Source organism: Gavia stellata, chromosome 29 (genome assembly GCF_030936135.1).
Source record: "Gavia stellata isolate bGavSte3 chromosome 29, bGavSte3.hap2, whole genome shotgun sequence".
Classification (NCBI taxonomy): Eukaryota; Metazoa; Chordata; class Aves; order Gaviiformes; family Gaviidae; genus Gavia; species Gavia stellata.
Window position 1 is genome coordinate 3,802,122 of NC_082622.1, and position 70,694 is coordinate 3,872,815.

At 47.1% G+C, this 70,694-nt stretch overlaps 1 protein-coding gene across 2 annotated transcripts; it reads left to right on the top strand.

Moving 5' to 3' along the window:
- Nucleotides 1-5,402: 5,402 nt before the first annotated feature.
- CLIC4 (chloride intracellular channel 4) lies at nucleotides 5,403-38,542 on the top strand. Of its 2 annotated transcripts, none has more exons than XM_059830927.1 (6): nucleotides 5,403-5,521; nucleotides 24,655-24,764; nucleotides 30,466-30,591; nucleotides 31,969-32,075; nucleotides 33,334-33,515; nucleotides 34,296-38,542. In XM_059830927.1, exons 1-6 carry the CDS (start codon nucleotides 5,450-5,452, stop codon nucleotides 34,458-34,460), a joined length of 762 nt encoding a protein of 253 aa, XP_059686910.1. In that variant the 5' UTR covers nucleotides 5,403-5,449; the 3' UTR covers nucleotides 34,461-38,542. The 2 variants fall into 2 exon arrangements, with proteins under 2 accessions (XP_059686910.1, XP_059686911.1); XM_059830928.1 differs by lacking the exon at nucleotides 5,403-5,521 and adding an exon at nucleotides 14,891-15,319.
- The last annotated feature ends 32,152 nt before the right edge of the window (nucleotides 38,543-70,694 follow it).

Genomic DNA, 70,694 nt, shown 5'->3' on the forward strand with positions numbered 1-70,694 from the left:
GACACGAGAGGCTGCCGGTGCTGCGCGCTGGCTTTCGACACCACATCTTCCCCCGGGGTCTCTTACAGAACTTGCAGACCATTAAAAAGCCACATCAAACAGCATTTCTTCCATTTAAGCTTCATGACAGAAGCCAGTCCACAGCGTTGAAACGCAGCTGGGAGCTGCTGGGATGTAATGGAAAGAGTTCATTAGGGGAGTCCCCAGCTACCGGCAACTTTCAGGCTTTTCAGATGATAGAAATTCAGCAGGAAACCTAGATGGTGGCACTTGATTGCTGTGCTTCAGGGCAATGTTGCCAATTTAACTACTTACTCAACCAAAGCCAGGCAAACTTGGTATTTTTATTTTGAGAGAAGCAGGTTGTGTAGTGTTTTTTTCTTTAACCAAATCACGTTATCAGTCCAGCTCTTTGAATCACGCAGAGACTAACCTTAAAAGAAAACAGCCAATGACCTTAATATTTACTTTCAGGCAACTTCTATACATAAGGGTGGGGAATACAGATTTTATTTAAGCAGGCACAGGAAACAGTGTCTTTTTTTCCCCAAATAACTTTTAAAACCAGAACTGCAATAGATTTTGGGGTTTTCTTGAAGGAACTCCAGGTGCCCTGGTATGTGTGACTGCACAGTGCTGCTGAAGGGATGTGGCCCGGGAGGTTTCCCAGCGCCCGGACTCGGCTCCAGCTCCCTTCATGCTTAGCTGAGGTTTGAACTCTGCCTCTCGGTCCTTTCCAGGTCCCTATCTACAAAAGGGTGAAGCTGAAATCATGGTTTCCTGATGCTCATGGTAAAGAAAAGGCTGGTATCTGAAATTTAAAAGTAGGGCAGTGAGAAATGCATGGAGAGGCGACAAGAGGCATGGCAACAGCCTCCCGCTGAAAGAGGAGAGTCAGGCATTCAATTACTCGGGTTGTATGTGTGGTCCCGAGAGCCAACTTTCCTTTTCCCCTCCTTGGATATCACCTCCACACGTGGGGAGATGCCAAGCAGTTTAACTTGCCCAGTGTTTCAGTGAAACTAAAAGAAGTGAGGTGAAAACTCTGCCTGTGTCAGCGTTCCCGTAAACCTGCCCCCACCGTGCCTCAATGTAGGGGACCTAAGGCAGCCCAGGGAAACCTGCGGACAATGCCTGCTTTGTCTACCTCCCTTCTCCTCGGGCGCCGTGAGATGCTGAGTCCAAACATTTAACCACAAAATGCATTAATTACTGTCCAGCTCCCTGGGGTAAGGACCATATGCCAGTAACCAGAAAAAAAGCATGCTATTGCATGGCAAGTACATCGATTGTTAAATGACTCCAAGCTGCAATTACTGCCACTAAAAGTTCTTGATTCAGATTGCCTAGAAACATTTAGTCCTCCAACCTTCGTGCTTGGAGCAGTGTTCACTTGGACCGTGCAAAAGAGGTGCGACCTAGAAATTGTGGGATGAAGTCACCTTCCCACATAATGATACGGGATGTGTCCTCTGCTCCTGTAATTCTGCCTCAACCCACAGCAGAGAGCTGTTTTCCACTGTACTCTTCACTGGAGTCAGATGTTAACTCTGGGTCCGGTTCCACGCAGTGCTGCGTGTCCTCAGCTGCTCACTTCAGCGCCTTGTGGGACCAGCTCCCTGAGCCTGCAGTTAATGCTAAAATTTGGCATCCGCCCCGGATGAAAATGAGCTATCTAGGGACAGCTGGTTGGGAGTTAGAGCAAACTGCAAACAGTCTGACACAAGCAGAAGTTTCATTTCCCCCGCACTCCCTGTAAATCTGGCGGGTTAACACCCCCCGATCAGCTTCAAAAACAAACACTGCTCAACACAGGGGGAATAAAATATGAATAAACAATATCAGCATAACAAAATGGTCCATCCTAGGTGGCAGGTGATGGATGGAGCCCAAAACCTCGCTTGGTGTCTGAATGGGAGGCTTAAGGAAATTGGAGCTTACGGGGTTACTCTGCCAAAAGGGCACCATCACAGCAGAGCATCTGGGACACGCGGACTTTGGGCCTGCGGTCACTGCTCTTCCGCTTCAAGTCTCCAGGGAAGGACTTTGCAGCATCTCAGCTTGCAGACAAGCCCAGGAACCCGAATTAGCATTGGAATGAGAATGCTGGTATTTTTAAACCAGGGCGTGTCGTTTCTGCCTTTCTTTTAATAGGTGTCCGTGGGCAGGTTCTTCTCGCAGCTTCATCCACCATTGCTTTAAAGAGCTATAACGAATCCGACTGCCAGGCCAGGCTCTCGCTTCCAGCTGCAGCCGGCACGGGATGGTCCAGCGTTCTGCCTTCCAAACCTTCCTCAGCACCCTTTCTTCTCGAAGCAGTTTAATTACACTTAAAAGCCACAATGTTCATATGGCATGCGTTCCTGCTGAGCTGCAACATGACCTGCGTGCTGAGCTCCTCCAGTGCCTGAAAGACTCTCCTTAGAAATAAAGAGCCATTTCTGAACCCCGGGGTCAATGCGGCAGCAAATTCCACCAGTTGAACGTGCACAGCGAGGGCTGGGGCCGGAGAGCGCTTGCTTTGATATCTTTAACATCTGATGCCTCCAGTTTCAAAAGCACTTGGAAAGTTGGAGATGGAAAATTGCTGCATAAAGGCCAAAAGTGTTGGAGAAGTGAAACAATAATATGCTGTTTTGCTGCTCTGCCAAATGGAAAAAGCCTTCTTAATACAGCGTAAAATAATATAGAGGGAGTGACCTACTGATCTAAGCACAGGTGGGGGGCAGAATTGCTTTGTTCCGATTCCCTGACTCGGTGCAAATTTAGCTTTGAATAAGTCACTTAACTTTTCTGACTCATTCCTCACAGCTGTAAAAGGTGGGTAATGCTCACTTCCCGATGGATTGTTAGGAGGACTGGTTATTTATTTTGTAAAGCTTGGGCAAATTAATTCTAAGTATTATCGGAAAAAAATCTTCCAGAATAACATAAGCAGCAATTACAGAACTAGGAAAGAATGGAGAGCTTTCAACGTTCAAAACCATTCTGAGCATCGTTAGAGAAAGAGGTTTCATTTGAATGGGAAGGATGAGGGGTTTGGTAGGTGGCAGCTGGAAACCAGGAAAATGTCATCTAAAAGTAAAATAACTGAAAAGATATTAAGCAACAGACAAGGCTGGTGCAGCTGGATATAAATGAAATAAGCTAGCTATTAGCTGCTCTGCAAGATAACAGCATGCGAACTCTTTTGTTGCAGAAGAAATTCAGTGGTAGTGAGGAAAAAAACGGCCCTGGCAGCTCCTTTGTATGGCTGGTAAAACATAAAAAAGCACAGAGTGCCTTGCAGACCTCAGATTTGTTGCTTTACGCCTACCTTTAGCGGCACTGCGGGAGAGCTATTTCTTTGTACCAAAAACATTGCCTTTTGAAAAGTAGGTGGTTCTTTGATTTGGGGAGTCTCATAAAGTATTTCAAGTTTTACAAAATCCTATGATTTTGAAACTTTTGGCAGAGGAGGATGGTGAAGCACAGAGAGGAAGAATCGGTCCTGGGCTGAGAGGGGAGTATCTGGCTCAGCGTTCCTTATCCTGGCGGTGCTCAGCCCCAGTTCAGAGGACTCGGCTCTTGCCTTTCCCAGCAGACACTGAAGAAGGAGCAGAGGATAACAGCGTGCTGCAATGGCCTGGCAATAAAAGCCCCTCGTCACCAGTTCCTGAACCTACCGGGGACATTCGGCCCAACTGGTGCAAATTTCTCACTCTGCCTTGTGGAAAATGGAATGTAAAGCCCCAAGACTGATGCTTGTGGAAGGTCTCCGTGACAATCCCATTTAAGGGAAATGTTTTTCCTTCCCCTCTATCCCACCCAGGTTCCAACGACGCTGTCCTTTGTGGTACAGGCTGCAATTAATTTGAGGGCAATTATTGAGGGAGGTTCCTGGACCGCAGGGTCCTGCCTTGCTCCCAGATTGGTTTGGTTACAGTGACACACCAATTTCCAATTTAGACTGTCCCACCCCATGAATCAGCGAGATTCCTTGGACTCTCTGTAAAATAAACAGAAACAAATCTTCCACCAACTCCCAGGGAGTCCGCTGAGCCAAGGAGGGCTGCACAGACGCTGTAGGAATGGGAATGAAAAGGACTTTGTCACATTGGTTGCCCTATCAGCACCGGGACTGACAGCAGTTTTTCCTGCTCTAGATGAACAATTCAAGGGCATTCAAAGATGAAATTTGCTTAAAGACATCCGGTTATGCAGAACTGAGGGTAGTAAAATGCCTGGAGAGATACGAGGTTTTGTTATTACCGCTGAACGCTCCGTTGGTAACCATTTCATCCGGAGTCATTTCTGGCTGCATGGATGCATTTGGGTACAAATTACAGGGAGGCTCATCCCAGCGCCGGGTCACAGACAGCATTAAAGCAGTAGAGGTGGAGAGCTGCGTCTACAAGTCATTCAATGCCACCTCGGGGTATCCCACAGCCCCGGCGCATCCTACCCTGGGAACGGCTCTGCCGAGACGTTGAGGTGCAGCTGAACTCAGACTATTAAAGAGTCTGAGCTCCTGAAAAAACAGAAGGACTGGGAGCGAGGGCGGGTGCTGCTGAGGCATAAAAGCCGCTCTGTTCGCAACGGCTTGGACTCCGCGGGCATGAAGTCGCACGGGGAAAATGTGATCGCAGGCTGCAGGCTGCCTCGTGCTATTTTGGTGAAAAGACTGGAAAAAGGGCAAACGGTTGAATTTCATTCCGTCGTTTTACCCAATTCTCCTGCGCATTTTTCTTGTCCAGCTCCTCAGTCCCTGACCTTAATAGCGAGGGAGAAACTAGGCTGGAAACACTCCTCCCTGCCTCTCGAAATAGATTTTCCCCCAGCCAGGAAAGAAGCTATTTCTGCCGCTCTGGCGCAGACACCCGCGGTGCGGCGGGTCCCGCAGCCCGGAGCGTGGCGGGGCCGTGAGGGGGAACTTTCTAGTTTGGAAGCTTTTCCCCGCAGGCGAGGCGGGCTGCAGCCCCGGGGCTGAGGCGATGGCGGGGGGACGACGACACACACACTCACGACCCTCTCCCTGGGCCTGGCAGCGCCCACAGGGCTGCGGCCTCCGCCAAGGCCGAGCCCGAGCAGGCCGCTCCCAGACGTTAGGTCATCGGGCACCGCACCAGCGGCGGGCGCTGCCCGCCGCCGGCCTCACCCCAGGGGTGTCCCCCGCCGCCCCGGGGGCGTCCCCGGGCCCTGCCCGCTGGGCCCCCCCCGCCTCCGGAGGCACCGCGCCCCGGGGCCCGCCATGGAAACCGTTGCCCCCTCAGCGGCGGCCCCGCCCCTTTGGCGCCGGCCCCGCCCCTTTGGCGCCGGCCCCGCCCCTCGGCGCCGGCCCCGGCGGGCGCCTGGGCTGCTGGGGCGGGGCCGGCCGCAGTCGCGCGCAGGGCGGGTGAGGCGAGCGGTGTGGCGTCGCCGTCCCGGCTGGCAGCGGCGGGCGAGGCGAGAGGCGGGCGGAGGCTGAAGCATGGCGCTGTCCGTGCCGGTGAACGGGCTGAAGGAGGGCGACAAGGAGCCCGTCATCGAGCTCTTCGTCAAGGTAAGGCGGGGGGGTGGCTGGTCCCGTCCGGTCCCGTCTCGGCGCCGAGCGCGCCGCTCCCCTCAGAGCGCGCGCTCCGACCGTTGGGCGCCCCCTCCCCCAACCGCCGTTTTCCCGCCCGCTCCCGCCCGGGGGGCTCCAAGTTTCCCTCAGCGACTTGCTCGGGGCCGCTTCTCCCCGGCGGACGGGGCGGGGGGGGGCCGCCGCCTCCGGGCCCCCCGTCCCCGCCTGCTGACGGGGCTCCCCCCGCCGTGCGCGGGGAGCCCCTTTCTGCCCCCCCCTCCGAAACTCCCCGGGGCCGGGGGCGAGGCGGGGCGGCGGGAGCGCGGGGCTCTCCTCAGGGCGGCTCCGGGCCGGGCCGTAGGCGACGCCCCGTCGCTCGCCGCGGTGCGGGGTTGCCGCGCACAAAAGGGCCCTTCGGCGGGGAGGCGGCGGGGGGGGGGGGGGTGTGTGCCCGGTGCGGGGAGCCGGGGCCGAGTCAGTGTGCGCGGGTGGAGCGAGGGATAATGCGAACACGAAGAAGTCACTTTTGCAAAGTGTGCCTGCCTGCCTTTGCTGGAAAATTCTTTCCCGAGAGCAAATGCTGCAGCCGGTGCGTAGCAGGGCTGTGGGCATCGGTAGCAGAGAGGAGGAACTTGCTCTGTGCTCCACAATACATCACCCTCCGATGCTGCTTTCTGCATTGTGTGCCCAAGCGTGCTCATGAAGGTGGTAAAAATACGAGTTACTTTTCACTCTATCTCCCGCCTAAGAAGTCTGCTTTTGTGGCAGGAACCGAACATGTAACTGCATCACCAGTTTTTCTTCCAAACTAGAAGAATGAGCATGTGTTGTACTGCCCTTATCTGGCAAAGATACCATATGGTATCTCCACATGTTTTGTATTCACATATTGCAGTATGATGCAATATTTTGCATCCTCTGGGGCTCTTGTGATACAGCATCTTCCTTTCACTTCATATCAAAAGTACAGAGAGTAAATGGTGCTAATCTTTTTTTTTTTTTTCCCCTATGCTAAAACTTGCTTTGAAGAAAGCTTCTTTAGAAACGAAGTATTTCAATTTTTCAGATGGAATTTTTTTCTACTGCAGTGGGAAAATAATGGAAAGCCTTCATCTGAGATCTTGGGAATTGCGTAGTATAAAAGCCATGATGACAAACATGACAATTTCCAGCAGACTAGGTAGAGCTTTGCAAATAAGTTACTAAATATAGATTTTACTTCTTAAATGATACTCTAAAAATACTGAATTTCTCTCATTTCGGACTTTTTAGTAGTCCCGAGAGGCAGTAACGGGACCCAGGGAAAGCTTTGCAGTGGAGCATTCCAGACCTGATTTTAGTTAGAATATTTAGGTTCTTGGTGTAGAGGTTAGAACTTACTAGTACAGCAATTAAGTTGCAGATTACTTTGAATTATTTATAGCTGTACTTCTTTAATATAACATGTCAACTTATCTTCATCTGTCCTAAAGATCATTGGCCGATTTTTCTTATTTTTAAACAAACCAGAGAGCAGTGATTGATGGCAGAAGGATTTGGGGTCAGGGGGGGATAAGCTGTGTGGGTCTCTTTAAAGAGGATATTTCATGCACGAGGAGTAGCATGGAAGAAGGTGTAAAATTAGTTGTGAGAAAGATCTATTGATTTTGATTAAATCAGTATTGCACCTGTAAAGATGTTAAACTGTATGAAAGGGGAAAAGCAGAGAATTTTTCTGTCTGTCTCAGTTGAAACTTCTTTATTGGCATGGATGCAAGAAGGCTATATTCAGGATTATCAGTGAGTACTGTCTCCCTCAAGGAAGCCTTTTCCCAGTTTTACGGATGACTGCTGCCAGCTGTATACTGTCTGCCTTTAGGATAGAGTCCAGGTTAAAAAAGAAGTTTTTCTTGTCTGCCTTCATGATCTTCAGGTAAAGGTTATTTCCCTGTAAAATCCTGCAGAGGAAGAACACCCCCCACCCCAGCAGACAGACCAAAATAGTTGTTTCATCTGGGTGTTGGCTGCCTGTCCCACACCTGATTGAAGCTGTTAAGTATTATCAGAACAGTGTTTTTGTAAAGCTAATAGAAGTCTTGTTTGCCACCTCATTAAGATGGTCACTTCATGAAAGGCAAGCAGAATATTTATGGTTATTCTATAAAACTAATAGTGTCTGTGTAGAAGAGCACTAGATTTTGATTTAGTCATTTTTTCCCCCCTGTAAGTGCGAAGCTCAGTGTCTGCTTTTGTCTGTTGCACAGTTTTCACTTGGTTATGGGTGCAACCTAGAAAAAGTCTGGAGTTACTGAGTGAATGTTAGAACAAGATTTTGCAATGTGGATAATCACTTTTCAAACAGTATATGGGGTCTTGGTTCTACCTGTGCACTGTTAGTCAGCGAAGCTCTTAAGATAGAGGTAGTGGAAAGACTACTTGACCAAAAAAAGAAGTCTCTGCCAAATGCCTGCGGCTGAAGGGCGGCAACTGTATGACCTGCATACAAAGGATTGTAGCAGCCAGACTAAGATGAAACAAAGGTACGGATTAAAGCTTGAGAAACAAACCTGTGAAGCAGGAGGAACTGTTTGGCTTCATGCCCAAAATGTTGGGTTTGAATCTTATTAAATTGTGATCAGTAACAAAATAGGATGGGCACGGCATGGGGAGGAGTGCACACATGGTTAGGTTTCAGTTATGAATAACTATATAGGGCTGTTTGTCACCAGCAAATTGCTTTGATTTATTCAAGAAGACAGTGTATCGGTCTGCGGTAACTTGTATTTTCATAGTTTGTGATAATATATGTGCAGAATTAGGATACTTAGGTGAGAAAATGTGTTACAGTGCTGAAACGGAGCTGAATAATCTGTTTCTTGGTCTCATGTAATGAGCAGCTTCAGCGGCTTTTTCATTACAGTGCTGGTGGGCTGCCTTGTGGTCTCTTTTTAAACTAAGTGTAAATATTTTTCAAGCCTTTCCTCTGAGAGCTGATTAGGAAAAACTAGTGATGTATCTGATTTCATTCCATTTCCTCATATGTTTGCATGTTTTATTAATGAGGGAGGCCCACTTCCATTGTCTAACAAGAATATTATTACATGCCCTAGTGGCATTTTAGAGTAGTGAAGACTGTGTTGCAATGAATGTGCACGCAGAAACTCGAGCGTTGTGATCTGGATACAACTCGTATAGCTGCAATTTAGTTGATTGTGTGTGGATTTTTATTGTAAATAAAGAGTGTGGTATACTGACTTGGTCAAATAGAACCACTCATGTGTGGAAACCACAGGACAGAGTTTACGAAACTACTTGTGTGGTTTCTTGAAGACAGCGTACAAAGGAGATGGGGATGGAAGCTGCCCAAAGCTCAGCCCTTGCTGTTCTAGAGGGCAGTCAGTGATTGCATTCTTCTCGTAATAGCAAGGTGAAGACACAGATGATCAACAAGTTCGGTGTTAAAGAAAAAAAACAACAAACTCAACAAACAAGAAATTCATAGTCGTGTATCTGCTGGCATGAGACGGGTTATAGTAGATGTAGGTAACCATTAAGGAAGGTGCTCTCTTCAACTGTGTAACGTGTGTATACTTGCAAATTAATTAGACCTTGGATTTCTGGCAGCTTTCAAATAAGATGTCATTGTGAAATTGGGCACCTGTTTGGAAAATCAGATAGTGTCTACTATCTGCTTACCTGTGAATTGTACTGTCAGTGGAAAAAAAGCTGTGATTTCACATTTAATAAATACCCTACTCTAAAACACTTCCAGTGATTGTAACAGAAGCTTGTCTATGTTTTTGTATATCTGAATTAAACAGAAATTTGGCAGGTGAACTGTTTATGTTCCGGGATCTAGGTCCGTTTTGTTCAGTTAAATGTTGGAGCCAGTGGCAGGAAACAAAAGGGATGTGTGCATCTGTGTCTCCAGCAGCAGACTTGATATCAGCTCAGGGCTGGGTGAGAGGAGGAGTGTGATTTGTCTGAATTGCACGCATTCAGGTCTGCCTTTGTCTTGCTCGTTGCCTGTGAGTATCCTTACGTAAGCTCTGATGTGTCATTGTGGAGTAGTAGAGCTGCTGTATATTGGTTTATAACAAACCATCCAATGGTCTTGTTTGTCATCATTGCTTTTTTTTTTTCAACTACAATATAGCTGTAAAATGAAAAGAAACATCGATATAAAGAAATAACAAGACTAGAGACATGCAATGTTGCTTCTCAGAGATAGTCTCGTCAGGGGCAGGCTTGTCACTTGATAATCTTATTAGATAAGTCTCCTCCTTACGTACCAGATCATCCTTTGGAGGTTTTGATGTAATAACCTCAGCACCTGCGAACTTTCTCAGTCTGCCTTTGATAGGTGTTTGGTATAGATTGCAAAATTTCATGGGTGGCTTACTTCTTGTGAGCAAATACTGGAGCATTGTAAAGGATCACTTTATAAACTGAGGCGTAACCATCTTGGTTTATATCCTGTGCTTAGTTGTTATAAATCAAGCCTTTTCCTTCTTTGGCCAGCAAACTATATTCCTTTAAATTCTGCTTGGGAAAGTTCTCATAGCCAGAAACGTCCTTGGCTTTTTGATTTGAACCTGATTGCTAATACAGAAACTGGTGCACTTGGTACAATATTGTTTATAAATACACAGATGGTCTCAAGTGTAAATGTTAATTTTTTTGCAAAGCATTGGAAAGTAAGCTTAAAAACTCCTAGCAATCATTTTCAAAGGGATTACACAGATGAGTTAGCTTTTCTTCAGTCAGAAATTGCTTCTGAATACACTTTAACAGTAATGCCAGTTAATTCACTGGCATCTATCCTCCCCTTTCCAATGATTAACATCTAGACAGCTCAGTTAGATTGCCAAGAGAACTTGCGTTTTACTTTGCAGCTGAAATATGTCTAACACTCCTGCACTTTTCCTCCTTTCCCTGCAAAAGTGGTCTGAGAACTGGCCGAGTTCCTGAATTTCAACTCATTGCCCTTCACAGTTTGCTAATCTGCCGGCTGGGATTGTACGGTCATCTGCGGTGGTGCTTCTGACTCACTTCCTCCGTGGTGCGTACAAGTGCTGTATGCCATAGATGCATTCTTTGAGCATAGATGCTGCCATAAAAGACAAATCAGCCCTCAATTTTCCCAGATGGGAGACGTCTCAGGCTGTGCATTGAAGGCTTGAAGGGGAAAGAGAAGCCTGTGTATCAGGGCACGTGTTGTGGGACAAACTTTAGGGCCTGGAAGCTCTCAAAACTCAGGGATAAATGCACATCGAGGATCTGAGCAGCCTGAGTTTGTTCCTGATGCTTTTGTATGTCAGTCTGATTGTGTGTATGTGCAGTAAGGAATTCACAGAAGCAGGGAAGAGCATACTTAACACCAAAGTTCTTGTGGAAGTATTTGAAGAGAATGAGAATCCTCTTAGAAGAGATGTCTTGTCTGTACATAAAGATAATTGATTGTTGAGAAATAACATGTAGATATGAGGAATTATGTAAACTCAGTTTCACTGTGAGGAAGTGGGTGGGAGGGTCTGATAATCTTTTAGCGGGCAGCACTGTGACACTATTAGCATCCTAAGAAGTTAGTAATCATTACCCTCGCAGCCTGAAGTGACTCAGTGTCACTGTCTGGTCTTTCACTGGTTATCCTGACCTAATCTTGTGGAAGGAAACAGTGAGGGAAGAGAGAGGTCTTTATTTGAAGAGTATTACTGTCTGTCTTTTAACGTGAATAGGGTGAGCAGAGAAGTAGTTGGTTCTGTAGCTGAACTCATGGATTTTTGAAGGCTGTGTTGTCTCTTGAAAAATCTGTGTTTGGAAGAGTCTAGTTGGGGAATTCACTGAACTTCTAGCTAAACAGTAATCTATGGACTTTGGAAAATGACTTTTGTACTCTGAGGTTGCAAGTTTGATTTTTAAAAGTGTGAATTAGTTAAAAGGGACAAAAAGAGCCTTGGGCTGTCATTATTTTCTTACCAGTGTGAGCATGTTCAGATTCTCTTATTTAAGAGACATTTATTCTGATGTGACTAACACAAGGCCTACACACTTTTGTAACAGTGCCTACATCAATTCCAAGTTCTGGCTGGGCTGGACATACCACTTAAAAATCCACAAAAACTGCTTTTAAGACTGGATAACTGTACTTGGCAGTAATTGGATTTGTTGTCTTTTTTTTGTAGATGTTCTCTTTTGCCCTGCAACTGATAATCAACTGAGCAGAGCAATTCTATAAAACCTTAACTGGACAGCATGGTGGGTTTGTCTGCCAGTGTAGACACTTAGTTTGTCTAAGACAACAAACTTAAGTAAGATGGTGGTTGGTTGCAACTTGACTGTCCATGGAAAAATAATTTGCATCTGTACTTGTTATCCATCTAATTTGATTTTTGTCTTCAAAGTTCTTTGTAAATAACCCATAACAAACAACTTATTGTCCTACTCAAGTTGTGGGGTTTTTTTCCTTGCATATTCTTTACTTTGAAATGATATAGTTTCACTCTTAAAATAGATCCTTGGTACTCATTCTGTGCTTATTTGTTGTATTAAGAGTTCGTAAACGTTTTGACAGTTAAACCACCCAAGCCCAAAACCATTGCTTTGTCTTCATATGAGTTTAAATAGAGCTTTGACTTCAGGAGCTTTAAATCCTTTATTTAGAATATTTTTTTTCCTAAAAAAGATAATAGTTATTTTTTTTAAACTTGTTTTGAGTTGTTTGTTTTTTTAAATTTGGGTCAAAGATGCATTTGTGGTACAATCTGATTTTTAGGGCTCCAAATGCTGTGTTTGTTTATGCTGAAGTGAAAAACATAAGATAAACTGCTGTTAATTACAAATGTCTTTGTGTGTGAGTTCTCTGAGAGTTCAAACTTATTCCTTGTATTGTTGGCTAGACAAAGGGCAAGGAACTTTACACGAAGAAAGGAAATGACTTAGTTCTGTACACCAAATATCCATATTAGGTATAAACTAAATATAGGCGTGTAATCCAGGAGTGAAGTCATATCTGTGTATTTTCATGAGAAGAACTAATGAGATCAGTCAGTGCTACTGGATCAGCTTCAGAGTTTTTTGGCTCTGCTAAAGCATTACTATTTTGGCTAGGGTTTGATGGTCTGTACTTTGGAGAGCTGCTTTTCTTAAATAAAGGAAATGGGATTTTACGTGGTTTTGTCTAAAAATAAAATCAAAGCAAGTGTAAGTATATTTCTGAAGTCTTTCAAAGTGATGTATTAGCCACCCTAGTGAGACATGCTGTACCGGAGCTTAATGAGATAACGCAAAATGTCCCAAAGGAGGAAGTTCTACTTTGCAACTGAAGAACTTGGATACCATCTCCCGAGGGATGTAGAATACATTCATAGAGGTGCCTTTTAGTAACCGAGTTGCACATTGCTTGCGTTGGAACCAGAAGCAAGCAGAAGCAAACCTTCCTTGAAACCTTTGTGCTCTAGCTGCTGTAAAATAAAAAATCCAGCACTGGTTTCAGTCTAAGATAATGTTTTTACTTGCTAGAGCTTTTGAATATGCTGTTAGCAGGGGGTACAGGTTCAAAACTGCAGCTCTCTTTCAGTGAGTTTTGAGAATTTAACAATTTCTTTGCTCATTGGCACATTCTTCTGTGGACATTGCTGTTTACATTCTGATTTGGAGGCAGTTGTGGTTTTAGCTCTATTCCTTATCTTATCAGAAATTGGAGGCTCCCACGTGATTGCTTTTGGCTAGCATTTTGACATGAAACTCATTTGGGTGTTTGACGTAGGCTCTCTTGCTCCTGGTGGGGTTCAGTCTAAGGCAGCCTGGCGACTTGAATGACCTGGCTGTTGGTGGAGAAGGAGCAGTGCACGGGGTGAAGTTGGAGCAGCTCTTCATCATTCCTCTCGGCTAATCTGTCCAACTCATTGCTCATCTTAGCTCCGTAAATTAGGTTATAAAATACCATAAACAAGAGTTCTTTGTTTTCCTGTCCTGCAGAAGTGATGCATGTTCAAAGGTTTATTTGAAGAACTCTTACATACCAAAGATAAAAATTTTACTTGGTCTTCTGAGCCACAGTGACAATGTTTGCAGCTCTTTCCTATAGTTTTTATAGATGCTTCATTATTCAGTGGCAGGGGGGTTCTGTAAATAGGTCTCTTGGGCTGTAGCCAAAGCACACACTGTGTTCTGTTAACAAATAATAAGTGTGTGGGGGAGAGAGTCATTGTAATATACAATGCCTATTCCAAATTTATATGCTAGGTACCCAAAGGCAAGTTTCAAGCACTGTAAAAGAAACCCTTAGTACTGTACAGTTAATCGCCTGCTTACAGTTTCCTACTAGAATATTGCAAGAATGTGTCAAGCTGTTACACAGCAAATTTTAGTCAGTTTGGCCCTGTTTATCCTATTGAGGTTTGTTACAACTGGATCACTTTGTTAAAGGTATTGCCGCTGGAGTAAGAGGGACAGAAGAGAAGAGATGCTAGGTTTCTGCTGTTAATGAATAATTTAATATTCCTGTGTCAGGCTAGGAGGTGGGCATGTGCGTGGTTGTTCACAATAATGCTAAGTTTTTGTATTCGTATCATTAAGCTAATTTCTTGACTGAAGAAAATGATAGTTAGTATTTAATGCAGGTTTTGATTCTGCCTCTTCATCTGATTCTCCCTAAGGATGAACATGGGATAATTTCTTTTCTCCAAAGAACTATACGTGCTTAATTAATTTCTACTGAATTGTGAAGTTACTTTAATACATCATGAAGATCTCATAGCTTTTTCCAAAAGCTTTACAGTGAGAATTGGGTAGAAACAAGTAAGAGTTGCAGGAAAGTGTACAAGACAAATCTGCTAATTATTTTGTTAGGAATAGCATCACAGGGCTAAAAATAGCATCATCCTAAAATGGTCAGTTGCTGTTACAGTCAGATGTCTAACACAGGGGTGGCTTATCGGGAGGGTAATGACTTTAGAGGCTACTTGAATGGGCCGATAAACATTCCTTTCCCTGGTTTAATAGCCAGATCTCAAGTAGATGCAGGGAGTTCTGTTCATTATTTTTTTAAGCTTTTTGAGTTTACAGGAATTTCGGCTGATGTGGAAGGTGGATTGATTACAAATTAAGCAAAGATGATAGAGCTTGTCAAGAGGCAGTGGTAACTAAGGTTGCTTTTTCCCTGGGTGGGGTAGATGTCAATCAGTATATAGAAAATATATACTAATCACCTTAGGCATTTTGTATTTGCAGTTAATTCCAGGTAAGAGCACTGGCCTTATGCTTTTTGTTTTCTGTTTTTCCTATGTTTTTCTTAAAGGATTAGCTATTTAAGATAACGGTGATTACCTAGATTGTTCTATAGAACTAAAATTGGGGGGTGTGTGGTGGTTGTGATTTGAGAGTTTAAATCTAACTTGATACAGTGTTACCACGCTTTTTAAAGTTCCCCTATAAAGGTCAAATAAAGGGCTTACGCTAATCAAGGTAGTTCATATGAAGATAAGACAGTGATATAGGTGCTGTAAGCTTAATTTGGTGTTTTCTGAGGTCAGCTGTCTTCAGTTTGGAAATAAATGTACATTTGTTTCCTGGAAGATATTTTCTTAGGTGGCATATAATGAGGTATGCGCTTATCTTGTCACTTCCTTTATGGAAAAAAAGTTACCTTCCGAGTTCAAAAGCAGTTGAAAGGTGTTGGGGAAACTTATGGTGGAGGTTAGTTAATAATGACATTAGAGAACAAGACTGTGTAGAAAAGGCATGCTGCAGTGGTAGTACCCTTCTTGCACTGTCTGTGGGCTCATCTACTGACAACACACATGAGGAACAAAGGTGAGTTTGAAGTAATATCTATATAAAGTGCTAAACTGCTGACCTTTGAGGTGATGAGAAGGATGTTGGATGTTTTATTTAGAATCTTAACGTTGTGAAAGAATTGCAGGAGTTAGCTTGCTTGTCAGAGACATTTAATAGTGCGAATAAATCTTCTTAATGGTTGCTACAAGCTTATTTTGTTCTTGGACTGAATCTTTAGTGACTTTTTAACTTGTTAGCAGTAAATGAGTAGGATAGGTTTCAAAATACATCAGACAGCTTTGTTAAAAAGCTGTGCTGTGGTATCAGCTGGAATATGCAGGACCTGTTTCTTGACACTCAAGGTATCGGCAGCCTGAAGCTGTCTTGACACTTGCCTTTGCTCCTGTCTCTTTTAACTGATTGATGTGGATCTTTAAATTGCAACAGTTTTTTATCTATTAAGAAAAACTTTTAAAGGAGAGAGAGTTGGTTCATAAACATGACAAATGTCAGCTGTAATGAGCACTCAGAACTGAAGGAACTTAAACTGTATGTTAGATATTGAAGAGCTTTGCCAGTTGTGAATTCTAACATAAAGATGAGGTCAAGACAACCATAATCTGCGAGTCTAGCAGTGCTATCGTGGGGAAATATTTAAAATCTTCTTTATTCTGTCCTCTTCGTGTGTGGATTTTTAAGAGGTGGTCCAGACTGTCCAGCTGGGATCCACATCACAATTCTCTGCCTGTGTGGCTGTGGGCTAGTAATGTCCTGTTAGACAAGGCATGTGTAGTAGGTAGTTTCTAGGCCTTTTTCATTCATCTTTCATGTGGATGTGGTGATAGCAGCTCTCGCTGGCTAGTTCTTAAAGCAAGAGGATGTTTTTGCAATCTTTATGAAGCGTTCATTACTTGAATGCTCTCATTGGTACATCTGGTGGGAGAAGGGAACAAACACGCTGGCAGGAGTTAACCAAGGTTGCCCTTGGGTTTGTGCTGATGTAGCGGTCTTGTTGATGTGTCTGAATAATAAAGAGCCTGAGATTTTGTTTACTTCCATTAGTTTGCCTATCCTTATAATACTGTTCTTTAAATTTTCTATTTTAAAGTCTTTTTTTCAGTACTCCTTGTTTTATACTTACCGGGATAGCTGAATTTGAAAGAAAAGTATCTCATAACAGCACGTGTCAAGTATCTGTAGACAATCTTTCAGTATTAAGGTTAGAGTGAGATCTAATTACTCACTTTCAGTGCTATTAAGACAGAGAAAATGAGTGGTTTAAGTTCTTGTATGTCGCAAGCAGTGCCTGCTGCCGCCACTAGCTATAGGTTTCCAGTAATAGTAGTAAAATGTTTGATCTATATTGAAACATGGCATGAAGGTCCTTCTAGTATTCTGAATCTTCTGCAGGATGAAATGGTCTTTCCTGCTGCGGGGGGGGTGGTGGTGGTGGTGGTGGTGGTGTTTGTGGGGGTTTCCCCCCGCCGTAGTTCTGACCTTCCCTGTCTGTTGCTTATTGTGGGAGGGAACTTCTTTAGGCTGTCAGCGATATCAGCCTCATTTATTATAATGTGCCACTCTTGCGCATTGAAATGTCCTGCTAAGCTTTGGGCTGCCTAGCGGCATAAGGACACCACACAGAAACAAAAGCTCTCATGTGTAATTTGGGATACTAGCTATCCACTGTCCTAGAGAGGCAAGATAAAAGGTGAACTGACAAGCGGAAGTGTCCCTTTCGTCTTGTCATCCCTCGGATTCAATCTGGTTGAACCAGATTTAGTTAGCATCAGAGTTCAGGGCTTGACTCTAGCTTGCTCTCTGACCTGTTCCTCCCATAAAAACACAAAACAACTCCCTTCTCAAACTAACAAATCTGAAAGCGTGAGAATGAATTGAACACTGTGTATTGCAGACAACACTTTTTCAGTCCTGATCTCTGCAACTTGCTACCTTGTCACCTGTTTTCTTCTTTTGAATGATGCTTCATTAATATTTGAGACAATGGGACCCTTTTAAGACATGTTTTGGCTTGCAGAGTGAATGCTTACAGATGACATCCCTGAAGCTCATCCATCTACTGCCTGAACAGAAACACAAAGCAATCGGTATAGTGGCACCATACGGAGGAGGCATTTGATTGGTGTTACATCAAATACTGTTACAGTCCTTTCATGGACATAATTCTTTACATCTTATCTGAAAAAACTGCTCAAGAAACAGCGTGGAATTCTGTTTATTCAGCTTGGCAAGATAAAGGTCTGAGCAGACGCTGCGAGGGTTTAGACCGATATTACCAGACCATTTTCAGTATTCATGTGTGGAACATTAAACCACTCCTTTCTGTATTCTGTATTCTTTCATCTCAGTAGTTTTGAATTGCTGCATGTTTTTCACTTGAATCACTTTGTTAGTCTACCTTAAACCATTTCCTCTCAAAACAGTAATCCATATAGGATTATAATTAATTTACTCATTTTTTGAATGAGCTTACTGTTCATGAAATGTGCAAGAGTGATTGTTACCTGCTGTTTTGAGGTAGTGGGTATGCATCATGCTGTTTTCTCATGTAGTTTTCCCAGCAGATTTTTTTTTTGTTAGAACTGAGATGTTTCAAGATTGTGGAGTTCAAAATTTGAACGTACCCTCTGATTTTTTTTATCCCTCCAATCTATTTATTTGTTGGAACATTAATCTTCTAGACTTTGCAGATTTCTTATTCAGGGGAGTGGGGACTTCCTTGGTGGTATAATCAAACAGCTCCAGTAGTGTCTTTGGTGAAAGGTATTCTGTGAGATGCTTCTAAAATGCGTTTTTCCCTCTTCATCCAAACATTTTTTTTTCCTGCTTCTGGTATGTCAAATCTGGGAGAGATTCCCTTGATAGTTTTGGATAAATTAGGAAATGGTCTTCTAGTGTTCTGCCCTTTTCTTTTGTTTTATTTATGTAGACAGAGACTGAACTGTGTTACGCTTCTCATCAGATGCACTTTGACTTTACTATTATTTCTGCAGTCACTTGATCCAGTTTAGGAAACTTGTAGTGTGCTTGTTTTAACTGGTTGCTGTTTGAAACAATTTTGCAGGCCTTTGGGATCAAAGATTTCTAGAATTCTGTTTTACTTGAGTCTTTCAGATCTATACTATATAATAAGGGTTTTGTGTCCTTTTAAATGTTTCTTTACTTGTCTATTTTTCTTGTAAGTCTTTCAGTAAACGTCAGCACTACCTTGGTAAAGTAAACACATGCAGGTTCTTGTGTTAGGAGTCAAGTTAATTTTTATGCAGCTGTAAAGACAAACATTTCACAATTAAAATGGATTTTTTTTTCTTCCCTTAGCTTGTTTAGCTGCTTAAACAGATGTATGATTACTTATACTCTCCAGGTATTTTGGGAAAAACAATCTCATTTGAATGAAATCACTGCTTCAGGGGAAGAGAAAGGGAGGAGGTGGCTTCCGCATTGGCTGGATCAGCTAAGCTCAATCTTCCAGACAGTGGGATAAGTAGATTTCCCCCCCCCCCCAAGTAGCTGGCACTCTTGCATGGGCTGAGCTACTTGGCATTGGGAGTTGCCAGTAGTTTCACTGTGGCTATGATAAACCAGGTTGACTTCTCAGGGAGCATACTGATTAGTTTTACTGCCTTGTAACACTTTCATTCTTACTTGAACAAACTTTCTTATTTAGGTTTCTTTAAAAAGTAGCCCTGTTTGTTTTTCATGTAATACTGTAGGTTGAGTGCTATGGTGTATGTATGCCCAGCTCTTTCTCCGTGTCACATCTTACAATTAACAAGGTCCGTTTTGCTACCTTTTCAGAAGTTTTTTTATATTACAGTCAGTTTGTGGAGGGTAACACAACTTTGTTCAGGGCAACTGGGTGTCTTTAGTTTTTTCTTACTGCGATAAATCCTCCATGGCAGCTATTAGCTTTTCAGACTGCTCAGTGGCATCTCTAGCATGGCAGGAGTTGGCCATGGGTCACGGTCAAGTTAACCACTGTGTTTGGCAGGGTGCTTTCCCTCGTGGTAAATTAAAGCCAGGCTCTTCAGAGCTAGTTCTCAATCAGTATAATCCTTAAGCAAAATACTCACTTACAAGTGAAAAATTCCATGTTTCCCTGCTGTGTGTGGTGGTGTACTTTTTTCTGTCTGGGCCTAATCCATACAAGTGAAAACCTGACATTCAGCAAAATGTAAATGTTTGAAGATGTTCTTGAGTACATGTCCTTCAGTGGATAATGGTCCTTCAGCGGATTTGGTAGTGATAACTGAAAATTAACCCTAATTGTAGGAAGGTTGGCATTATTTAGTAATAAAGATTTTTAGACTGGTTTTGGAAAGAATTTGAAATAAAAGCTCAAAGCTTCTCAGTATAGAATGTGTATAATCTTGTTGAATTAACAAATAATCTAGGCTGACGTTAGTATAGAGAAGCCAACATTTAATATTTTCTTTGCTCTGATGGTGATGAGGATTAGACACTGAAGATATCCTGGAATATTACGGCCTGAATTCAAAGACAAGGCAGTGACAGGTTTCTGGCTTCTAATAGTGGGCTTAAGCAAGAATTGTTACATGATTAACCCCGTGCACAACTAGTCATGTAGAATTTCAGAATATTCTTGCAGTATTTAAAGGTTTACAGTTTAGTGCCAGCACAGCTCTATTCCAGTGGAGAAAATCAGAGTCAGAACAGACTCTCGCAGAAACATCTACCAAACTTGTCTCCCTCTGAAAAAAAATCCTTATGTGATTGAAGGAGAGTAACGTGTTGCATCACCAGCATGGTGTTGCTCTTGATGACTGGTTGTAACAGATCTGTGCTGAAGCTCTCAGCGCATCCAATGCAAGAAGATAGAAAACGGGCCTCTCGGGCAAACAGTTACATAGCAGAATTCCTTGGCTCAAGAGCACCGAAGCTAAAAGTTTCTTGGCATTCTGACTGCATTCCTTTTCCAGTATGTGCTCAGAATAACTTGGGACTTTTTGGAGCAGAAGTGGGACAAACGTTTGAACGTAGACTTAAGTCTATGCTCAGTTCAGCTGCAGCTTTGAAAATGCATTAGGTTTTGTTCAAAGCACTGTGTGTTAGTGGGCTATAATCCTTTTTTCTGATTCAAATAATCCAAAAAGCCTGTCTTGCTTAAACAAAAGCAGATGCTATTCGTTGTTTGTTCATTTTGAATGTTATGCTTGTGTTGGGAGAGAAGAAAAGTTTTGGTGCAAGTTGGCATTGCAGTGTAAACGCATTTGACCTTTTTTGGTCCTCATTGGTCGCTTTGGTTTTGGCTTAGGAAAATGGACCTTAATGAAAGCCACAGTTCTCTGCTATGCCTTAAATTTTAAACGATTTTTCATTCAGTTCTGTGACCTAAAAGTAGCTTTGCTTTGGGTTCCAGATGGGATAAGATTTTTTGTTTTAGTACAATAAACAAATCTGCCTCCTGAATTTGAGTTTGGTTTATTTCAATTGCAATTTTTAAATCTTGCACTAGAAATAATAAAGCTCTGTGGTGGAATTATATCATATGAAAGAAGGTATGGGGTTTAATCCAATACCCTAACTTTCTTTCAAACTGTATTGTTGTTGCAGCTGATAAATTCCAAAGTCTGTCTGATATAAAAATGTTTAACATTTGAGTCATTAACATTCAGTTTTTTTCCTGTGCTTTGCTGATGGAGGGTCACTGCTTTTCCCTATCACATTGACAGGTAGCAAAACCTGAGCAGCCAAAGATTTGGTTGATGTTACAACTAACTCCTGAGTTCAGGAAAAGCCCTGAAGTTTTCTAATAACAGATCTTCATATTTGGTTCTGTCTGCAAAAAGAGTCTATTTTGTGCATAGGGGAACCACTTTGCTTTTTCATCTGATGCTATCACCAAAAGTATTTTAGTTCTTGGCTTCTGAGTAACTTCTTACTTTCTACGTCTGGTGATGGATCATAAATCTTTAAAGCTCTTAATCAGCCCTCTGCAATGAGTTTTTTAAAATCATGTTTTACAACTCACAAATTAACAAAGTGACTTGTAAAAACTAGTTGTCTTCTAGATGCTTGCCTATTGTCCATTAGGATGCTATTAATGCATTTTCAAATATTGGTTTGAAATTAGGGGAGCTGATGAGTGCGTATTTAACTTAATATTCTCCTCAGGAAATGCCTCAATTACGTTTGGTGACGTTGCTGTACTGAAGCTAAGCCTCTGGACTTTGTTTGGTGCTGAGGATCATCTGTACGTTGATGGCAGGCAGTTGCATACCAATGATTCTTCCTTTGGTTACATGCCTTTATTTTTTCTATTCAAAGGTTTCCTTAGTCCATATCAGATGAGATCTTGAGATCTCTGGTAATGTATGTCATATTGCACCAGCTCTGGTCTCTGGTGTTGAGGGCAGAAGTGCTAAATAAAAGATGAAGCGTGAGGAGAGCTAATCCTGACTAGGTCATGTTCTGGCTCCGGTAAGTGCGACTGGTGTGAGCAAAACAGGCCCAAGACCTGCTGACTGTGGCAGCCAGTGGCAGATCCAGAGAGTTGCTCGAGAACAGCAGTGTGAGCGGTTCCTGTGAGATGCTTCAGGGTATGGCTTTATGCTCTTAGGGTGTTGCACTTTGGTAAATGCCCACATGCCTCCTTTTACTTCATAGTAAATGTGTGGTAGCTTTTCCATCAGAGGAAGTGAGGTAAAGCTTATTTGGATGGGGACATGCATGCCTGCGCTGTTACCACAGTGTAACTCCTGTGCTTTGGTTTAAATAGCATTGTTGAAGTTGCCATAAAACTTGAAGACTGAGCTCAGTTCTGAGTCAAAGAATTGCTTCTGCTTCAAAGTGTGGATTAGCCTGGGCAGTACAAAACTTATATTTTCCTTAGATGGGGTGAAGTGTTGTCTTTTTCAATATCGTTTTTCAAAGGTAGATAAGATCTTGCATGTGGCAAAAAGAAAAAAAAGGTAGATGAGTATAAATCTACATGGGCATAATTTACCTGCAGGAAATGTCTGTTCCAGTGTAAACACAGTAATGTAACTATAGTGGAAAATTCTGAAATACACACTGCTATCTGGGGGGATGGCATTGTGGTTAAATATTAACACCCACAAAAGCATACAGCTTGGAAATAGACTGCAGAGTGAAGTCTGTCTTTATGTAAGCATCTTGTGAGGGAGGAACACGCTAATTTACATAGTAGGTAGAATCCTTACAGCAGTTACATGCACAATAGAAAATTGTGAGTTGAACTAGTATGAAGCAGAATGCCCAGAGTAACCAAACTGACTGTTTTATCCTTTTTGTAGATGCTTTTAGACTTTAGTCTCCCGAACACTGAGAAGTCACATGCCAGCTTTTAAGGCAATCTAGTATCATTGATCTGCTGCGAGTTTTGCTTTACTGTCCAAAGATAAAGGAGGCAATTTGTAATTTCTGTTAGAGACAACTTATTTTTTCTTTCAAATCTTCATTAATGACACTAATAAAGGTTTGAAGAAAAATACTCTCCACAACAAAGGATTCAGAAGGATAGTCAGTTCTGGCAGGAGGGATACTTGTAGAAATGAGACCATAAGCTTGAGGCAACATACATCAGTTTATGAATCCTTGTGTCCTGGTATTTATTGACAACTATTAAAGGAGTCTCAGACTTATCTGCAAAGGCAGCATGAGATTTTAAAAAGTAAAATAGCTTTCTGAATTTAAGACCGTTTAACTGAAAAACTTTCTATTTTCCTGATCTTTGAAAATCCTGCTGTTAGAAAATCCTACTGTTACTCTTTTTACTTGCAAAGTCTTTCTTCATTTTCCTGAATGTGGCCCCCACTCAGTGCATGGCTGGGAACTGGCAGAGAATTGAAGAAAAAGCAGTTCCTTTGCCTGTCTAAACCTTTCTCTCGTTACTTGTGGTCCTAAAGCATAGTTCTTTTTGTTGGCTTTTCTTCTCTTCTCTCTTTCCCAGCCCCTCTCACTCCTCTTTTTTAAAACACTGGATCTCCACCAGTCAATGCTCAGGCCTTGTGTTCAGCCCTTCCACGTGTGTAGCTCTGCTTCTAAATACCCTGTGCTTACTGAACGTAATTGTTTCTGTCATTTCTCTGAGGGGTACAGCCAGCATATCCTACAATGTGTTTTAAAATGGCCTAGGGAACAGGTAATAGTAATGATGAAAGAATTAGCCAGGTTTTGAGAATTGTACTGATTAAAATTATTCTTGGAAGTACTCTAATAATAAGCAAAATCCTTTGAAAATTGTCTAATATAAAGTATGTGTCAAGATAATCTGACATATATATGGCTGTTTTAACTACTGAAGCAGCTTTCTTTTCAGAGGATTTAATAGTATAACAAGATTCAAGGTTTTGCATGTCTAACTCTAGCCCACTAAAAACTAAAATTTTCCAACTCGGCAATACATACTTCATTGTCAGAGCAATCATGAGATGCATGCCATCACTGGGTGCACTGGAGTGGCTTACTGTTGCTGTGTAATGGACCTTTGTTGTGGTAGCACAAAGACTTATTGATAAATTGCCTATAAAAAGTGGCTTTGGAATATTATTTTATTGTCAGTGAAGTCTCTATGTACTTATAGTGATGTCTTTCCTTACAACACCTGCAATACAATAAAGATTCATAGTTCCTAGTTGCAGTTGGCTCGCTTAGCACTACACAGTGAGAGATATGAGCAATGAACTGGGAGATGACTGCAATTAATTAGCTATGCCTTGTAGAAGAAGGAAAAAAGAATAATAAAGAACAAAGAACAATATTGATATTGGAAAACTGCTGTCAAAAGGTGTGGCTGCTCAGACGAATATGATTAGCTGTCCTTTCTTGACTGTTAAGAGCAGCTGGATAATCTTCAGTGTGAAAGATAACTTATTTTGTTGTCTGAAATCTTGTTTTGATCCATTTTGTGCGCAGCTGTTGGAGGACATGACAAGTAAATAGGTTAGTTGACTTCATAAATGTGCAGATTTCACTGTAATAAAATCCTCGTTATGTCTGCAGCAAAAAAATTATCAGAAGGTGCAAGTACTTAAAAAAAAAAACCCCACATACTTTTCCAGTATATGAAGTGTATTTAAATATTCTGAGGATGCTCATCTTTGTGCATTATATGGAGATACCTTCAGGATATCTGGTCCAGGTACGTCTGCTGGACTTTGAGAGCAAAGGAGTGTTCCTGCAAGATGATACTAGGTTTGACTGTAAGCTTGTTAGGTCTTTGGAAGAGTTAGTGATGTGAAGACTGTACAGGCAATAAAACCCTTGAATTGTTACCGAGTCTGTCTTTATTTAAAGATCTTTCAGTAATTGTGAGCATGTGTAGATGGCACAGTCCTACCTTCCAGCTAATGATCTGTTCTCTTCTGCAGGCTGGCAGCGATGGTGAAAGCATAGGAAACTGTCCTTTTTCTCAGAGGCTGTTCATGATTCTTTGGCTGAAGGGAGTGGTGTTTAGCGTCACAACAGTTGACCTGAAGAGGTAAGAAATACTTGGTTTATCTGACAAGCAAGAGTACGGTACACTTGGTGTAACAAATATTTGTCTGGGGCTTCTAAATCTTGCATGGCTTATTTTCTGAAATTAAAAAGAAAATCTGTCCTCATAAACACTAAGAGGCAACATTGATGTAAATGGTGCATTCATTGATGGTTATTTATAAGTATCTGTAACCAAAAAGAATGGGTCTGAATTCTCTTGAATTTGTTAAATGATGCTCTTCTCCTGTAAAACAAATAGCTGACATGAAGTCTCTTAGAACTGAATACTGAATCTTACTGGCTTCATATCAAGATCCTACAAGTGAAGATTGCTGGATGGGTATTTTAGATCAACGAATCTTTGATCAAGTCTCCAATGATTATTGGATAATGTCACAAATAATGCACAGCCTACTCCTCTTTTTACAGTTTTTAAGATAATATTGCTTATTACGCAATAAGAATTAAGTGTTAAAATATCTGTCCATGAGGTAAATACGAGTGAAATAGAAGTGAAATGGGTAGGAATAAAATGTAAAATATTCTGCCTTTGTATAGCGTTAGCCAGATATGTCATGATGTCACCTAAATTGCAACTTCTCCATCTATGAAATGAATACCTTAGTGGCTAAGAAGGGTGAGATGTGAATCCAGGAGTCTTAATTTCCTAAGGTAGGGTATACTTTTATTAGAAGTGTTAATGCTCAATTCAGCAGAGGCGTTGTATTTGTTTTTGGTGTGAAGTAATGTTTTCACAGCACTAATGTAATGTAATGTTAGTCTCTGAACTCTCTGGAGAGAGGAGAGACTGCCAGTGCTTACAAACCTTATTTTCAGAAATAAAGCCAATAGAAATATACAGTGTTCTCCAATGAATCAAGTGTAAAATGTGTAAGAAAGAAATCACCCTGCTAGACTTAACCTCTTCTTGTAAATTTTTTGAAGGAGGTGACTTGTTTGGGTTTTTAAAAAATCACTGAAGTTGCTGCTTCAGTGCTGGCAACTAGCGTTAAGTATTTCCATGTGTAGTAAGGCTGAGGCAGACCACTCAGAGGGGGAGAAAGCAGCTTTTGTCAACTGTGTGTGCATTTGTAGCAGCTCAAAGATCTTCTCTGGCCAGTGTGAGGTTTTACTGCAAATATACTTGTTGCTGCCCAGCACACATAAACCAAATATATCACATCTTCCATTTAGCACTGCATGTGGTTTGTGGAAACCTCAGGAGTAGAGCTTGTGCTTGCGTACTGTTTGTAGTTTTGGGCTTCCTTTACTTTTAATGATGGCGTTATTTAACCTATTGCAGTTATTGGGGCGGGAGGGGATGAGAAGGTTGAAAGAGACATTTTACACTCGGAAGCATTTTTACTGCTGAACTGGTCTGAGAGATATCATTAAAATGCCAAAGATGCCTGATGAATTGGCTTTATTTGTGTCCCTTTGGCAACTTTGAGTTAATTAGATGGGGGAATGGGATGTAAGACTAACTTTTAGAATATAAATGGGTTGCAGATGTTTAAAATTGTCCTTTCTTACACAATGAAAGCTTTCTTTCTTTTTTTTTTTATATTGTGGAGGGGAAAACACCAAGTAAGTGTAGAATTAAAAAACTGTATGGGAATAGGTCAAATGAACTCTGCTTTTTTGATGTACACAGAATGTATTTTCTGGTAAAGGAAAAGAAGGACCACTGAAGCCAATTCAGATTTGTGTAGATGTTGATACAAACTTAATTCATTTTAGACTTTGTTAAATTTGTATTTATTAAGCTTTAAATACTCTGGATTGTCTAATATGCAGTTGTAGAGTAGTGTAGCTTGCAGAATATAAAATTCAGCTAACTGCTCAAGTGGAAACGTTTTATGCCAGATGACGGTTTTTTCCCCTGTTAGCATTCCCAGAGTGATAGTAGGTGGTAGATGTTGCCTTAATACTTCCAATACTGTCACAAGAAACTGCTTTTACAAGTATGTTATTCAAGCCAATTGCCCTCTCTTCTCCTTGTTCCTGATAAAGACACAAACTTGTTGAAGAGCTGGGTAGTAATTGTTTTAAGCATCTGAATTAATTTAGCTAGCCAAAAAAAGAAAAAGGCTTTACTTGCAAACCATGCTTCTGCCTCATAGCATAATTGCTGCAGGACAGTAGGGCAAGCTCTGTCTGTTTCTGAGGCTTAAAAGGTCGTGGTTGGGTACAGAAGTTCACAAGTAAGTAACTTGGGACACAGGAAAAACTGAGTCTGATTTGACTGACTCTGTGGCGTGTATTTTTCCCTTCCGTAATTGCATTGGACATCACACTGTGCTAACAAAAGAACATTTTGTAGTTCTCAGTTCTACTCTTAAGACACAAAAATATGCACATAGGCAAACGAAGTGGGACGTACCGCCCTTTCAAAGAAATCATGCATTTCTTGCTCCTGTTTAGTCAGACAGAGGCTTTATTCTTTCCCTTTTCAGAAGCAGCATTTCAGTGCTCAGATTTGACTTGTTCTGGTGACTAGAGCAGAGTTGCAGTACATAAACCATTTGTTAGGCTTGTAACAACATTCAAGGCCAGCTTGCATTCGGTTCAGTTTCAAAATCCTGTTTTAAACATCTTGATAGTGTGGTTTTACAATTATGTTGACAGACAAAGATTAAATAAAGAGATTAGTAAATATTAAAGACTGCCCAGAGGTGAATGCAGCTTCAGCAGTGTAAAATACTGCTTAGGAAATGGAGACAGTTTTTTTTCTTTCATTGCTGGCATTTTCTTTTTCACGTTACTCTTCAGACACTCATTGCAGTACTTGTGTAATTTATAAATCACTGTGGAGCATATTACATTTGGGGGCTGGCTTTTGTCTGATCTTCAAGAAATTATTTGACTGATACTTGCTATTCTGGTTTGTGGCAAAGCCATGAAATGTTTATACCTTAACTCTGGTGTTAAAGAGCCTGCCCACTTAATTAGCTAGTGATAGCCAGATATTTAAGTATGTGGCCCTACCTACAAATGCCCTGGTAAACTTTGGGGCAGGTACTAGCTATGATGGAATTGTTTTGAGTGATTACAGAAGTGGTTTGGGGTTTTTTTGGGTTTGTTTTTTTTTTCCCCAAAAAAGGTGTCCGGTTTTATCTCTGAAGTAAACTTCATGATAATATTTTTTTTTATATTGTCTTCTCGTTTGACTATTAAGGGAAGTTGTAGTTTTTAGCCTGTGTGTACTCGTGGTGGTCTAAAGTCTGTGGCTTGTATGTGGTAAACCAGGGTTTGTTTATGATCTACTGGCAGGAGTAGCAAACTGGAAGTCAAACCCTGTATTATGTTTGGGCTTTGGCTGTGGGATGTTAATCTCTGCTTTCTTTTTCTTGAGAGATACAGGTGGTCTGACTGGAGTGGCAAGAGGGGTTGATAAAATGCTCTGGGATCCTTGAGATGCACTCTGATTCTTTGGAAAACTTTTTTGGTTAGTTCATTAGACCAGTCTGTTTCTGAAATAAAATCTTTCCTTTGATAGTATTACTGCAAATCCGGTGGTCTTGCCTGTGTTTGTTTTTAAAATAACATTCCTTTTGAGGAATTTTATCTAGCCAACATGTAAAATTGGAAGGGAGCCAGAATGACTTCCTGTAATTGTTGTGGGTTACAAAGCTGTATTTAAATGAAGTATTAAGCTACTTAAAGCATTAACCGATGACAGACTTTTAATCCTAAAAGCAAGCGGGCAACGGCAACTATTAGTGAGAAATAACTTCTTGGAAGCTTAAAAATTGAAAATGGTTAAATTCTTGTATTAACAAGACTTCTGTCACCTGGCTAAAAGCAGGGTGTTTAATGTTCTTAAGTGTGAAAATCAGTTTTCTCATTCAGTTTTACATATACTGCTGAGTGCTCCTATCTGTCATAAGTACGCTTTGGCACTATATACTGTTGGTATTTGCCCTGCTTAACACGTTCAGCAGTGGGCAGGACATGGAATTCTGGCAGGGGTTCTTAATTTTCTAAGAAATTTCTAACATTTCTACAGGATCAACTTGTAGTCTGTGCTTAGTTTACAGAGTCTGAGTGCTATCCCTGAAAACACTGCTTTCGCATGCTACCCTGAGTGACCACGTTTGTGTATATTACTAATCTAGTTTCCCTGTCCAATGCAGTCAGGAGGCTTTCTTGAACTGTAGTTCCAGTATCCAGTAAATCCAGTTCCTGGATGCCTGCTGCTGGCTCAGAAACGTGGCCACATCGTACAAAGCCCAAACCCAGCTCAAGGGTTATGGTCCGTTTTGGATTTGTTCAAACAGTAACAAAGGGGCAACTTTATCTTGGCAAACATTCACTGGATCAGGTATTGTTTGTTGTTCCTCATCCAGCGTAACGCTAGCAAAAGGTGGTGGTCATCCTGTAGCGTGCGCTCTGGTCAACTTGACAGAAATGTAATTGTACAGTTGTGCCTCACGTGGATCATGTGTACTGTCGGATGTTAGTACACAGGGACAGTCTGAGGAACGTAGGAACTGCGCACTGTCCTCTAAAATGGGGAGAGGTTCTTAGAGAAGTTGGACTGTGTCCTTCTGAGCAGTCATCCTGGACTGGAGTCAATAGCTTCATCAGAGGGAAGTTTTAAGTGCTGCTACTGAAGAAGTGCCAAGCAGTACTGTAATTTTATTTCTGCTTGTGCTGAGGCAGTTGCACTAGCATGGGGCTAACTAATACTGTGATGGTTTACTGGGGAAAAATTGGCTGCAGCTTTTTAGATGATGGTTTGGATTTTATAGCTTGTAATGAATCCACATCTCATTATTGACTTCAGCTTTGCATCTGAATCTGCTGACAAGGCAGACGTGAGCGCTTTACATAGAAGAGTAAGTTAGGCATTTTGGACTGAATGAGTAGGTAGGTGTGTATGTGCAGCTGACATAGACTTCTAAATAAATGCTCGCAGTGTTGTTCCTTGTCACTACAGTATCACTGCACAGCTAGAGGAGTGAGAAGCCAATTGCTTATAAAATAAACTGGCTTAGCTTGATAAGGATTAGTATGGAAGGAGCTGGAGTGAATAGCAAGAGGTATCGCCAAAACTGACTTAAGATTTAGGAATGTCTGAGTATTTTAGCTTGATTCTGTTTCTCTTGTGTCTAGTCATACTAATGTCGGGGATTCTCCTCCCTTTGCCCAAGTGTTCTGCTCTTATTTGTAAATAGTTTCTCACTGGAGGACGCTTTAAGCATAGTTTTTAAAAGTGATGTTTAAGCATCTGTCAGCTTGTCTAGAACCAGATTCTGTGTGCACATAAGTGGTTTATACATACTGCTCTAGCTCAGACTTATTTCCAGAGAAGCTCTGTGTAAAAGGGGAGGATTATCACTGATAGCAGATTACGCTATATATAAACTCTGTACTGCAGATTTTGGGAAAGAGAGAGAGAATGTGTGTGTGGTGTATATATCCCCCCACTAGTCAACATTATATCAACTTGAGAAAAAATGTAGCCAGAGGTTGGAGAAAGCAGTTGTTTCTAAGTATTTGAAATTAATTGCTATCAAGTATATATTCAAAATGCTAATCAAGATGTAAACTCACTTTTTAAGAAGAAAACTGGTGATATCTTTTTAAAACTGCAAGGACAGGAAAACCTCGGGTAGGGCTTTTGTGATTGTAGTAATGAAAGCTAGGGTCATGGATGTCCTGTGCTTACTTTTGTATTGGTTTGTATTTCATCCTAGAAAACCAGCAGACCTTCAAAATTTGGCTCCAGGCACTCATCCGCCCTTCATAACTTACAATGGTGAAGTGAAAACAGATGTGAATAAGATTGAAGAGTTCCTGGAAGATGTTTTGGCTCCACCCAAGTAAGTGTTAAAATGATAATTTGTCACCTTAGATTAGATGGGGTGTTCTTAAAGTGGTTTTCTGCACTAATTAAGATTTCTTCAGCATCAGTAAATTGAAGATCAGGCACTGAAAACAGCTCTGAGTTCTTGCTTGTCATACCATTCCTCCCTCCAGCTCCCTCATCTGTATATGAAAAAAATATTTTCTTCTAAAGACTATTTTAAAATTGTGCTTTGTAGAGTGCTGTCATCCTTCCTGCAGTTTTCCACCTAAATGACTTTTCATTTTGATGACTGGGGCAGGCCATTCTGATGATGTGTCCAGATAATGTAAATGAAGATGAGCCTGCTATACAAAACTTTGTCCCAACTCCGTAATAAACGGGGAATCTGTTTTAAGGGGATGTGCGGTGTCCTTTTGGGGACTTGTATTTGCAGTCATTCTTCTAGAAGTAAGGTGTTATTTAAGTCTTCAGGAGTTTGTCGTTTTCTTGTTCTCACCAGGAAGATGAGTGAAATTTGTATTCAGTGTTAAATTATTTTTTTTAGTCCTTCCAGCTTCCTGTAAGCAGATGGATAGTTGATAATTGTACAGAACCAGTGATTACTAAATGCAACTTGGAATTAATTTTTAAAAAATTAATTCCTTCATACTAGGCATAATGATGAGTCCTGCAGATGAAGTATTTAGTATTTGGAAATTATGGTGGAAAATACTGAACACTTTTGAAAATAATTAGATTACACAGCACAAGGATGAGAAATGTGTTCGAGTTTTCTCTAAACTGTTGGCTTTCTTCTCCCTTAGCTGACAGGCAACAGTAAAATGCAGTCACTGCCTTTAGCAGACTGAACTGTTTTGTCTTTTTAGCGTGGCAAGGCTTTACTTTTTTGTTAAAAGATTTGGGAGTCTATGATATTCTGGGACAGCTGATATTAATTTAAATGAAGAAAAAAAAAATCTCCAGTGAACAGAGAATGGACAGGAGTGTTTCATTTGTTACCTGTTTGATCCCTAACTGTATTCTTGTTTACAGAACTGTGATCTGCCCCCTTGGCAGCACTGCTGTGCTGGAGTAAGGGAGCTTGCTCCTGTGACCCTGGGCTGTTTCAGGCAGTCTGTGCTTGAAACAAATGCCTGATTCAGAAAGCAGAAATATGCTTTGGTATTCCTCTGAAAAGTGCTTTAAATGTGTTGGGTTTAAAAATCTTAAGTAGAAGTGTGTGATTTTACACTTAAGCAAGTCCTCCACATTAATCTGAAAATGGATAAATTGGTAAATGTACATGATGTAGGACCTTTGTTTTTTAAAAAGGGCCATTTTGTGCTGGTTAATATATGATGAGCATCATTCTGTTAAGTGTGCTGTAGATCTTCTCCTTTCTACTTTTTAGGTACCTAAAACTTTCACCAAAGCACCCAGAATCAAACACTGCTGGAATGGATATATTTGCCAAATTTTCTGCATTTATCAAAAATTCTAGACCAGAAGCTAATGAAGGTACGTTACTTGGGGGCCAATAGCTGTGCACACGTTGCTTTCATTGTCTTGTGTTTTTCAGAGCAGCTTTACTGTGAAGTGTCTCAGTGACAAATTTTGCTGCATGTTGATGGACACTTGAGGGAGTCTCATGAATTAAGCCTGTGGTTTAAAGTTAACGGTCAGAGACAAAGATTTCAACAGTTCCAAAGACAACTTGAATTAGACGGTGTTCAATCAGCATTTTAGTAGGGTATGCATGGTTTGTAAATATCCCTGCCATTGAAACTTCTCTATGCAACAGCCACTCAAAACTCTTGAACTAAGTAGAAATTATTTTAACATCCAGAACCAAATTCCCTGCAGAGTTTGTGTCATGCCCCAGTGGCTGAGTTTCCATGCGTTTGCTGCAAGGCCTTTCTGCAACACTTGATTATTTGACCTTTCTAGGATTGAGGGCTCCCATTCAGAGTTCTGAATTAAGCTTAGTTCATGTAACTTTCTTTAAAGGATTAAGACCTTTCTGTGTGAAGAGAACATAGTAGATGGAAGGTGAGAGATCAGTAAGAGATAAAGAACACCCAATTAGACCTTTAAATAGTTTAGTACAAATCTTGTCCTCAATGTACTTGGAGGGGAAACTTAAGCCGGGGAAGCAGAATGCCTCTCTACTGTATTTCAAAGGGAGAGAGTGAAAATATTTGTAAACAGGCAAGAAACACTTTTTGGTTTTGTGGGGTGTGCTGCCCTCTGCTGCTGTATTCCACAAACCTCCTCGGTAGTCTGTGTGTTTAGTTGTGGCTGTTAGCTGAGCATGTGACATTAAACAGATTACATTTAAATGAATATAAACCCTAGAATAGCTTAATTCTAATTAGTTTAAGCCAGCTAGGAATAGTCTTAAGAAACTGACATAAGCCACTTTTTAAACCAAAAATAAACACTTGTGGACAGTCTTAGTGTATTTTAAATTAGCACAAACTCATGTATAAACCGGCTTTTAAATAGCCTGCATCTGTGTGATATTTAAAGGGATTCCAGTTCAGTTTCAGTGTTACTATTGACCATGAAGGGAGCTCCAGCAGTAGTGCTGCCACAAAAATAGTACAAGGGTTAAAAATCCTTCAGTATATGGTTTGTTCTGGGTAGTATAGTGATGTGGATTTTGTTTTTCAAATCTGGTACTAATATCAATATTCTAAATGATAATTTGCTTTGAAATTGTGTGCTGTGGTTGGTTTTGGGTTTTTTGTTCTTAAAACTGTTCCTTCCTCTGTAGCCTTAGAACGTGGCCTCTTGAAAACCCTCCAGAAACTGGATGAGTATCTGAACTCTCCTCTTCCTGATGAGATCGATGAAAATAGCATGGAGGATATTACAATTTCTACCCGCAAGTTTTTGGATGGCAATGAGATGACATTAGCAGACTGCAACCTCCTACCCAAACTACACATTGTCAAGGTAAATGCCTTGCATGTTCTTACGTGATAAAGGACAAAATGCTTAACGGTTTATGACATTCTGGAGACCAGCTCATTTCAACCATGTGCAAGCTCCCATGTAAATTTAACTACAGTATTAACAGTACATGAAATTGCGTAAGGTTTACATAATTCACAAGGACTTCAGGGATAGAGTAGTTGAATGCAGTGAAGGTGTGAACCAGTAGACAAGTTGGGCAGCAGATAAAATGGCACAAGCACTGTCCAATGTGGTCACAGGAAGTTGCAACACTTAAGAATGAGGTAGAAGAAGGAAGGTGAACATCATGTGATCATTTAATGTTTGAAGTGGATGTCTTCTCACATCTGTAGAGAAAACTTCTCTATTAACAACAAAGTAAATGACATGATGTGAAATACAAGGATTGTATTAAAAAAAAAAGTCTACAAAGAGGTGGCCTAGGATAACTACAGAAGTGAAGATGTACCTATATAATCATGGCTTGATTTCTTTTCACTGGCTCCAATGATCTTTGTCAGTTTTGTACTGCAGATGGAGCCACAGATTAAGTTTCTGCCTGGGTGCAGGAGTATTTACTTTGGTGAGGACAGTAATACAAATGAAGCGAGGCAGTGTGCTGCCAGGTCCAGGCATATCCCAGAGGGGCAGGTTCTACTGACTTCAGAAGTGACTCTGAGTGTACGTGTTGGAAGGATAGCTCAACGAGAGAGTGACAAGGGATGGAAAAGTGGTTTAAGTTGAAGCGTGTAAATTCATAATCTGATTCTTTTGTTCCAGGTGGTGGCCAAAAAATACCGCAACTTTGAGATTCCCAAGGAAATGACAGGGATTTGGAGATACCTGACGAATGCTTATAGCAGAGATGAATTCACCAATACCTGTCCTGGAGACAAAGAAATTGAAATAGCTTACAGTGATGTAGCCAAGAGACTCACTAAGTAAACAGCACTTGCAAAAGAGATGACTTCTTGCATATTCCATAACAATGCTTCTAACAGACTGCTCTTTTCGTATAAGATAGCAATTTTTTTTGCATGAACTTGCAGTTATTCAAAGTTATGGTGGATAGACCAGGTACAGTAATTACCTAAAGTTTGCAGACTTAATTACAGGCTTGTTTTTCCTTACCTTCTTCCACAGCAAGTTTGAATATCATTAATGCAGTTATGTTAATATTGCACTGGGGTAACTCTAGATTCTTCAGGATGAAGGGTTATCTTGCCCCTCCTACTCTTCTTTGCAAACATTTGGTCCCTGTCTACGAATTGGTTTAGATACTGTCTTGCTATATGGTACAAGGAATATTTATGTATTTTGGAATTTATTGCTTTTCCAGAAGATCTATACACAATTGTCATACCTGTGACACATTGAACTGTACCTGCTTGTCTATCCTATTTACATATAGAAGGGAACTTATTATCCAAAAGAGCCATTTGCAGAATATTTGGCAATGTTTTTTAAAAAAAATTCTCTTGGATTTGAAATCACAGTAATGGTTGAGAATGGACTGAAATGTGAAACGTGGGTTTGAATGACCTCAGACATCAGGGAAGTTTGAATCTAGGCTTGAGTGCTATAGCAGGAAGCTCGCAGTTCAGAGTTAGTATTTAGTTGTGTCTTCAAGAGCTTGATGAGATTAAAAAAACTACTTTTTTTTTTTTTTAAATTGGAAACCTACATTTGTCCAGAATTCTGAGTTGCAGCAAACGAATAATTGTCAGGATGCCCTTTACTATCATGAAACCAGAAGAATTGGATGCTTGCCATCTGTTCACCTTACAAATCGCAAGTGGCTTTCTTTTTGGTAGTTAAGAGCCTTTATTTTGTATAGGTCTTTCTGGTGATACTTACAAAATCTGTGCTGTCATAAACAAAGTACATGTAAACATTTGTGTCCTAGTTGATAAATAGCTACTGTATATGGTGAATAGCAGTGCAATGATTAGTGATGCAAGACTGAACACTGATAGCTGTTAAAAGTGGGAGTCTTTCTGGGTATTTCTTTGAGCTATTTCTTTCCTGAAGAAAGCTAAAGTGACCTTTAAAGATAACATTTGCCTTAAATTATAGTATGCATTTTTCCTGAAAGGAAATCTATTAATTACTCTTGTAAAGAAATGGTGTGTGAAATCCAGTCCTTCACATTGAATTTATCCTAATTGTTAGTCTGTGCACCTGGACTGCAATTTTGCATAATCATAATCATTGCACTACTATACATAATCTTTTTACAGCAACACTGAGGAATAGCACTACACTTTTTTTAAAAGCAATTTTCAAATATTTCTAAACCAGGGAATAGTTTTGTTGTTTAAAATTAATGATTTTGATGCATGAAAGAAACTGCTAGGTTATTTTTAAAAGACCATCATAAACAACTCCAAAGAATGCTAGACTTATATGCCTATTTTTTTGTAAAGATACTTTTATATTTAACTGATTTTAGAAGCTGGAAAGTGCTATTCCTGGTAGGTTGTTTTTGGAATATTTAACATTCTGCAATAACATGGAAATGCTCACATAAACACTTTTATACACTAATTTTTTTGGTAAGCACTGGCTTTATGAAAACCAGCCTGACTTTTCTAAGCATCCTGCTTTTGCTACTTTATATACCCATGAAGTTAGTTTGACATAGAAGAGGTAGAGTACAAGATCCATATTTGTATACATGGCTTGTGGTGCCTTGTCTTGCCTTCCTAGAGCTAGAATTCCAATATAAAGGCAGTTAGCAATCCTGTTGCATGTCTTTCGAAGACAACCATAGATACACTTAGACCCTATTACGATTTTTTTATGGGGGTGTTTAGGCACAGAAAGAAAATTCTGCAGAGCGACCTGGTTAGGAAAAACTTAACTGTAGCCTTTTAATAATTATTGTATTCTAATGTCACGTTCTCATCCTAAATAAAGTTTCTCAGCCATAATAATCCTCTGTAAGGGTTCAGTCTTTGCTACAACGTGACATCTAGAAGAAGGAATTACTTCCTTTTTTGTTAGATAACAACATTTTTAATGACACATAGGGTAAAAAAAAGCAACCCTCATTGGTTTGGTGCTCTTTGCCATTGTATAGTTAACCTTTAAAAACAAAAATATAGGAAGCAGTCTGATTGTGGGCATAGCTTTGTTAAATTTTTAACTCTCAAACTCTTAAAACCTACATCAGGGTGGCCCTTGGAAGTTGTCTGAGGTTGTAGTAATTGGGCCTCACGCCTTTTAAAAGCAAATTAGCCATTGCGTGCACACGTTAGTACACCAGGCAATTATGTGCATATGAGCATGAAAACATTTTCATGCAGTTTTCTAGTGTGCGCACTGCCTGCATATCAATGCACACAAATACTTGTTAAAATACCAGGCTTGTTGTCTTTTATAGATAATATATTCTCTCTACTTTTTAGGCAATCTTCAAACAATTGTAATACATTATATTCAGCATTAAGTATTTTAATGATTGTGTCTTGAAAGCTTGTAAACAAAGTTAAAGCTCTTGCTGTAACTAATGTATTTCTTATCTCAGTACAATGAAGTATTGAGCGTCGGAGCCTTTCCCTTATAGGTGTAATTCAAATGAGGACCAGGTTAGCAATTTCTGAGGCGGTTACCATATGATAGCTGTTAACTGTCCTGCGTGAAGGGAGTTGGTATCTTTTTAGGCTTCCTATTGCACAGTTTTGTTGTTTTGTGGCAGAAGCTGGCCAGCCTCTTGCTGGCTTCAGCAGAGGCCAGGAATCTAATGGAGAGCGAGCAGCTTTCACCTCTGTAGGTGATCCCTCCAGAACAGCGGAGTAGAGCTAGGGTGGTGTGTAAACGGCTTAGCGTCTGGTGTGGGTAGAGCACTTTCATCTGGCCCCAATCACCAGCGCTACATTAATTAAAAAAGCCCTTTCATAACTATGTAAATTCTTGACTTCTGTCAACTTGTTTACAATCTGATCTTTAAATGCATTTTTAATTTCATCAAACAGCAATTAATCTACCCCCTGTTTAAATTTAAAATGATGCTTCTAGCCCCTTCTACAATTTAAAAACAGCAGTTACCCTTTCAAGTAGGCATTCCAGTTTGCAAGTTGGTTGCATGTATTAGCATGCTGAATAACTTACTTTATTCTCAAGCTGAAATATGCTTAAATTCCCATTAAAACAGGTGACTTGTGTATTTCCTGAACATAAAGGGAAAAATCCATCGTCTTCACCCTGTTTTTGTGTGGGAGAACAGATTATACTATATGCATGACTTTTTTTTTTTCTTAACAAAGCTTTCCTTCTTGAAGAGATTCCGTATGTGTAAGAGCTGCCTGTTGAACGAGAGGCATGTGAATTCTGAAGCAATTTCATGCACTCCAAAGCTTTCCTGTCCATCTACTGTTCACTGCTGGTCTGTGTAAATGTCCCACACGGACAGTCACAGCCATGTAGCTTGTACGTTTGCATTTTCCCATAAAATTGGTGTTTTTTCCGCAATGGGCATGTCGAAACTGATTGAGAGTTGCGTGCAGTTCCATGATAAGAAGAGAGATGTAATCAAGTTTTTATGCTAAAGTAGCAAATTAGCATTTCGTATCAAAGGAACACAGACATGAATAAATTGAAGATGCTTGAGCCAAACCCACTGATGCCTATCTCAATGTAGAACAAAAAGTGGCTAAGTAGAGTCAACTTTTTTTACTCTTTGCCACTCAGAGTACTATCTGAACACATCCAATTAATAGTTTCAGAAGAAGGCTTTATCCCAAGTGAAAAGTATTTAATCTGCCTCAGAACCTGTGCCACCAACTATTACATTTTGTTTCTGCAGGGGGTGTGGGGGATGGAAGAATAGTGGAGCAGAATAGGATATCGAGACTCCCAAGACAGGACATCAAGAATTGGAGCATTGTTTGCAGAAATACTTGAAGAGTTGATACAATTTATTGTAGTTTGCTTATGTCTTTCACTCTCTGGAACATCTTTTACAGATATACCAGTATACTGCTGGCAGCTATTGTTAAAAATAAAATTATATTTTCACTACCAAGCAGATCTTTCTCTTATTTCTGAAGACTACAATTCTTGCATGTGTAAGCTATGACTTGAATGTGGTGTGCTAAACTACAGAACAAAACTTTGTAGTAATTATATTCTCAATTTTTGGCTGCCTTTTTTTTTTTAAGTGGTGGTGTGATTTAAGGCAGAATACCTGTTGATTCTAACATTATAACTAGCTGTCGTGCCCCTTAACAAAGTAAGAACTTAACTTTCTTAAAGTTAAGAACAAGTTGAGAAATACTGAATTCTCCTACTGAAATTATGAGAAGTGCGGTGTTTTTCAGATTTTAAGGTTTGCAGAGTGGAACTGTGAAAACTGATTAAAAAGACATCCAAAAAAATTCTCATGTTTGGTTCAACTTGTTTCCACCCAGATAAGCCACTAAATAACCATTTCAAGGGTTGAGACTGAATTGATCCCGTCTACAGAGTTCATGGATTTCAGATTCAGTGCTCTATTCTGAGTTTCAGCCGGGTTTCCTTATTGTCTTTTGCTTTCAAATATGTCTCAACTAGCCATGGTAAACACCATACACCCTTGCTTTTAATTTGAGTATGTTATCTAGGTACTAGGTCTTCAGAGCAAAGACCACCAGCCACTAGTGGAAGTTTTCTTCAAAACTTCCTAAGCATTATCATGTCAATCTCTTGTCTGTCCTGTGAGTGTTTGAGGTGCATCTGGGGTCTGATTTTTGTTTTTGAAAGGAAATTTGTGGAATCCAGAAGACATTCCTGGAGCCTGTAATCTGGGATGCCATCATCTGAGTTGGAGCACGTGCAGGGAAGTAACAGACGTGCTTGAAGTAGTAGTAAATCCAGCAATTAAACCCTTGGTAGGATTACATACCTGTATCACTGTACTATTTTACTGACGGCGAGGTTTGTGATCAGAGGTGGGTTTTGCAATAAGATTTGCAGTTGCCTTGTCTGAGTTTGGTCACATACTTCCATGAAATGCAACAGGGTGGACCAGAAGGGAGTGTAATGCCCTCTTCGTGTGAAGAGCCCACTGAAGGGGAATAGTGTTGAGCTGCAGTAATCTTAGTATTTTGTGTAATTGTGACTTGCTGCAAAAGCTACTTTGGACTAGCTAATAACCTTTATATTTTTTGCTAGATTTTGTTTTTAAGACACCTCAGGTGACTGCCCAGTGTGGAAGGTTCCTCCTGGATGTCCTAGCAAGAAACAGCTGGATTTTGGCTTCAGTGTAAGCTATGGAGCCCACTCCCAAACAGTTCTGTGTAGCTGCTGACTGTGAGCAACGGAAAGAATTTAAGAGCTTGAGGGGAGCTAGGTGAGGCTGAATGTTTCATACTTGTTTCTGACCACTGCATTCTCCCTGTTCTCAGGGACAGCTCTGATCCAAATAATTTTGAACTTGGCTTGAATCCAGGTTTCATAGCTCTGGCTTACCTCTCAAAAAATGTTGCCATGTTCCCAAGGAGAACGAGTCTAGAGATTTGTAATGAGCTCCAGTGGTTTAGGATCTGGACTACCTAAACTGTGATAAGTAGTAATTGTGAAAGCAGTCGGTATCTGTTCACCTCATCGTAAGGACTGAGAGCAGCACAGCCTGAGAATCACAGTGACTACTGTAAAGTGTGTCACCCTTCTCCTGTGTCCTGTCCACACCCCCCCCCCCCAACATCAGCATGCTTTAGCTAGACCCCAGTTAAGTGATGGTTTTCTTTCCGTTTGTACTCTGCCCTATTCTAAGTGAGTCCAGCAATGTACTGGAAGTTGTTGTCAGTCTCTGGTACCAAGCCAGGGGGAGATGGAGTGATCTCGAACACTGGTTCACCTTGAGATGTGTTTTTAATGGCACTAGCCTGGAAGTATTGGCACCTTGTTTGGAAATACTATTTTAGTATTTTACTCATCAACTTATTTTTGTGATGTTTCACTAAGAAGTTCCTAGAAATAGACTAGCATTTTCTTAGCGGTGTTCCATTTTTTACATAGGGCTGTTGCACACGTTTCAGAAGATTGATCTGGTTTGTCTTGGTTCATTCCTTTAGCAATTAGCACGCTTTATCAGAGCTCCAGGTTTTTTATTGCAAAGAAGCTAAAACATACTATTTGCCAAAAGCTTCCGTAATATGAATTGTGCTGTGGAAATTCCAGAAACAGTTTTCTAGTTACATCCTCAACTCCATTTTCTTACAAACAGCAGCAAAATACAGTAGCTAAAAGGCTGAGGAGACCCTGCAAGTATCTCTGTTGAGTACTTGCTGGTGGAGGAATAAACCAATTTGTCGGAGGGTAGTCAGGATTTTTATGGAAGGAAAAAGAAACCTGGACAAACCTTTGTGTTCAGTGGGATGGAAAAGGAACTCATTTGACGTGGTTGCCTGAGGGCTTTTGGACACTCATTGTAATGAAAGCTAAGTATGAGCTGAATGTCTAAACATTTTGCTGTCTCTGAAAGTCTCCAGGAGAAGGAGGGTGGATGTAGTGACTCATTAATCAAGAATATGTCTGACTGTAGTGGTTCCCAAACTCCTCTCAGTGGATCGCAGGTGGTCCAGGAGGCCAAGGGGAGCCTTTGATGGGCTTATATGAAGCAGGGGATAGTGCTAACAGCGTGAATGGTCCATGAGAAATTGACTGACCTTTTAATCACAAACGTTTAGGAGCTGCTGCATGAGCGCTTTACTTTCTTCATTGAATGCATTCTGCAAAAGCAAGATTCACCTTGAACTGGTGAATAGTTCACACCCAAACGCTTGGTTTTGCGGTGGTCTCCTGAAGTCAGTAGGCATAGTGGTGAGACTTAAATCAGTTTAATCTCTTGATGAAAAAAATGCAGCAACACTGGCAATAACAAAGCTCTTTAGTCTGGCTTAGTATTTTTCCAAGACTGCCAAAAGTGTGCGGTGGCTGAGCAACTTGGGGTCGTGATTGTAATGTTCAAAAGTAACCAGAGATTGGGTGAGGTAAATTAGTCAAGTGTCATGAGATAATTTCTGAAAAGGATTGACTTAAGGCGATGTAAAGAGCCTAGCTTTTAACTGTGTGAGAAATTAGAAGTCTGGAGGTAAGCAATCCTTCTCCCTGCAGATCCTATTGCACTTGGTCTTGCTAAAGTTCTGATGAGCTCTGAAAGCTGATGCTGGATGGTTTCCAGGGCTGGAAAAAGAGAACTCATGATTCTTTGACTCAAGAGAAGAACTGCTGTGTTCTTAACACTGGACAGAGAGATGAAAACAGTTGCTAAACAAAGATCAAACATGTGAACTTTATAAATAAACAAACAAAGTTGATGCTAAGGGACTTCTTAACTCCTTTGCCTACGGCAAAGGGCTTGGCGGGACCTAGGAGGATGACTTTGTCAGTTTGCACATGGAATTCTTATTTTAAAGAGTCTGATTAAAGTGATACTGTTCTTAATGAGTTTGAAGCTTACGCTAGTTAAAAATGGCCTTCTCTGTCCATGCATTGGCTGAATGCAGGGTAGAGGAGAAAGCATTCACGGTGCTGAACTCTAGATGTAGAACATGGCAAAATTTTAATTTATGTGTGATGTAAAAAGCTGGTTGTGAGAAGCGACTGTTCATAGTAAAACACTCAAAGGCAGCAGGTTTGATAGTGTGCTGAAGAGGGAGCTTAGTCAACTGCGAGAGGCTCCTGCAAGGCAGAACTCGGCAGTGGAGGGGATTCTCTGATCCGATGTGCATTTCAAGCCTCCTGTTCCAGTCCTTCCCATGAGGAAGATGGGACTGTGCGTCACAGAAATGGGTTGTGCATTTCAAGCCTCCTGTTCCAGTCCTTCCCATGAGGAAGATGGGACTGTGTGTCACAGAAATGGGTTGTGCATTTCAAGCCTCCTGTTCCAGTCCTTCCCATGAGGAAGATGGGACTGTGCGTCACAGAAATGGGTTGCTCAGTATCTTGTAAGAAGTTGGTGGTTGGAGTGGGAGCAGAACCCACGAGCAGATAACCATTATTTTTACCTTTTTTCCTTCTGTCAAGTTTGAAGAGTGACATGAACTGGGAACTGGAGGCTTGTTGGTCAGACTGCTGCCCAGCATACAGACTTAGCAATCTTGACTCCCCCTTCCTATTCCCAGCATTAAGTAACTTCCATCCTTGGCAGGTTCTGCTCCTGTTTCTCCTTTGGTTCAATACCCCTACTGCCTGCTGCAGCCTTTGCTGTGTGATGCTTTAACCTGGATGCGGAGCACAGCTGCAGCTGGCTCCTGTTTTTAATACCAAGCAGCCCACTCCAGCCTCCTGGCGAGGCAGCCAGCTGCAGTCAGCCCAGCGCCCGGTAGCTACGAATGGCAGAGCACAGCCTTCTCCCTGAGGCCCAGCTGCTCTGTACATGTCGTGCTGTATTTGCACGGCTTTCCAAGGAGAACTTAAACTCCTGGATACTCCTGCAGCTATTGTGGGATGCCAGGCAAAAGACGAAGACCCCCGTCTTATTCCTGAGCAATTTACTGCCTGAGGCTTGCGTCTGATTAGACTTAGCACCTTCAAACACAAAGCAGTAGAGCTGGGCTCGGTGAGCAGCCAACAAGTCGAGCTATTACTTCGTAGCTGCACAATCGTTGGAGGTTGTTTCTGGGGTGAAGTGCTTGTTGGGAAGAGTCTAATGAGGAAGAAGGGTGGTCTAGACAATAGTTCCCTGGGCTTGACTCTAGGGGCCATGAGTTCATGTCTTGTCTGTGTTGGGCAAGCTTTTTCCATTTATAGTGTCTGAGCTTTGCTTTCTTAAAAGGGGATTAATTTCCTTAAAAGATTTTGGTAGTGTTTTCCATCTGTAGCTACCAAAAAGGAAACTTAAAGAAGAAAGTATCATGGACAATCATATCCCTTTGAGTTCTAAACGAAGACCCTTTGGATGGCAGAGCTCAGCTGATGAACTTGCTCTCTGGCAGCAGAGCTGGCCTAAGCACACGCATAGCTCCAGACAAGTCACGGCACTGCTGCACCTTGCCTTGTGTCAGGAGGCTCATGGGGTGAAGAGGGGAGCTGAGGTTGCTGCAGTAGAGAGGGGTGCTTGAGGACAAGGGCATGTGCCCTAAGGAAATTGGCTTTTATTAGCTCTGCTGGTCTCAATGACTTCTGTTTATCTGCTTTGCTGGCTCACTGAGAGTGAAGTTACATCAGTCTAACAAAGCTGCATTAGCGTTCATACCAATTCTGTGGCTTGTAGCTGAATTTTTTCATTTGATCTGAATGGATTGATCTGTATCCATGGGCTTCTGCTGTGGATATGTTTGAAAAAAAACCCTGAATGATGGAGCTTGTGCTTTTCTTCTTGCCATTCAGGGCACTTGAATGCTTAACTTAAACTGCTGTTTGCGTGCCGGGTGGCATTACCTGTGACAAATGAGCACGTGAAGCCAGGATGCACCATGCAAGGACATAGGGTAGGAAAATGCTGAGAGTTTTTAAAGCTCCTGCTTGTGTATGTGGGTTTAAGGTGTAGGCAGGCATATGCTGCTTCAGCTACTTCTTAGTTTTAACTTCCTCAGGCAATATTTCTTATAGGGACTGGGAGTTCCTGTAGTTTGTGTTTTTTCTAAGGCAGCGGTTGGCTCTTTGTCTTGCTGCACCCACTCGCCTAGGAATCAGATACACCACAGCACATGCGCATTTACTGCAGGCATCGTGCAAGGGGTTGGCAGATTTGAAGTCTTCAGCCTGAGATTTCTTCAAAGGGGTCTAACTAATTTCAGACTGTTTTCTGGACTTGGAGCCAGAATCGGCTATGCAGTAAAATAATGTGATGAAATAATGCTGCTCTGACCATTGAGTGAATTCGTCTCTGCTAGATTCCTCGAGGAGAGAAATTTTTAGGCTTGCAGGCACCTCGCAGGATGGAGGCTGTCCCTGGGTCCCAGCTACCTGCCCTCCAGGCATGCAGTGTGTGACAGACCAGTTCGGTTAGTCTAAGATCCTTTTGTACTAGTGGGCAGTGAAAGATGCACATGAGCAAACTTTCTCACAGTGTGACTAGCCCACAGGGCAATGCAATCTATAGATATTAGTGTGCAAAATCCCTTCTCAGGCTTGCTCTGTCCTTCCCCTCCAGACGAGATTTTCCTTACTGGTGGTTACTCGTTACAGCAGAACTTGCTCAGCTTTCCCATGAAACTTCCTGCTGCAAACTGGATTTTGTAGTGGCTACTGCATTGGTCTGAGCCAGTTGGTAGTTCATAGTGTCTTTGGGAGGGAAGGATTTGGGGAAGTCTGGGGTAAGGAGAAAGGTACTGCTGTGTAACGTGCTGTAGGCGATGAGAAACTTGCTGGGAGCAACTGAACGGGGGCTCCTCGGGGCAGAATCCTGCCTGTGAGCTTCCAGAGCTGAGATGCAGGTGCCTGACTGTGGGTCCAAATGGTTAAGCCTGGGCTTAAGGAGGGAGAGGCTCCTGAAAGTGTTGGCCGATTGTAAGAGAAGGATCCCGAGTATCACAACGCTGCTCAATGTATTGGAAGTCTTTGAAGTCTTCTCCTGACATCCATCCCGTACCAGCATCTTTCATCCTTCGCCAGCGCTTCCCCAGCTGAAGCTATTAAAGGGAAACTACAGAAGCCATAAATCCTGGCTGTTAACATCTCCAGTGGTAAGATTTCACAATGAGCCCAAGTTGCTGCAAAAGATAAGAGAAAGCCTTGAAACCAGGGCAAGTTGTGACTGGTTCCCGAGAATAGCTGAGCTTCACAGCTTCGTTGGGGGTCCCTCCAGGTTACTTGCTTTTGGGCGCAGTAGCTGGCTCTGCTGCTGACTCTCTGGGTGCCCTTGTGTGAGTCACCCAGCGCGTCTCTACATCGTGCAGCGCAGCCTGGAGGAGAGATCCCCAGCTCTGACCTGACCCAAAGGGGTGAAGCTGTATGTGGGGTGCTGTATGTAGGTTAAACAACCCAGCTGCAGCGCTGTCCTGCTGTGGTTAACGCTGCTTCCGAGGATTGATTTTTATCACGTCCGCAGCGAGCTGAGTTTATAAATGCACCCGTTTCAGTGGAGCGCGGGCACATGTCAGGGCCCCCCCTCTGCATGCAGAGGGTGGAGTTGCCTCTCCCAGAGTTTGCAGAAGGGCCAGGAAGGAATCCTGGAGTCCTGATTCCCCAGGATCCCTGCTTTGGCCACACTGTCTGGTTGGAACAGGCAACGAAAGGCGAGGTGTCTTTGTACCTTTTCATTGAGATAGTAGCCGGAAGGCTCCCTGCTTTATCAGGAGTGTTGGTTCAACAGAGGAGAAAAACGCAGCCTGAATTGCCAGACAGCAAATAGGAGCAATTCCTGGGAATGTTTCCTTGAGTGAATGGGAACGTTGTTAGTGGGCAAACGGGAATCAATGTTACACTCATAATTTTATTTACAACCTTGCTGTGATCCTGATCTCTGCCCAGCCTAGAGAGCGTATCTGTACAGAGTTCACTTCAGTATAAACACTTGGCTCTGCAGAATGTGTCAGTACATCGAATTGTCTGCCAGGCGCCTGTCTGAATGGTTCTTTTCATTGGAGACTGTTTTTTCTCATGTTGTCTTCACAGCACTAGTCTAGCAAGTCTCCTTTTTCTAGCAGCAGGCCAGGAAGAAGTGATGGGTCCACGAGGCAAAAAGTCCAGTTACCCACATGAGGGCCGGTGGCATCGTGGCAGAACGATCGGAAGGTCTTTTCCCTCTCCACGTCAGAGGCTCTGTTTACCCATCGGCATTGCTTGTTCCCGCTGTTCCCACCCGTCGTGGCAGTGGGAGAGAGAGAACCTGCCTCGTGGTGTGCTGAATGTCCTGCTGTGGACGCAGCTGCTCCTAAGCCCTCCGAAGGAAGGTTGTTACCGTCTCGGTGAAAGAACTTTGGGTAGTTGTGAGAGAACCTGTCACAGCATCAGTGCTGGAACCCAGGGCTCAGCAAGACCCCGAGGGCTCGGTCAGGGCTGGGCTCAGAGGGAAAGCAGTGGTGTGGGGTGGGGGGACACGGAGCAGCTCATGTCACATCTGGCCAATGTCCTCATATAAACGTCTCAGACCTGCAAAGCACTCGCTCAGTCCTGCCTGTTTCGTTGGCTTTGCTCTGCTCCCTCTCCTCCTCCAGGCATTAAAATGAGTCTCTGAATAATCCTCCTTTTGATTTTCCTGCTCTGAAGTCCTCCCCAGCATCACCAACTTACAACTGCCCTTCTGTGGGGAAATTGCCCACTGCTCCGGCCACGCACTGCTCCTCGGGGCCACGCTTTTCCGTTCCCGTCACATGCTGTGCCGCAGGGAGGTCAGTGACCGCTGGTGTGTGCGGAGGGCAAAACAGATCTGCTTGGATGCCGGAGAGCTGTTGGATTTGGCGCTAACACCCAGACAAACCCAAGGCTTTGAGGAGGCAAACGCTGCGTCTAGGAATTCAGATCAGCAGCTGTTAGTGAAAACCTCAGTGAGGCAAGAGGCTTCGGAGCTGCTGTTGCCCTCCAGGGATGACTTCGGTCTTTGTCAGGGCGTACGCGTTGCTCGCCCAGACCTTCTTGGAAGGGGAAGCTTCAATATCAGCTACACCGATGAGGTCTTTTTTTTCTTTTTGAGCTGAAAACGAAATCCTCAGTGTTTGCTGCCCTGCTGATTAACTGCAGATAGGATAAGCCCTTCTGGGCACTGCGTTAGCGCAAAGGCGCAAACAGTCCTTGCCTACCGTTGCTTGCTCTGAGTGGATGATGTGGATCTTGGGGAATCGGGACTCCTGGGTCTGCTCCTGGCCCTGAAGTATTGCTTTATGTTCTGTGTGCAAAAGGGGTCCTTCAGGCCCCGGAAAGCCCCGTTAGAGCAACAGCTTAATGAATTGCTGTGAACCTTCCATTTCTGTGGCATCCATGTCTCTTATAACCTCTTAGTTTCTGGAACAAGGGAAGGCAGCAGTAGGGCAGATGCACAGGAAGAAGCCCTGGATGAATCGGGAAGATGGAAAGGAGAAACAAGCCCAGGAGCTCCTGTGTCCTGAGCTGGCAGCTCCCTCCGGAGCTGTCCTTGCTGGGACGTGAGGCAGGCGCTCCCGGATCCCATGGGTGCCCGCTGTTGGTAACACTGGGTTGGTTTTGGTGGGGAGAGGGCCTTCCTTCTGTGCGCACGGTTTGGAAATATTTTCCTGGTGCCGAGGAGGAGCACAGGGCTGTTATGATCCAGCTAGCCTGTGGAGGTCAGCCTCAGCTCAGGGAATCTCCCCGGCAGCTCCCGGGGAGCAGCGGCCCAGCTCCTGCCCCTCCGCACCCTGCCCAAGTGGGTGCTGTCTCTGAGGCTGCACCTTTCCCCCCACCCAGGGTTTGGTGGCTCTCGCCACCCTCCTGCGACATCCCGCTGCTTTTTCTTAGTGGCCCAGAGGGAAGAATAGAGAGACACCGGGGCATGTTTGGCTTCTGGAGAGGTAGAGAATGAAGGAAATGAAACAGCCATAACGCTCTGTTCTCACCCCATTTTAACAGTGTGAGTGCGTTTGGGCTTGGCCTGGGGACAAACGTTTCTCTGTGTTCTAGGATCTGCGCCACATCTCCAGTGTGCTGACCTGTGTCTCACACTTCGGAGGATACAGGTCAGAGACGACCACAGATGGACATCAGGACTCTTCTTGGTGGTTTTCTGTGCTTCTGGTGTTTTTCAGATCCTTCCTCATCCAACAAGTGAAGAACGCTGGAAATGGATGAGTGTTTGTTTGCTGTGGTAGGAGTCCCCGTTCTCAAAATGCCACAAACCACTAAGCTCCGTAGCCTGGACAAAACACAGCTCTAGATGCGGGACAGTTTTTGAAGGACCCTGGGGAACTGAAGCCGGTGTGATGCCTCTCTCCGAAGCCTACCAAGCATGCCAGTGGGACAAGCGCCTCTTATTACAGCATTTTAAGACCATCTCTTTCCCACAAGGCATTTCCTTCGCCCATCCCTAATGGATCCCCACCGAGGATCCCAAAGCATGGTTGGATACCATGGGTGGTTCCTCTCGCTGCGTGCTGCCTGCGCAGTGCCCAGTGCTGGTTCGCAGAGCGGAGTGTAGGTTCCTGAAATGACCTCTGCTGCTGCGCTCCTCTCCTGCCCACGGGACGTGGCTTTTATGCCACTTTTAGTCACTAATGACAATGATCGTGGTCATTATGGGAAATTGGGTTGTTGGAGCTCTGAAGCAAAGAAGGTCCCCACTGCGGGTGTGCAGTGAGGCTTTAGGGTCAATGGAGAACTGATGGAGAAGAAAAGTACCTCTCACTCCTTGATCTCTCCCATAGCACTTGTCAGCACCTTCTAGGAAGACTGTAACAGTGAGACCTGAAGGTTTCATGTCCCTGTCTTCCTGGCAATAGATGGGACAGGTATTAAGCCCAGCTTTCTGGAGTTAGTGCCTGGTGCTGCACCACAAGCCCTTGCTGCCTCCTCCACCTGACAAGGGACATGTGGAAGCCACTTCCATACAGAAATATGTTTTTCTTTTTTTTTAATGCTGAATTAGCCCTGTCTATGGCAATACAGAATTACCTGACATGCCGAGTTTGGAAAAACCCAGGACGAGGAGTTTATCAGGCTTTTCTCTGACTCTGTTCATTGCTGGACATTGATGGTGCCCTCTAATGTCGTATCACGGGGGACAAGAGCTTGGGTTAGGACAGTGTTGAAGGTCCTCGCCTTGCTAGCCCACGCGGCTGCTGATGATGCCCTTTGCTCTGGCCCCGGTGATGATTTGGGATGCCAGGGTTCCTTCTCGGGTGTGTAGGAAATTCCTGTGGTGATGAAGGTCCAGGAGTTTCCTTGGAGCTGGGCACCCTGGGTGGTATCAAAGCAATAATTCTTCCCATTTCCCACCTAATCAAGCACGGAGAGCTTAAACCATGTGGACGCTGTTGGTGACCACAGCAGATGCTCAAGGACTCTGCTCTCCGGCTGGGTAACTGTCCTCGCTTTGTGCTCCCCAGGCTCCATCACAGCCATTCATATGCGGAGAAGTTGGATACACGTTTTAGACGAGCTCATATTCTTTGCTATTAGCAGGTTTCTATAGATGCCACAGAAAGCATATTATTAAGGCAGATGAAAGGCCAAGGAACGAGTTTGCTGTGCTTGTGCATGCCCATGGGGTAAGCTTTCTGCCCCTCCCCTGTGTTTTTTATTGTATCCATCCTGCATCAAAGTTGCTTCGAGAAGCAAGCGAGCTCCCCAGAACGGCCCTGTGACGGCGGTAATGGAGCGAAACCACAAAGTGTTTCACTGCTTGTGAAGTACCAGACTGATGGCTGGGCTGAGCCAAGCTGACAGGTTGATCTTTTGCTTCCTGCAGCCTGTCGTTCTACCCAAAAAAAAGGGGCAGCCCCCCCGCTCCTTCCCAGAGACTCCTCCACCTGCCCCGCTCGCTTGCTGACTTGTGCATTCCTCCGTCCACACATTATAAAGATTAATCGCTCCAGTTGGAGCTTGGTGCGACTGGGCAAGGTGAGACATTCCTCTGTTGACATTGCTGCTTTTGACTAAGGGAGGCCAGAGGTTTTGGGCTCGCCCCGGCCAGTCGATGTGTGGGCAAGCTCCTCGTGGAGTTTGGCTGCTCCCTGTGTCGGTCCCAAAGGGAAATGACCCCCCCTGGCACGCATGCAGTCCCTGGCGGGAGGGATTGCTCTTTGCAAGATGCACGGCTGCTTTGCAAGATGCACGCTCTTGCAGATCCCACGGTTTTGCTCTGGAGACGGAAGGGGCAGCCGGGTCCTGAGCGGGGAGGCAGTGGTCTGGGCGGGTTTGGAGGTAAACGTGACTCTCTGCTTCCTGCCTCAGGAGTGGGAAAGTGTCGCTGTGCCGCGGGGCAGGAGCAGCTGCATTTGGGTAGCGGATGAAGCAACCTCTCTGTAGGCCAGCGGAGAGCCTTGGCGGAACCACGGTCAAGGGTCTCAGGGCGGCTGCTGCGGCGGTGGCCTGTCCTCCGCGCCGGTCTCTGCGGGCTTTGCCGGTGCTGGAGGCAGCTCTGTCTCTGGGCACACTTGGCATCGCCGCTGGAGCTCTCGAGCACCTTCGGTCTTGGAGAGCTTTTGGCTGGAAGCATGTACCCTCTCTCCAGACCCAAATCCATCTCACAACCGCAACGGATCTTTGTGCAGATCCATCCATTAGGATCTCCAGCCCTAAAGAGAGGAACGTGGCTCCTGCCTTGCCCAGCTCAAACCGGGCATGGGGGGAAACGGCAGAGGCTGTGCCAGAGCTTCGGGAGAGCAGAGGCTTTCCCCGGGGTTTTCTCTGCCTCGTGCTCTCCTGACCTGTGCACGTCCGCCGCGAGCTGGGAAGTCAGGGCTGGAGGCTGCAAGGTCAAACCTCGGAGGTAAGTGGCTATTTCTGGAATTTCATAGAAGAGAAAAGAGATGGGGAGCCTAGAGCAGGATGCACGAAGGGAATCTGTGCATCATCTAGAGAAACAAGGACCGGGAAGAGGCACAAATCTCCTCGTGCAGATGGGAGCCGCAGCGGGGAACTGCTGTCCGGGGGAGAGGGACGAAAAGGTGCAGATTCAGGTTAGATGTTAGGAAGAATCTCCGGTTGTCTCGGCAGGTTGGGGAACCGCCACCACTGGGGGTGAAGGACGTGTTAAAGCACTCCAGACAGATGTTTGTCTATGTAAACACCAGCGTGCCCTGGGCGAGGGAACAGGTTCGGCAGCTCCCTGGGCTCCAGCCCTGCTTCGCCGTGATTTGTATGCACATACTCGCTTGTGAGCGCGTTGGCTGGCCTGCGCGCCTGTCCCACCATAAACACACGTTTTGGATCTGGAACAAAAGTTCAAATACATATTGCTTTTGTTGCGTTTTGTCATCTATTCCTAGTCTCGTTGAGCGCTGCAAAACAGCTTCTGGGTATGAGAAGGATTATACAAATGAAGCTGTTGTTAGACTGTAATTTCAGAGATTTTTTTTTTCTTACTATTAGGGTTTTTTTCTTTTCTTTCCTTTTTCCTTTACTAAAAAAATCCTCTTCTTTTGTGCACTTTGGACCAAGCTTGTCATATTTCTTAGAGTCTCCAGTGACTCCTTCATACTACAGACTTTCTGGAGTCCTCCTTGTTAGACCAAGAACTGCATGATTCATTGTGTGCTGGAGATTTAATACTGCACGTAAAACATTCCCGGTTCAAATTTGTTTTCTTTCTTTCCCCCTCCCCTCTTTTTTTTTTTTTTTTTTTGCTTTCTTGGCTTCTCACTTACATCCTGGAATTTTTTCACGAGATATAAAATAAATACATTCCCAAATATGTCCAGTAGGAAATGACCCACTTGGATTTTTCAACTGCTGTTTTAAGGCCTTAAAACAATTTGGTGGTGTTCAGTGGTCTCCAGGGACGGCTGTGCGTTGGGAAGACCATCTCCCCTCTCTGGTGGCCCTCTGAAGATGCATGTCACTTCGTGAACAGCTCAGCCTCCGCGTGCAGCCGGGCTCCTGCATTCGCAGGCGCGTATTGCTTACTGAAGACTTTTGGGGTTGCTTTTCCAATGGCGGGATGCAGATTTTTAGTGACAAAAGGGACCTTTTTGGTTATTCAACCTGGCTGAATCCCACCCTTTAAGGTCACCAGCCCTGTGGTGGCATGTCCCGTCCCGGCGTTAATCAGCAGGTGGTTCGCTGGGTCTGTCTGATGTCACCTGTGCACTCAACAGCCGTTCCAAGAGCAGTGGTTGGGGTTGGCTTCTTCCGAGGACAAAGTCCTCTGATGGGCAGTTAAGTGGTGACCTGAACCTGGGAAGAATTAGTTGAACCCTTTAATTACAGGTTGCCTTAAGCCTGCCTGTAGCGAGGTGTATCTGTCCTGCCCAGGCTCCTCTTCATCTGCATTTTTTAAATATATGGTAATGAATTCAAGTCCCTCTTAGCCATGACCAGAGAATCAATTTTTTGGAGGAGCCCAAGGCTGGGTTTCCCGGGGCTTGGTCCTGGCAACGGGCTCTTAGAGCGGCTCTGGCCCTTCCCAAAGCACTTGAGGAGTCTGATTTCCAAAGGGACCTCAGCACCCCAGCAGTTCCCATCAGCCTTGCTGTCCAAGGAGCCCGTCCCCAGGCTGCAGCGTGCTTGAAGCAAGGTGGTCCTGCCCCCTCCGCTGCCCGAGGACGTGCTGCCTGAAGCAGCGGTCGCGGCAGCCAGGCAGTCGTGTCACCTACAGCTAGGGCGGGTTAGCTTGGGTGTAGCAGCACATGAAGACGCCCCGACGACGTCTTGCAGGCCAGGAGCACCTCCTGGTTCTGCACTGTGCCCTGGGGATGCGTTAGCCCGCTGGGTGCTAACAATCTTCTGCTGTTTCCTGGTAGGCGCTTGCCTCCATCCCGCTTGCTTGCCGATGGAGCGCTAGTTTGCATCGCAGCTGGTCCTCAGGATGCAAATCCCATGAATTTTCTCATTAACGTGGTGATTTGGGCCCATGGCGGAGCTGTTATCTCTGCTCGAGTGACTTGAGCAGCTCCCGTGTGTGTGTGAAGATATTTATACGGGCAGGCAGCGTTCCTGCTTCCGTGCCTTGTGTAAACACCTCGGGGGTCTAATGCAATTCCTGGCTGCCATCACCTCTCTGCTCCGCTCGAGGAACTGCCTGGAAAGGCAGCGATAATCGTATGGGTTTTGCTTGACTGATGTGTGCTGGGACAGGCTCAGCCTGGAACGGAGGGCTGTCGGAGCCAGCCCGCAGCAGAACCACGGGAGATGCTGCCGTCGGCCCCGCATCAGGCACCATCCCGGGAGACTCAGCCAGCTGGCACCCAAAACCGCCTTTGCAGAGGGGATGTATTTTGGGAGCTCTGCTCCTGTCTCTCCTTCTCCAGGTGACCCCAAAAGAGACCTCTCAGCACCTCAACCTCAGAGAAGCGGGTTTGCCATCCCTCTCCGAAGGACTTCCAAGCCACCCTGTGTGACCCTTGATACCCCCATGCCGGGAGGCCCCGGCTCCTGGTCCCACACCAGACTACGGACACCCAGGGGAGAGGGGTCCTGCCCCACGGTGCCATCCAAACCTGCACAAACCGCAGAAGGAAAGGGAAGGTGGTGAGTGGGGATGTGAGTGGTTTGTACCAGCTCAGTGATGGACCAGAGGCTGTGGGTTCAGCCTCATGGCTTTGTCCTTTAGCTTTGTATAGGGTCTCAGCTTCTTGTTGGCCAAGGAAAAAGTGATCTCAGGGCTGTGACCACCCTTTGCACGGTCACGAGGGCTTTTCCACGGGTGGTTCTTCTGCAGGTGCATCACCTGCATCCCCACCGGCCTCGCTGCCTCCTCCCGCGCCGGCGGTACCCGGGGGCTGCAAACCCCGCCGGCGCAATCAGCCAGCCATCGCGCCGTGGAGCCTGTGGGTCCCGCGGTTCCCGGGCTGGCTCGGCGGAGGATCCCAACGCCGCTTTCATTCACCAGCCTGTAAACACGGCGGTTCAGGCGTTGCTTCAAGTGTGGTTCAGCCATCGCCGCTGTGGGGGCTGCAGCTTCCCGGCCGGGGTGGGGCAGGCAGCTGGGGGCTGTAATTGCTTCAGCCACCCGACTTTAATCCACCTCTGTTCGTGAGTCAGTGCCCCGAGGGGCTTAAGTTAAGAGCTTGGGCTCACTATATATAGTCAGTGGGGCTGCTAGGAGGCAATTCAGGAACCTGCCCCTCCCCGTTGGCTCCCTGGGTACCAGCGGTTGGGAGAAATACCCCGAGATGGGGAGTTAAGCAAACCTGTTTTACTTAACGCTGGGCGCAGACAAGGAGCCCATCTGTGGTCAGTTGTTGCAGTTCATCTGCGGCTGAGGCAACTTCTCAAACCACTTGAATTTGCTCTTTAGACGGCGTCTGACGGCGCTGTCTCGTGGTGCACAGCTCGCGGGCGGACGGGCCCTGGGAGCCAGGGTTCGTCCTCCCACCCCAGAGCTTCACACTCTGCTTCTAATTTGGGGGGGCTGCCTGCGTCTCCCCTGTGCCTGCAGCCACGCGGGCTGTTCCCATGGCCCCACGGCAGCGCTGGCGTGGGGGACCGGGTGTCCCCGACACCCCATTGCATCTCCCCTGGCATCGCAGCTCCTCGGCACTTTTGTTCCCACTTGCAGAGGGCAAATATTAGAGCTCATCTGCCCGCCGTGTCTCCTGCAGAGCCCTCGCCGCACCAGATGCAGCCGCTCTTCAGGGCTGAAGCTCCTGAGCACCGGCAGAGAGGACCCAAACCGCCGCCCCACCAAGGTGATGGAGGAGATGGCTTTAAATCGGGGCTTCCTTTGTGCCCGGCTTTGCTGCGTTGGCAACACTTGGCTGATCGCAGTGATGTAGCAACTCCCCAGCACACATGTTAGTGGTTTTGAGGGCTAAATTGGACCTTGAGAATTAGCAGCCTTGTAAGTCAATAACAACATGTCCTAATGAATGCAAGATGTCCCTAGGAAACGAAGGCTCCTTCCCTCGACTGGGATCCTGTGACTGGGAGAGGACCAGTAAACAAGAAGGAATGCTTCAACTGGAGATGAGCAGGAGATACAAAGTCGACATCTAGATTTCAAACACACCCCAAATGTGGGTGGCGGTGGGGGGGGAGCGCGAGCCATTTGCAGTTGTGAAACACGGCAGTGTCTGCCGCCCAGCCGTCCCCTGCGTCTCCCTTGGGCGGGGTGGGCTCTGAAACCCGGCTGTTAAACGCTGGCCTGTCCCTCCTGCCCCTCGCCGCCGCCGTCGCGCAGGGTGGGATGACTCCCGCAGCCGTCCCGCCGAGCCCCGGCAGCCCCCTGCCCTCTCGGGCAAGGGCTCCCTTTCCCTCTGCCCCCCTCCAGACCCTGCCTTCAGAAACACCCCTGGGCTCCGTGCCCGTTCCTCGCATCCGTGGGTGGCTGTGCAGCCCCGATGGCTTCAGCGCGTTGCACGGCTGTGCCGTACGGGAAGGCTGCGAGCCGCCGCCATTGCGACGGGGAGGTTTGCGTTGGGGATGGAGTGGCCGGGGTCTGGGTGTGCTGGGAGGAGGTGGAAGGCGCTGGCTTGCAGGTGCTGTGATCTCCCCTTAGCTGCCCCGATGGCGGAGGAAGGAGCTGTGGGTGCTCTCTGCTGGGGGGACAGCCTGCAGGTAAGATTTGGGGGGCTATTCCAGGGCCGTCTCCCCTGCTCTGCTGCTGCGAGGGGCCAGAGCAGGCAATCGGGACAGAGCACGAGCTCAGCCCTCCCCTTGCTACAGCCTCTCCCACCACTGGGGACAAGAAGCTGCCAGCCGCTGCCTGCAGCCCCATCGCTCCCAGTGTCCCCACGAGCTTGCCTGGCCGTTCCCTGAACCTTCCCACCCTCCGCCCTGATGCTGGTTTTGCTGTTTAACTGCTCTGCATGGAAAAGCTCCCCTTCCATGGGCTTGCAGACTCACTGCCGGAGCCTCTCGAGCATTAGCACTGCACTGGGTTGGGAGTTTAATCATCCCACTGCCTTGACATACATTCGATCGTTCCCCTAATTGCATACGACACGTACACGGGGCTCTGCTGTGTCAAGAAGCAGCAGGAACGTCTGTCTGTCCACGGCTCCGGGCCTTGAAGCGTTCACTGCTGTGCTGCCTGCCTCCGACACCCCTGCTATAATGCATCCCAAATGTGTCCCACGCGAGGGCCGGCGTGTGACGATGTCCTCACGGCGCAATGATTGCTCGCAGGCACGCCAGCTAGCTCAGATTAAAGCCTTGCTTGCAAGCACGGGTGATGCTCAGGGGTGACCCTACACCTCCAAGGAATGGGGATCTGCATCCCCCCTGGGGCAGTGGGATTTTGGGGTGCGTGTGGCCCCGAGCTCCTCGGCATCGCTGGGAGCACTGGGGTTCATGCTCTGCACGTGCGGCCAGGGCGAGCAGGTTGCGACGTCCCAGGCCGCGCTGCCTCTCCGCGTGTTGTCCTGGGTTGACTGCTCCATCCTGCCCATCCAGTCATCAAAGCAGCAACACGGGGCTCTGCCAGTAAAACCGCGCCAGGAGAAGATCTAGGAAAAGGCCAGCCCGGTTTCACCGCCATCTCCTCCTCCTCGCTCTGAAGTCACGGCAGTTTCAGCTAGGTTCAACAGATGATTTATATTCACCACCTATTAAAGGCAGCGCTCACTGCTCTGTCCTGGAGGCTGGCTGCCTCGTGAACCTACCTGGATGACAGCACACCGCAGGGAATTGCTCGTTGACCCTAAGCTTTCCGCTGCCAAATTATCCCGGTTAGCTAGCAGGCAGCCTCCGGAATGGAGAACGGAGCAGGTCGCATGGAGGGGCTCGTCCTCCTCCGCTCCCGCCCGCCCTCGTGCTGGGAGCAGGGTGCTGGGGCCGGGTCGGCTCCTGGCCCGTATCAGTTCGTGCCAGCCCCAAAGCCGGTCGGGAAGAAAAAGGCTCCGATCTCCTAACACCTCTCCAGCACCAGCTTTGGTATGCGGCAAACACCAACCGGCTCGGGTGCTGACCCAGAGCACCCGGTGCAGAGCGATCTCCGGTCTGGCTCATGGAGCATCACCAGTGACGTGTCCTCACACCAGCAGATGACTTTCTCCTGCGGCCGCTGGCGCGAGCGCCTTGTGGTACTTGTGCCGACCGGCCGGCCGGAGCAAGTGGCTGGATCTCGGTGTTCCCTCTGGGACGTGGGATCTCTTGGGTCTTTCCCCTCAAACCAGCTGTTTTCCCCAAAGCTGCGGGAGCCCGACACCTTCAAGACCTCACCCAGCTCCACCAAACCTGGAAATGGGCTGAAATTGTCCCACCGCTCTGTGTGACCCATCCAGATGCCCTGAGACGGAGGTGGGGATGAAACCTGGGAGACCCAAGAGCCCGTGGCAGGTCGGGGTGCTGCCACCACGCGTGCCCTTGGCGGGAGCAGGGAAGGGAACATGGGAACGGCAGCGTTGCCCAATCCACGCGCATGGAAATGAACTGCTTTGTGCGCAAAAAAAGTCGTCGTTTTGCAGAGGCGCTGGGTGTGTGCGTGTGTGGGTGTTCAGACTCTGCAGAAGCAACCTTGGATGCCTGGAAAAATCTTCTTTGTGCATTTAATTAGTGGTAAATCCAATTTACATGCGAGATGCCTCTTGGTCTGAATCTGCTCGTTGATTAGCAATTGCAGCCAATTTATATTGTGTACTTTGTTTGCCTTCAACCACAACAGCACTACCTGAACGTAACAGATCTTTCTGCCTTTGCATTTCAAAGCCGGGCTGGTACCGGGGTGTTATTGCACAATCCGCTCGCGCTGCCCCGGGACGGGCCGTGTGCCCGGGGAGTTTGGCCCGTGCTCCCCTCCGCCGGCCACGGCTCTCACCTCCCGCTTTCCCTGAGAGTTGGGGACGGTGCAGCCGCTCGGTGACTCGGATCAGCTCCTCGGTCTGGCCGGCGGTGGGTCCGGCCAAGGAAAACCAGATCACGGGGCTGAGCCGGGCTGCACGGCCGACGGCAGTGAGGGGGGACGGCTGGGGAGCACGCTGCTCCCCGGCCACTGGCTGACGTGTCTGCCCAAGCCAGACGTGATGCTGCATGACAGCTCTCAAACCCTGCTGGGAGCGGGTAGGGGCTTCCCCAGGTAGAAAAATTCTCGATGGATTTTGGTGTCTGCAGAGGGGATGCCAAAGCACCTTGGCAGCTCTGGCGCTGCGCTTTCGGAGAGAGGAGGGGAACGGGGATGCTCCGCGGCTGGGTGGATGTGGGCACTGCCGAAGCGGTGGTGCTGGGGTCGCTGCATCCCTCCTGTCTTCCCACTCTGCCTTTCCTTGACGGTGCCGCATCCTCGGCCGCGGGCTGGGCTGTGACCCCAGCGGCTTCTGCCCGTCTCGCCTGCCCCAGCGCTGCCGGCGCGGTGGTAACGGCCCTGCAGAGGCTGGCAGGGGAGGGATGCCTGGACGTGTGTGTTATTTCCTGTGGTCAATGCAAACCATTCCCATAAACCAGCAGTGTGTGGTTTTTGGTTCAGGTTCCTTTTTTCCTCCTCTCTCCCCTCCAGTGCCTGCGCTAATAAGCCGGGTCCCCTCCCCAGGCTGCGGGGGGGCACGGGGCGAACGGGGCTGCGCTTTCCTCTCATCCTGGCAAACCCCAGCGGGGTGTCGGGGAGAGCCGGGTCCGGCCTGGCTGCTCTCCACCCGCCCCATCCACGTCTGGGTGGTGGGACGGGTCCCTGCGCCGGGCGATGGGGAGGGACGAAGCAGGGCTGGTGCGGAGCGGGGTGCAAGCCTGAAGCCCCAGGTGCAAGCCCCTGGGGTTTGGGGCCCAAAGGGAACCGCTCCTGCCCTCGGTTCCTTGTCCTGCTCCCTGATGCGGCCGAAGGGGCTCTGCAACTGCTTCTCCATCCCTTGGAGATGGAGTGAGGAGTGGGCTGATGGTCAGCAAAGGAGAAAAGGAGTTCCCCTTTGATGCCCAGATTTCCTCCCCCCTGCTGAAAAGCCAGGGTCAGAATCAATTCTGTATTTCTACCCTCCTTTAGAGGAAACGGGGGTTTTTTAGGGTGTTCCCAGAGCTGTGCAGTGAGTGGATGTGGTGCGTTGGGCTGCCCGAGCCCGGTGGCTATCGGGTTAAACGGGACCTGGAGCGGCTCAGCCTTGGCGCCGGCCCTACGAGGACCTGGGTGACAGCCCGTGCTCCAGCCCGCTCCCCGTCTAAACAAACAAGGAGGAAAGAGGGGAGCGTTTAACCCAGTTTTGCAGAGACGGAGTGAGATGAAAGCAGTTGCCCCAGGTCATTCCATAAATCTGGGGCAGAGCTCAGATTCGAGCGCGCACCTTCCCCATCCTCACCCCAGCCCCAGCGTGGTTGATCTGGGGCAGGTTTGTGTCTGCTCATCCTCTCCCTTTGGCTTGTCCATCTCTCCGAAACGCTCTCGGGTGCTTTCATCTGCACCGTGCTGGCTCTCGGCGCTCGGGGCCAGCATCTCCTCCTCTCCCGGGAGCCGGGCTGGCGGGCACAAACCCTGCGCATCCCAGGAAGGTCCCAACAGCTTTTTCCAGCCATGGGAGGGGTCAGCCCTCACCGGAGCCGAGTCCCCCGATGCTCTTTTGGAGTGGGTGGGAAAGCCGAGTCCTCGTCACCTCAATAAGAGCTGTGCCCGAGGTGGGTGGGATGCAGCCGCGGTCCTTTTGCTGAGCCGTGGAGCAATGGGGCTTTCTCCGCCCCCCCATGCCCGAGCGCTTTAGACCCTTCTTGGGGAATAGGGGTGAGTCAGGAGCCTCGTTTGGATCCTGTTAATTGCCCCTGCGAGGCTGGAGCGGGGCGAGGGTTCACTGGCAGCATGTGCCCCCTCTCTGCCCCGTGTCCTTGTCCCTTGTGGGGAGGGGATGGGCGTGCAGCGATGGGGAGCCATCGGGCTCCCTGCAGCACCCCGAGGGTGGCAATGCTCAGGGTGGGCTTTGTGTCCCCAACTTCAGCGCAGTGCCCACAGCCAAGCGGCTTGTCCAGCCTCCCATCGCCCTGCAGTGTGACGGCATGTCCCGCCTGCATCTTCACCTCGTTGCGGGGAGGGCAGCTAAAATGTCCTAAAGTGTCTGTGCAATTCCCTCTGTGACCCAGGGGATGTCCTCTGAGGCTGGGGGCCATGGGTACACGCTTCCCTGCCTGCATGGGGGGCAAGGACAACTGTCAGGAGATGCTGCAGGACCCGACAAGAGGGTCAGGCGGTGCCTCGGAGGGAGCGGTGGCTGGATGATCTCCCATCCTTCATCTTGGCTTAAGCATTCACTTTGATCAGGGGAGCGTTGCCACCATGTCAGGCTTTTGATGAGCTCTTGTCTTCCTCCCTGGGAGCTGATGAGGGTTCGGAGATTGTCCTGCAGCTGAGAAAGGCTCTGGGAGCAGATCCGTAGGTAATCAGTGTGCTGGGAACTGGAGCATTTGGGATGCTCCGGTGCGATCGCAGAACGGCAGGAACGCTTGCTAATTTTTTATGAGTCCCTCAATGGGTGTTAGGTTTTTTTTTCCATGCTAACTCTGGCTGCGTTGCTGGAAGAGGCTGCTGACACGGGGTGTTTGCATCGGTGGGCTTGGATTGAACCCGTGCCCAGGAGTCAGTAACCGTGCTCAAAGCACGAGGGGTCCAGGTGAATTGGGAAGGATGAACTGTGCGATGGTGGACACTTTAATTTTCTTTAATTCTCACTAGACGTGGACTTTCCATCAGCTTGGAGCTGCTGTCTGCCTTGCTCAGTGACGCTGGTGCTACCTTGCAGGGAAAGACCCAGCGCGGGCTCGTGCACGTTGCAAACGCCGCTGCGCTGGCAGCAGGGTCCCCTCGGCCACCTCGGCAAAGCTCTGCTCGGCAGCGACGCTCCGCCGGCTCCCTCCGTGCCAAAGCCATGGGAACTGCCTGACTCAGCGAGGTCCCAGCTGGCCTCTGCAAGGCAAAAATCCGTCCCTGGTGGGAGGGGAAGCTGGGGCAGGGGAGGGAAACGAGCCTTCCTCCTCCGGGAGCCGCAAACCCCGCGGAGATGAGTAATCCCCTCCCTCACCAGCTGTCCCCGGTCTCTGCACGCCGGGAAATGGCTTCTCTGCGAGGCTGGTGGCCCTGGAGTCAAGGGCACCAGCAAAGCCACCGTGGTCCGGAGAGGGTCCCTGCTCCCGATTCTGCCTCCCTGCCGGCTTCGCTCAGGCTCCCGTGGGAGGTTTGGGTTCTCCTGCTCCTGCTGGAAGGTTGTTTGGACCTCCACGACACACAACCATCCGCCAGCAACGTCCTGGCTGACAGATGCGGTTGTCCAGGTCCTGTCAGTGTTTCTGTCCACGTGTTCCGGCGAGGCCCAGGTTGCCGTCTGGGCTTGCAGGAAAAAAAAAGACAAAAAGGCCGGACCCAGCCCCACCATCCCGGCGTGGACGCCTCCTTCCCGGCCAGACAAGCCTCTGCACAGCACATTTCTTACCAAGGTCTTTCTGGGCACCTTCAGCACCTTCCTGCCGTGGCAAATAGCACGGAGGGGCTGAAATTTCCTCCCCCACTTGGGCTGGACCCGAGGGCAGCTCCTGGTACAGGGACGACGCTGGCTGGGATTTGGCCCCCACCAAAGGAACAGCACTGCGACTTGGTTTTTTGTTCCCCCCCTCTTTTTTTAAACAGATGTTTATTTTCCTTGTGGTTTTGGCAACCCGAGCGTTATTGTACCGAGCTCGCCGAAGCCCGGCCGGCTCGGGAGGGAGAGGCAGAGCCGAGCGAGTCGGTATCTCACGGGCATCAGATGGTGGTTTTTTGGGGCAGGGGCTGAGCTGGTGTCTTGGTCCATCACCCGCACGCCGTGGACGCGTGGTTCCCGAGCACAGCTTGTAGCCGAATACATCCCAACGTGTAACGTGGAAAGCAAACACAGGTCTCAAGGAGAGACCTCGAACTGAGTGAAAAGACTCTGATTTTGGGCTAAGAGCGGCGGGGTGGGACTGGGAGCTAGTTTTGACTCTTGCAAAGCTCCTTGTGCCAACGTGAGGTTAAAAAGACCCTTTTTTACGTGCGCCGGAGCCGGGCTGTTGCGCAGCAAACGGCTCGTCCTAAAAACCTGCAGCCTAAGCAGATAGGGAGGAGAGGGCTGCGCGCTGCCTCCGCACCCCCGGGGAGGGAGAGCCTTGCCCAAGCCCGGCGGGGAGGTGGCTACGGAGCCAGCGCTGGCTTCTGCCTTTGCTGAGGAGCCAAGGAGCGCGGCCAGCCCCTGCCCGCCCTGCCCTGCCTGCCTGCACCGCGGGAAGCGGGCAGCCACGCGCCTGAATCGCGGGGACGTGGCGCAGAAGAAAAGCAGAGGCCCCTCGTCTTTGCAGCTCCCGGGGTCCCCTTTAAGCGAAAGGCTTGGCTGGCATTTTTAATTTGTTTTTTTAAATTATTTTTATTTTATTTGTGTTTGTTTTACTTCCCAGACAAGCTTCGGCCTGCAGGGTCGCTGGCGTTTGTAGGCTGCTCTGGTGGAAATTAAACTGGACTTTCAGTGCCCGGCTTTTCCTCACCGAAGTGCCAGCTCCGGGCAGCACAGATTCCCCCCGACGCCTCACCTGGGGCTTTGGGCTGCGTTTCCTTCCAGCCGCTCATTTTTCATCTGCAGAGCTGAACCTCTTAATACTTTTGTTGGCAAATGCAAAAAAAAAAAAAAAAAGAAGAAAAAAATTAATCCTCTCCTGTAAAAACAGCTGATTCAGATCCATAGTATCTTGATGTGGCAGAAAGAAATTAGTTCTTGCATGTGGGCTGAGAAAGGCTGTTTGTCCAGGAGAACGGGGGCGGGGAACGGCTTCCTTGATTCCTTTCTTTTTTTTATTTAAATGATTGAAATCTCCCTGCTCGCTGTATGAGCAGGGGTTGTTTCCTTTAGCAGCGAGACGGTGCTGGGGAAACGTGCCGGGACAGCCATACCGGTGGCGCCTGCTTCCCCAAAGCATCGCTCGCCCTGACCCCCCTCCCCGGCTCCATCCCCGGGCACCCTTGGGTGGGCTGGGAGCCCCCCGGGCACCCTTGGGTGGGCTGGGGGCCCCCCCAGCCCCTTCGGTCTGAGAGTGGAGAGGAGCCAATGCCAACAGCCCCAGTGGTTTTGGAAGATTCCCGGCAGCATCCGAGCAGTGGATGGAGAGGAAATAAATAGGAAAAAATAGGATTATTTATAATATATATAATTAATATAATATAATAGGTCCAAGCCACGCTCTCCCCCAAGGATGCTGATGCCGGCAGAAGGGGAGGAGGTTCCTGGCCAGGCTGGCACCTCGCTGGGCACAACCCCGCCGGGCCACTTGTCACAGCCAAAGAGTGGGGGGCAAGCGCCCTGACGGCGAGCACCTCACTGAGAGCAAAGCTCTGCCCCACCGAGAAAGGGGTCGGATGGTTCCCGGGGGAGTTAGTGCTGGTCCAAAAGTTGGACCTGGTTTGGTGCAGCTCCGTGGGCAGGTTGGTCCCCTGGCCACCTGCGTGCCGTGCGGCTCGGTGGGGACGGGGCAGGATGGAGCTCTGCTCCCAGAGGACCACCGGCACTGGCGGATGCCTCCCCATCCCTGGGCTTGGGAGAGGTTCAAGCCCAGCATCCCATAAATTAGTATTATTACCCTATTTTTTTTTTTTTTTTTTTAAACCGAGAATAAAAATTCCTTTGCAATTGTGAAGCGAAAGCCTCGCAGGGTTTCTGCAAATGTGCTTTAAACTGACTCCGGCTGCGAGAGGCCATTTCATGGACAGGCAATCCAAGCTGCCCGGTGAAGCGGGGAGTCTCCGTCCCCTCCGTCCCACTTGTCCTCAGGTTTTCTGCAGCACAGGCAGCGGGAAACTGGGGTTGAGCCTGATTTCCAGCCCTTTTCTTTAGGCCCAATTCCTATTTTTCTCTAAGCCCGTCCTGAGCATCTCCCCGTGCTGCCGGAGCGGAGATTTGGTACCCAACCGGGAACAACGTCGGTCCCTGCCGGAGCGGAGATTTGGTCCAAAGCCGGGAACGTCGGTCCCTGAGCTCTGCGTTAGACCGTCAGCTTTTGGACTGGGAGGGCGAGATTGGGGAGCAAAGAGTTAAAATCTACTCCATCCACCTGTATATTTTCACAAGCCTTCAGATAGCAATCAAGAATGCAGGAAACAGTGTATTTAAGGGGACTGAATTTGCCAAAACCGTGCCACAAGTCAAACTTTTAAAGCAAAGTTTATTTGTAAAGTTACAGAAGGCTGAAGTATCTCCTGTGAAGGGGTAAGCCTCTTTAAAGCTATCCTATTTTTTTCCCTCTGCCTTTTACAATGATTGGGCTCGGGAAGAGGGAGAGGATTCATGAAGAGGGGTTTGGTTTTAATCTAATAAGGGGTTGGGGTTTTTTTTCCCCCCCGTAGGCAAGTGCTAGAGCTCATCAAGGCACAGCTCAACCCTGCGCCAGGTTATAGAGGGGCCTTTGACGTCTGCCTTGAATAATTTCAGCTTGTTTGGAGCCATGCGAGGGACCCGATGGGGCTCGGAGATGCCCCAGCCGCGGCTGCCCAGCTCCGGGGGGGCTCAACACCACCCAAATCAGCATCCACCTCCGCTGATGCTGCGCCGGTGCAAGGTCTTTGGGGATCAACCCTGCCCACCCCTGCGTACTAATTAACGGGGATCCTCGCATCCGTAAAGGCTCCGTGAGGGTGTTTTATAACCTCTTTACGCGCGGCGTTGAAGTGACAGCCGCAGAGCCGGTAACTGTACTCCTAGCGCAAGGGTAACATTTATTAAAAGTTCATTGTATATAAAAATATTAATTATGTTTGTATTTCTTGTAGCAGGTAGGAGCTGGGTGGCTTTTATTTGACCGCTTGTTTCTCGTGGGCTCTCAGGGGGCAGGGAGGGGGCTGTTGGCATTCGTGACTTAAACCGAGGACCAGCCACATCTCCTTTTGACGATGCCTTTGGCTCCCGGTCGCTGCCCATCATGCAATGGAATGGGATGGAGAGGAGGCAGCCGAGGTCGGCGGCACCTCCTGCCTACGTGAGCTCCGGCAGGCAGGCACGCCTGAGCCCGGCTCTCCCCCACCTCCTGCAGCCTCCGCACCCGGGGCAGGGCGCTGGGACGGGCAGGGGCCATCAGCCCCCCGTGCAAGGGGCTGGGGGAGCCTGGGGACACCCTGGGGGGGGTGAAGACGAAGCCTTAACACCATGATGCTTCCCAGCCCTTTGATAGATTGCAGCCCGGCCGCTGCCTGCAGGCAGAGTGGGCTTGTCCCTGCCTGCAGAAGAGCAGGCAGGCAAAGCCCCGTGGCCAGGCGTGGAGCCCACGTTGCCAGACCCCTGCCCCGGGCGGCCACAGCTCAGCCGGACCCCACCACCGTGCAGGGATGACGACTCGGGGAGCAGCTACAAAACCAGCCGGCGACTGCTTTTCCAAAGGCGTCGGGTCAGCATGGCGGGGCTGGAGCGACGGCATCCTCGGGGTTTGGCACCCATCGCCTCCGCGGCGGTGTGTGCACGGCTTCCTTGGGTTTATTCAAATCCCTCAGCTCTCTCTAATCCCTCTGGAAGGACACGCTGATAAATACGGGCTGGGAGCACTCCAGGTGATCCCTCGGCGTGGGGCAACGGGGCCGGGCACCCGCGGTGGCACCCTGCCACCGCAGACTGGGTGGCCCTTTCTTGGGTGGTGACTAATGACTCTTGTAATTGAGATGAGGCTTGACTATACACCGGCAGGTGAGCTGACATAAGGGAGGGGGGGGAAAAGAAGCAGAGATAGGGGCGAACACGGCACGTCTGGGTGAAACGGGCGCTGCTCAGCCAGCCCGACCGGTTGAACCAGCCCGTGCCGGGGTGCTGCATTTCGGCACAAGCCGCCCAGGGCTGGGCTCCCACCTCCTCCCCGCTGCCGCGTGCCCTAACGCGGGACTGAGATGCCAAGGTGCATGAAAGGTGGGGGTTTTTTTCCTGCAAGATAAAGCACGAAGCTGCCCAAAATGCCAGCTCGGTCAGGGTTTGCGTGGGGAAGGCGAGCACCAGCTCCCGACGCTGGGGTGGTGACACGGCGTGGCTTGGCCCCAGCCAGCGCCGCGGCACGGCCCGGAGGAGCCGGCTAGCTGCACGGCTGGAAAAAAGCTCTTTGCAGAGGATGAGGGCAGCCGGGCCCTGGGGATGCCCGGCAAAATGGGGCAGCGCTCGGCGGGGACGAGCCCTGGCTCCGGAGGGGACACGCGGCCGTCCCAACCCAGCACCGGAGCAGAATTGCAGCATCACAGGGCTCCTCGGGCATCGCTGGCACCAGGCAGAGGTGGGTGCCATGGGAAGGGGCATTTTCTCCCATCTCTCTCCGTCTGAGTCCAGCCTGTTAAACCTCACCTTCAAAAATGCAAAGGCCAGAGACCTACTTTACAGTCACTAAATAAAATTCAAATAAAGGAAAAGGCTGATGCCGTGAAAGGGGCATTTAGAGAAGGCACCAGCTGGTGCATCCAGGAGCAGTGATGTAACACACATCTTTAGGCAAAGACAATGATCTCCACGAAGCTGGTGATGACTTAGAGGGCTGGAAATGCCTCTCTGCTCCCTGACGATGGTGCTCAGGGAGATACGTGGGTGCCTTCAAATGCTGAGTGACCCTGCTTTCTCTCAATGAAAAAATAAATAAATAAAAAATCCCCCTTTAAGAAAATTCCTGCAGCGTTTTCCACCCATTTCTTTTCCCCCCACGTGGATTATCTCCTCTGGTTCCAAAGCCACAAGAAAATCTCATCGTATTTTTAAAGCGAAACCTCAAGGTGAATAAAGGCAAGGGTTTGCATCTGCATTCAACGCTCGCCACTTCTATCGCCCGGGCGGGGGAAAAAACCGCCAGCGCAGCTTTCTGCCGATACAAGATAGAAAGGTGGAGAACATTTTTCAAATGTTCTGAAAACATTCCATCATCTATAGGAATCAAAGCCCCATTGAAAGCTACAGAACCCCTCACATTCGAGGTTTTTAATGAAAACCAAATTTTTTTCATGCCCTGTGTTTTTCTTTGCGAGGATTTCCAGGGGAATACAACTGAAGCGGGGGGCGGACTTGGGGAACTTGGCTGGAGTTTCTCCTGGCCCAATAGGGCTTTCACTGTAGGGGTTTTTTTAAATGGTTTAAAGATAATATTGCCCTCTTATTTTTGGACTTATCAAAGTGCTCTCTCTTGCCTTGGATCAGCGCTGGGTTATTTTTCACTGGTAAATAAATGATTGAGCAGGGGCAGGAGGGGAGATGGGGGGTCTCGGTCGCTTACCAGGAGAGGACGGCTCCCAGGGTCGGGCTGCCAGGCTGCGGGCAGGGAAGCAAAGACCAAATTTTGGGCTTAATATTTAATGGCATTGAGCTGGGTGAATCGTGCCTGCCTTCCGTACCTGGGGAAAGCGTCCCACGTGCTGCAAACTGCCCGGCCCTGGGAGCGGAAACGTCTACACACCCTCCCCGGGAAGCAGAGGGGTTTTATGTCCCCCCAAAAAAAATTCTGGGTAGAAAACCAGTTGCTTTGGGTCAACTGAAAGGCTATTGTTAAGAAACATCGTCTTTTTGGTTTAGGCTATTTTTTTTCCCATTTGCTTTTAGTCTAACTCTGCGTGGAAGTGAGCCATCGGCGTGATGAGGATGCTGCTGAAGAGGGGCCGGCAGAGCTGCCGCAACGGCCCCATCCCAAAGCAAGCACCTTCCCTTGGGTCTCTCCCTTGGCCGCCAGCACCCTGAAAACCCTCCGGAGCGGCTCCGCACCCGGCGGGGTCCCCAGTGGGGCGCGAGGAGGGTGTGCGGGTGAAGCATGGCCGCCCACCCAGGTGGGGACAGCGGTGGCTTGGCCAGGGGCCGGGGGTGCTGGACCACACAGCTCCGTGGCGGCGCGAGGGAGGGGTGCGGGGAGCCCTAAAAGCGCCCGGCGGGCAGGCAGGGGCAGCCCGGGGACCCCCAGGTTTCGCAGAAACATTTAATCCCCTCGTTAACGTCCCCCATTAGAACAATTCATTCTTTCACTCTGGCTTAAACACCCAACTTTACTTTACAGCTCATTTCATTTATGACTGAGAAATGAAATTACTGTATCGATTTCATGGCAGACAGCGAAAAAACCTGGGTGTTCCCCATCGTAATAAACCCGCCGGTTGCAAAGACAAACAGCAAAACCTGCCAAGGGGGGGACAGGGCTGCAGCCACCCTGGGGACGGCACGGCGGACGGCACCTCCAGGTCCCCTCTCTGCAGCCAAACCCAGCTCCGCTATGGTTATTTTCCTCCCCATCTTAAAAAATTAGCTGTATATGTTTGCAGGGACCCGGGGGGCTTTGCAAGTCGCTAGAATGGAAAGGAAATATGCTGCCTGGTAGCACCGGTGTGAAATATCCCTCCTGGAGCTGAGCCAGGGCCCAGGCGGGGGCTGGAGAAGGGGTTCACCGGATCACTGGAGGTGGATCACCGGAGCTCTGCATGGTGATGGAGAGCCCGACCTGGTCCTTGGCCACCCACCCTCTTGCCATCGCAGTGCGGACAGAGCCAGGATTTGGGTAACCCAGCCCCAAAAGGTCGCTGGTGTTTTCTTGGTGGGGCTGCGGGCAGCACTGTGCCATGGGCAGGAGTTTAGGGCAGCACCCCGGTGCTTTCACCGCTCTCCGCCTGATGGCTTTGCTGTCCCCGCTGCCATCCCAGGGTCGGTTTGGTTGCTCACCCAAGAGACCAGCAGGATTTCCAGCCCCGTGCTCCCTGGAGCGCAGCGTCGGGCTGGAGGTGAACAGCACAATGTCTGCCAGCAGCTCAGGGTACGTCAAAAATGTTTAAAAGCAGCACCCATTTAAGCACCCTGCCTGAACCCCAGCAGGACGCAGGACTGAGCCCTCCGGGGCTGGAGCAGTTGGGGGGTGATGCTCCTGCCCCACTCCTGAGGCCAAATCCTGCACCGCAGGGGCAGAGCATCCCCGGGGCGGCAGCACGTCCCTGTGGGGATCCGACCGGCTGGAGGTGCCCGAGCGGGGCTGGCGGGAGGTGGCGGGAGGTGGCGGGTGCCGCCGGGTGCTGCCGGGCGCGCGTCCCCCCGCCACGCGGACGTGCCCCGTCACGCGTGTGCGCTCTGCCCACGCAGGCAGGTGCACGCCCGGGGGTGCTCACCTGGGGGGTGCGCCGAAACGGCACCGCGCGCACACACACATATACGGTCCCGCCGGGATGCAGCCTTGTCTCCCCTGCCCGCCTCGGCTGGCCTAATTAAAGCCCGCTATCGCCCCATCTAACGCGATTCCAAGGTTAATGAGTCCTCGCTCTCCATCCTCCCCTGCCCTGGCCCTTTGAAGTCGAGCTGCTTTCATTGCCCGGTGTCTGACGGCGGCGGGAGGTGCTCGGTGGAGCGAGCTGGGATCCCAGCACTGTGTCGCTAACATCATTTTTAGCCTCTGTGGGTTAAGCCAAGAATAAAGACACACAGGGCACGAGCGTATTTTAATTTAGACTCGTCTGATCTCCCAGCCCAGCCCAACCTCTTCACAAGAACACACCTTCCCTGCATCTCAGCCTGCTGCTGTCAGGGAATTAACAGTTATACAGGCGACTTTGTTTGCATGGCTTAAATAAAAAATAGTAGATGTTATTAAATTACAGCCCTCGTGCAGAACAGCGCATCAGGTGCTTTGGGGGAAGTTCGGGATGTGGTGGCTGTTCACGGTGCAGCTGCCACCCCAGCAGTGCTCGCTCCGCACGGGCCGTTGGGCGCAGCTGCCGGTGCCGTGGGGATGCGTGCCCTGCGGAGGTAGCCCCGCTTGGTGACATCCCTGCGGGGCGGGAGGGATTTGAGGATGCTGATGGGGATCCAGGAAACTGGGTTTAAATCTGGCACCGGGAAAGATTCCTGAGCTGTGCAAAAGTATTTGGGTGCTTAATTCCCATAGGTTTTTTTGCCTGTTTGAGCCCCAAGTGCAGCCTCCATCCCAAACTGGCTTTAGGGAGAGATTTCCAAGGTGGGTACCTGGGATGGCTTCCTAGAAATGCCCCAGACCCCCTAAAAATGAACCCAAACCCTTCCAACAGGACAATTTGCCATCCGGGAGAGCCACAGTGCACCCCATCACGGGGATTAGCCCTTGGAGCCCCGGCTGCCCCGGCAGCCCTGGCTTCGGCTGCCTCCTCCTCCCGCAATCCGGTGTCCAAAGCCCCGACTTGCTGCGGGGACAGCTCTTACATACAGCCATGCCTCAGCCTCATTCCCTCCACGCGGACGGGAGCAAGTAGGCGCCGGGGCAAACAGGAGTCCTGGCACAGCCGGAGCAGCGAGGATTTGTTGTTGGTGTGCTATTTACGGGAAAACACAGCCTGCCTTTTTTTTTTTTTTTTTTTGAATTGGAGAGTCTCCTCTGCAATACACGGAAAGATTTGGGGTTGATTTTAGCTGAACAAGCTGTGGTTCAGGGCTGGATGGCGGTGCGGGGACTGGCCGAAGCTGGGGAGAAAGAGCTCAGCAGAGGAGCTATAGCGGACCTGAAAAACAAAACATCCTGGCTGCAGCTGAACAAAACAGCTCTTGTGACCCCAGAATGATGTTTTTATTGGGTTATTTTTGTATTGCACCAAACTTGAGAAATTCTGAGTGATCAGGAATGAAGGATTGGTTTTTTTGGGTTTTATAGTTTGGGCACTGAACCAGCCCTCTAACCCCCCCCACTCTTCTCCCAGCTCCCATCCTCGCCAAGCCTCTTGCCAGCCAGCACCGAAGAAACAGCCAGCCGGGGCTCGCTGCCAGCAGGTCCTGGCGTGGCTGCGTATTTGCCCTTTACGGGCCTTGGTTTAAGAGCTCCTGCCTTTTCCAAGCGGGTGGGAATGGCACCGGTCACCTCCCA

Excerpts from the sequence above, each read along its gene's own strand:
- CLIC4 (XM_059830927.1), top strand. The coding sequence starts at position 5,450 with ATGGCGCTGTCCGTGCCGGTGAACGGGCTGAAGGAGGGCGACAAGGAG. Across the intron at positions 30,592-31,968 it reads GATGTTTTGGCTCCACCCAA|GTACCTAAAACTTTCACCAA; the intron begins GTAAGTGTTAAA and ends TCTACTTTTTAG. Across the intron at positions 33,516-34,295 it reads CCAAACTACACATTGTCAAG|GTGGTGGCCAAAAAATACCG; the intron begins GTAAATGCCTTG and ends CTTTTGTTCCAG.